General features: G+C 35.3%; 1 long non-coding RNA gene across 2 annotated transcripts; it reads right to left on the reverse strand.

Moving 5' to 3' along the window:
• Positions 1-28871: 28871 nt before the first annotated feature.
• LOC309857295 lies at positions 28872-49381 on the reverse strand. Of its 2 annotated transcripts, XR_014307615.1 has the most exons (4): positions 49202-49381; positions 40139-40219; positions 30179-30237; positions 28872-29232 (listed from the first exon to the last, which is right to left on the reverse strand). It is a non-coding gene; the product is annotated as an uncharacterized lncRNA (long non-coding RNA). The 2 variants fall into 2 exon arrangements; XR_014307614.1 differs by lacking the exon at positions 40139-40219.
• Between the last annotated feature and the right edge of the window lie 16759 nt (positions 49382-66140).

Genomic DNA, 66140 nt, shown 5'->3' on the forward strand with positions numbered 1-66140 from the left:
AATTTTTTACGTACTACTGCATCTAAACTTATCAAAGTCTTTTGCTATAATTAGACAAGTATGTCATCTTGTTTTTATACCAAGTCTTACATTAAAAAAAAATCATACTATCTGAAATATTATTTCTTTATTATTATCATTATTTTAAAGATTGTATTCATTGGGGTACCTGAGTGGCTCAGTCAGTTAAGTGTCTACCTATAGCTCAGGTCATAATACCCGGGTCCTGGGATAGAGCCCCGCAGGGGGTTCCCTCCTCAGTGGGGTGCTTCTCCCTCTCCCTCTGTTATTCTCCCTGCTGTGTGCATGTTTTTCTTTTCTCACTCTCTCTCAAATAAATAAGTAAAATTTAAAGATTATCTCTCTCAAATAAATAAGTCAATTTTTTTTTCTCAATGGGAGGGAGAAGCAGACTCTCCACTGAGTAGGGAGCCTGATGCAGGGCTCAATACCAGGACCCTGGGATCATGACCTAAGCTGAAGGCAGACACTTGAACCGACTAAGTCACCCAGGCACTCCAGTTGTTCATTTATTTATTTATTTTTATTATACATATGTTTTATCTCTCTTTTCTTCAAGTCTTTTTTTCGATCTTTTTACTTTTTTCATAAAACTGAATTATTTCAAGATGACTTGGTCATCCTCTTTTCCCCTACCCCATAGGTCATAGATACATTTTAACTGTTAAAATAATATTAGTATTTAAGTGCTGCCTACACAAATTAAGGCAAATTATCTGTGGTCTGTATTCCTGAAAATATTTTTTTTATTATGCCTTCCTATTCCAATGACATTTTATAAGGATCTAAATGTTTACATTTGTGATTATTTTTTTCAACATAATAAAGCTATTACTTCATTCTTTTTTATATCTGATGTTATTTAAGAATTTTCTGTCAGTCTGATTCTTGTTTCTTTATTAATGAATTATTTTTTTTTCTCTCTAACACTTATGATTTTTTTTTTTGTCTTTGGTATGTATGCCCTAGTTTGGGATTCATAGAGTCAACTATAGTTATGAATATTTTCTTTCTTTTCTTGTATGTAAGTTTTAATCCAGTGTCTTGACTATTTTATGCTTGAGAAATAGATGTACATTAATATTCAAATATTTCTTTGCTTTTTTCTTCTTTCATTTAAAAAATGTCATTTATTTTATTTTATTTAAAAAATATTTATTTATTTATTTGGAGTAGAGGGAGAGGGTCATGAAGAGTGGCTGATGATATACTTTCAATTTGGGAGGAGGTTAGGGATAGCACAAGCCTCCAAGGTATTTTATAAACAAGGTTTCCAGGACCTTGAGGGGGCTAGCTATTGTTAGGGAAAGGTCATTTATTACTATTTAGTAAAAACTCAGGGAAGAGACTCTTCTGATGTGTATCAGTGGGTATATGCTTGGGAGATAATTGCCACTGTATATCTTGAGGGCAGGGGTGGGGAGTAGAGATAAAGAAGTTTCCAAAGTAAGTTTTACATGTGAAAGTAGATTTTCAGTATCCTGGGGGGTGGACTAAGAATGCTTTTTGCCCTGAGTGGACCTGTCCACATTGAAGCAGCTGAGTCCCCAGAGGAACTTCAAGGACTTGTCAACAGGCTATGAGTAGTAAGGAAATCTAATTTTTTCTCTAGCTTTTGTTCCACACACATCACCTACATCTTACACCTCTTTTATATTGATAATTTTAATGCTTTGCTGGTATCCAGATGACTATATCCTTAAGTGACTTCTTATCTCTATTGAATCCATTATGTATTCTATCCATTGTATTCTTAATTCAACTAGATTACATATATTTAATCTATTAGTACCACTAGGTTCTTATTCTTGTTTTTATTTCAAACTCTTTCCTTAATTCCTTACAATATTTATTGGGTATATTTTAAACCCCAGATATAATCACTTATTATATATAAGCTGTCAACCTTATTCTTATTTTGAGGTAGCTATATCTTTTTGGGTTTTAGGACATCATACCAACAATGCCAAATAATTTTCAGACAACAGCAGGATCTCCAAGAATTCAACTAAATTCTGACACTATCTACCTGAACATAGTGTAAGATTTCATCAGTTAAGGGATCAGTCCTCCAAGACTATCTCCAACCCCACCTCAGATGCCAGTCTCACAGTAGGCCCCAGATTATTACCTGTGCTTGTGACTGAGCAACTACAGGTTGGAGGTCCCAGTGGCCTACTTCTTACGTTCTTTTAATTTGCTACAGGGACTCACAAAACTCAGAAAAATACTTAATTTATGTTTGCCAGCTTATTAAAAGATATAATAGAAGATTTAAATCAATAGATAGGTAAAGAAGTGCACAGGGCAAGATATGGAGAATGGGCACAGAGCTTCTATTACCTTCTGTAAGACTGCCACTCTTCCTGCCTTTTCATACATTTAACAAACTAAAAGCTTTCTGAACCCAGTCCTTTCAGGTTTTCTGTGGAGGCTTCATGACATAGTCATGACTGACTAAATCATTGTCATTTGCTGATCTAATCTCCAGCTCCTCTTCCTTCCCCAGATAATCCTGAATTGGGAGGAAGGGGTGGCATGTTGGGCAAAAAGTTATGAAGGCTTTCACCATGTGGTTGGTCCTTCAGGCAAACAGCCCTTGCCTTGAGTGAGGTCTGAAGGTCACTTCATTAACATAACAAAACACACCTCTCTCACCCTTATCACAGGAAATTGCAAGAGTTTTAGGAGCTGTGAGTCAGTAGCCATGGTTGAAAACCAAATATTCAGATGACCAAAATATATTTCTTGTAAACCACTATATTACACTACATGCTTAAGTATTTAATTATGTGATCTTTTAAACTAATGTTTTTCTAAGAGTATAAACTGTTCTGTCAGTAATCTGGATTGGGGAGTGATGTATTGCCAAATTTCTGTCGTTTCAGTCCAGGAAGTCAAAGAGAAACAACAGGAGAGCCCCTTAGGGCAGGAAGTTCAAAGTAACAATGTTGACTACTCCTCCCTTTTCTTGATTTTTTTTAAACAAGCAAATCATCTCTTCAGAGTTGCAGTTTAAAGCCAAGATCATGCGGAATTGCGAGAAAAAATAGTTAAATTTGGAGACTTGCAGAGGTAGAATCAGAGTAGTGAAACATTACAGTAACTGAACTAACTGAGGTTAGTCTTTGGTGAATCACAGAAACAGGTGGAGTTGTCAAACAAAGGAATCTTTGTTTACAACATACAAGAAGATCACAGGGAATAAGTTCCAAAGCCTTGACTGTTTGAACAGGAGAGAGATTTTTATTTAGTATTTAAGATGAATACTCAGAAGGGAGAGTTTTATTATCCCGTGTATGGTTGGTCATAAGGTTGTAAATGCATGCACATCCACATATGTATTTGTGCAATATGTATTGCATATTCACCTGAATGAAGCTTGTATTCCACCGAGGGCAGAAACTTCAACGTTAGAATAAAGCAGAGGTAACTGTTGGACAAGGGAAAGGGACGCTGCAGGCTTCAAGAGCAAATATAAACTAGATGGGGTCTTGGGCTCATTTTCTGGGACAAGGAATGCAAGGCCTTGATTACTTTTGAAATAGCACTAGGAGTTTTACCACTGATTTATTGTCTCAATAGCTTAGGCTATTTCCTGGTCTGGTGGTGACTGTTAGTTTCCCATTGCCTTGTTCCCTCAAAATCCTTAAGTAGTGAGGTTTTTGCATTTCTTTGTAAGAACCTCCCAGGAAGTTTTGGAAGAAGTGTGCTTGAGCAAGTACACAGGTGGGGTATAGATCATTGAAATTGCTGGGGACAAAAAATGACTTTTCTTATGTCAGGAAAACTAGATCTCATCTTTAATTTTCTGGGAACTTCTAACTCTTTCTGCTGATGTTACCAGCAGGCATCTTAGATATTACTGATTGTTCTCTTGAACCTAAGGAAAAGGAAATGTAGAAAGCAAAAGACAAAACTTTAAAATCTATCCTGCAACTCATCAATTCACTGCAGCCACCTCTCTGTCTTTCCCTTTCTCTTTTTCTCTCTTTCTCTTTCTCTCTCACTTCTTCTCTCACATACGCACAACACACGCAAATCAACTTAAAACAATTTTTAATTTTCCCTATTCCATTTTAATATACTTGAGGCATGATCATTTTCTTAGTAAATACAAGAAAAAAAAATCTAGGATTCCATCATTCTGTGTGATTAAAGTATTGAGGAATTTACTTCCAATAGCACTTATAAAAACATATTTTATTTAAGTAATATTATATAATCAGGTGCCTGTGATGAAGTCCCAGAACCTTAAGTCAGGTTCAGTGTGGTGAGGAGGTTCGGAGCCGACGACTAAAGAAAGAATTCTTAAGACGTCATTGGTGCAAAATGGTGGTTTATTAAAGCACGGGGACAGAACCCGTGGGCAGGAAGAGCTGCTGCCCCGGGTTGTGAAGGTGGGCATGTTATATACCCCACGGTTGGGGGGAGGTGGTGAAGGAATGGGGGATTTCGACAGAGTTCTCACATGCTAGGGAGGGTCTACAAGGTGCCTGGGGGGAGTCTTTGCCATTATGGCTTGATTAATGTCGTCTTTAGGTCAAGCACTTACATCAAGATAATGGGGGATTCTTGGTGGGGCATTATGATCTGGCTATCATTTACATTCCTTTCTACCCCAGTCTCCTCCAGTTTATGGTGGGAGGGGGACATTAGGGCTTCAGGAACCAAGAGTTATTTGCCTCTGGAAATTTGTGTTATTGATAAGGTAACCTCCCTGTTCAGGTCTCTAGGACATCTTGTAGGGCAAGGGAGATTCCTGTTCTGCAGGATTGTGATCCCTGCAAGTTAACTATTTATCATTTTATGGCAGTCATGGGTGCCTGAGGAATGCCACACATATGGAGGGGAGCGGGTGAAGAGGGGGTGCAAGGCGCCAGCTTTTGCTTTGTCCTCAGCCAGCCTCCTGCTCCCTCATCACCTGCATTTTTCTTATTCTCCAACTACTGTTATTTGGCAATTAATATTTTGTCAATCAATATTCCCCTATATCTGAATGTGTGGGCAGTGAGAGATGAGTTAGAGGCAAGGATGGTGAAAAATGGGTTACACATTAGAAGACTGAGGGCACAACCTCCTGATTTTGTGACTTCTGAAACCCTGGGCCTAACAAACCAGGAGACACTGGTACTGAAAATGTTCTCTCCCCTTCTACCTCTACCCCAAAGTAACCCCTAGATCTATCATAATGCATTTGCAGTGCCATCCCCATGGAAAAGAGTTGCCATAATGGTTCCAGAACAAACCTTTTAAGGTAAAAAACAAGTCTTCCCACCAGGCTCCCTCAAAAAAACTGAAAACTCCAGAATAAAACAGCTCTCTTTACACCTTAAAGACCTGGAGAATCAACAACAAATTAAGCCAAACCCACATGCAAGAAGGGAAATAATCAAGATTAAAGCAGAGATCAATGAGATAGAAATTAGAGATACAGTAGAACACATCAATGAAACTAGAAGCTGAATTTTGAAAGAATCAATAAGATTGATAAACTACTGGCCAAACTAATCCAAAGGAAAAGAGAGAATACCCAAATTAATAAAATTATGAATGAAAAGGGAAAGATCATGACTAATAGCAAGGAAAGAGAAACAATCATCAGAAATTATTATCAACAGTTGTAACTGTTATATGACAATAAGTTAGGCAACCTAGACAAAATATATGCATTCCTAGGAACCTATAAACTTCCAAAATTGAATCAGGAAGAAATTGACAACCTGAATAGACCAATATCTAGTTAGGAGATCGAAGCAGTCATCAAAGACCTCCCAAAAAACAAGAGCCCAGGACCTGGTGAATTCCCTGGAGAATTCTACTAAACTTTCAAAGAAGAAATAACACCTATTCTTCTGAAGCTGCTTCCAAAAATAGAAACAGAAGGAAAACTTCCAGACTCTTTCTATGAAGCCAGCATTACTCTGATTCCCAAACCAGGCTAAGACACCATCCAAAAGGAGAATTTCAGACCAATACCCCTGAAGAATATCGATGCCAAGATTCTCAACAAGATCCTAGCTAATAGGATCCAACAGTACACTAAAAAGATTATCCATCATGACCAGGTGGGATTTATCCATGGGATGCAAGGGTAGTTCAACACTCACAAATCAGTCAATGTGATAGAATAAATCAATAAGAGAAGAGAGAATAACCACATGGTCCTTCAATTGATGCAGAAAAAGCATCTGGAAAGATACAGCATCCACTCCTGATTAAAACACTTCAAAGTACAGGGATAGAGGGAACATTCCTCAACTTCATAAAATCTATGAAAAACCCACAGTGAATATCATCCTCAAACGGGAAAAGCTGACAGCCTACCAATTGAAATCAGGAACACGACAAGGATGTCCACTCTAAACCCCGTTATTCAACACAGTACTAAAAGTCCTAGAAACAACAATCAGAGAACACAAAGAAATAAAAGGTATTCGAATTGGCAAAAAATAAGTCAAACTCTCTCCTTGCAGATGACATGATACTTTATATAGAAAACCCAAAAGACTCCACATCCCAGCTACTAGAAGTCATAACAGCAATTCAGTAATGTGGCAGGATACAAAATTAATGTACAGAAATCAGTTGATTTCCGTAGAAAGGGAAATTAGAGAATTGATTCCATTTCCTATAGCACCAAGAACCATAAAATACCTTGGAATAAACGTAACCAAAGAGGTAAAGTATCTGTACTTGAGGAACTACAGAATACTCATGAAAGAAACTGAAGAAGACACAAAAAGAATGAAGATCATTCCACGTGCATGGATTGGAAGAATAAACATTGTGAAAATGTATATACTGCCTAGAGCCATCTATACTTTCAGTGCTATCCTGATCAAAATTCCACTGGAACTTTTCAAAGAGCTGGAACAAACAACAACAAACAATTCCAAACAATTTGTATGGAACCAGAAGAGACATGTCCCCAAAGACAAAGGAAACAAAAGCAAAAATGAACTTTTGGGACTTCATCAAGATCAAAAGTTTCTGCACAGCAAAGGAAACAGTCAACAAAATGAAGAGACAACCCACGGAATGGGAGAAGATTTTCACAAAGGACATTACAGATAAAAGGCTGATATCCAAGATCTATAAAGAACTCCTCAAACTCAACACACAAAAAACAGATAATCATGTCAAAAAATGGGCAGAAGACATGAACAGACACTTCTCCAAAGAAGACATACAAATGGCAAACAGATGCATGAAAAAATGTTCTTCATCATTAGCCATCAGGGAGATTCAAATCAAAAGCACATTGGGATACCACCTTACACAGTTAGAATGGCCAAAATTAACAAGGCAATAAACAACAAGTGTTGGAGAGGATGTGGAGAATGGGGAACCCTCTTACACTATTAGTGAGAATGCCAGTTGGTGCAGCTACTTTGGGATACAGTGTAGAGACTCCTTAAGAAGTTAAAATTAGAGCTACCCTACGACCCTGCAATTGCACTACTGAGTATTTACCCCTAAGATACAGATGCAGTGAAAAGAAGGGACATCTGTACCTTAATGTTTATAGCAGCAATGGCCACAGTCATTAAACTTTGGAAAGAACCAAGATGACCTTCAATGGATGAACGGATGAAGAAGATATGATCCATTTTTACAATGGAGTATTATGCTTCCTTCTGAAAGGAAGGATACCCAACTTTTGTATCAACATGGACGGGACTGGAGGAGATTATCCTGAGTGAAATAATTCAAGCAGAGATTGTCAATTTTCATATGGTTTCACTTAATTGTGGAGCATAAAGAATAACACGGAAGACACTGGGTGATCAAGAGAGAAGTGAGTGGGGGGAAATTGGAGGGGGAGACAAACCATGAGAGACTGTGGACTCTGAGAAACTGAGAGTTTTGAGGGGAGGGGTCAGAGGGTTGGGTAAGCCTGTTAATGGGAGTTATGGAGGGCACATATTGCATGGAGCACTGGGTTTGGTGCATAAACAATGAATTTTGGAACCCTGAAAAAAATAAAATAAAAATGACAGCAACAACTCCTCTTCCCAACCTGTGGTAGGAGTCCCTCAAATGATTGGAAGCAGCCTCCATTAGAGATCACTCCACTGCATGTTGAAGCTCCTCCCACTTCAAAAAGACCAAGAAATATCCAATCCCAAAACAAAGTAAGGGCCAGCTCTACCTCATGGAATACCACCTGCTCTCCCTTAGATAGTGTGCTGTTGCTTTAACAAACCTGCCTTCTGCTTTCACTTTGGGCATTGATCTCTAATTCTTTATTGTGTGGTTGTCAAGAGCCAAGATACAATGCTTTTAGCACTGACACATACCTCATTTTATTAAAACTTCAAAGTTATTTAAATTTCCAGATGTAAATCTAGTTAATTTTTGAGCAATGTGGGGGTTAAGAGAACCCATACCCCACACAGTCGAAAATTTACATACAGCTTTTGACTCCCACCAAATCTTAACTACTAATAGTCTACTGCTGGTCAGAAGCTTTACCAATAACATAGTGTATTAACACATATTTTCTATATGTGTTATATACTGTATTCTTATAATAAAATAAGCTAGAAAATATTATTAAATTGTAAGAAAAAATACATTTGCAGTACTGTATTTGTTACCAAAAAAAAAAAAATCCACCTATTAGAGGACCCATGCAGTTCATATCCAAATTGTTCAAAGGTCAACTGTAATTTCTTCAAGGTTCTTCACGAAGCCTCTGTAAATGTCCTTGTTCCTGTATTTTTTTCATTCTGATCAGTCAGTGTTTAAAGATTGCAACTTACTGGTAGCAAAGTCTTAACTGTAATAAATAAAGAAACAAACAAAAAATAAGAGAAATATGTTTTCTCTCCTAATAGGATTTTTAAAAAGTGAAATTGATGGGTTGTTTAATATAAAGAATGCTGAAAATATTATGGAAGCCGCAAGATCAAATTTGGACCCTGTTAGATAACACTAGACCATCATTTTAGTTTTTTCAAAGGAAGTTTTGTCAATGATTTATCATTTATTATTAATTTATTATTAAGTAAATATTAAGTAAATGTATGTGTTTAATAAGAAGAATAATGTATTTTATAAGTTGGAACAAACAGGCAACTTCTGCCACTGATTAATACATAATTAATACATAATTTGATAGATTTATGCTAATATCAGCAAACAATATTGATATATATTAAGAATGAATAACAAGCATAAGAACAGTGAATTAATTTGGAGTATATTATAAAAATAAACCATTTCCATGTCACAAAAATATCCTAACAAGTTTAGGCTTTCTTTTTATTAATTCATATGAATTGGTATTATTCTTCAAGTATTATTTTTTTCTAAGCTCTTTCAGAAAACTTTTTAATAAAATGTTATCACCTAAAAATATATATGCTGCAATTGATCTTCATGCTAAATCTATTTGAATTTGTTTCTAGTCCAGAGTCCATGAATAATAAGCTATATCTCTAAAAAAAATTTTTTTAAAGAAAACTGGATCTCACTATAGATTTTCTTCAACATCAAAGAGAATAAAATCACACATATCTTAGCAGGAAAATAGAAGTTCCTAGACAGCTATATAATATCAAAATTTAGTACATGTTTTACACATAAATCCTTTAACTTAGATGTAATAATAAACTAAATCAGAATGCTAGTATTCTGTGGTTGAGTATCAAATATAATAAATTCATGTCTAGTAAAGAATGAATAATAAATTCATTAATTAATAAAGTATCTCTCTCCTCACACATTTTACCATTGACCTTTCTGAAGTGTTGTTTATGTAGCTTCTTTTTGAATTTTAAAATATGAATTTCTTTCTATGGGGCGCCTGGGTGGCTCAGTGGGTTAAGCCGCTGCCTTCGGCTCAGGTCATGATCTCAGGGTCCTGGGATTGAGTCCCGCATCTGGGCTTTCTGCTCAGCAGGGAGCCTGCTTCCCTCTCTCTCTTTCTGCCTGCCTCTCCATCTGCTTGTGATATCTCTCTGTCAAATAAATAAATAAGATCTTTAAAAAATATATTAATTTCTTTCTAAATGTATAATATGCTGATAAATCTCTATCAAAATGCATTTGGAAGATTAAAATACAATTGAATCACTTGTGTGGTTGATTTTTCAAATAATTTTAGATCATTTTGCTGAGGACAATAAAATATTTTAAAAGTTTCACATTGGTTCTGTACCAAGTTAACCCAAACCTAAAGGCTTGAAACAGCACATACTTATTATCATACAGTTCTGCAGGTCAGAAGCCACAGTGCATCTCACCAGCTACATTTATCTTTGAAACCTCTAAGGGAGAACCCATTTTCTTGTCTTTTCCAGCTTCAGAAAGAATTTCTAGGTTTGTGGCCTTTTTCTTGAAAATTGAACCAGCAAAGGTCAGTGGGTTCTTATGATGCCAGCTCTATTACCCACTATTCCTCTCTTGTCTTCTGGGTTTAGGTGTATTCAGATAATCCAAATAATCTCTTTACTTTTAAATGGTTTGTTTAACATTCCTGGTTCAAAGAGTGACCTTAATTTCCCTTTTCTTTTTTCTATTCACTTATTGTTGGGTTTTATTTTATTTTATTCTATTTTATTTCATTTTTAAAAATTTATTTAAACTTAACAACAACAACAACAACAAAAATTCATTCTTCCTCTACATCTCCCTTCCTCTAACTCCTTCTCTGGCAACCATCAGTCTGTTCTCTGTATACACAGCTTGAGCCTGGTTGCCTGCCTGCCTTCCTTCCTACTTTCCTTCCTTCCTGTCTGCCTTCTCTCCCTCCTTCTTCCTTCCCTTCCTTCCCTCCCTCCCTCTCTACTTCCTTCCTTCCTTTTATTCTCATTCCACATACAAGCATTACTCAGAGGTGTTGCAGGTTTAGTTTCAAACCACCACAATAAAGTGAACATTACAGTAATGAGAGTCAAAAATTTTTTTAATTTTCCAGTGCATATAAAAGTTATATTTATACTATACTCTACTGAGTGTGAAATAATGTTATATCTAAAAGTGTAGGTATATTAATTAATATACTTTTTTGGGTAAAAAACTGCTGTCATCTGAGCTTTCAGTGACTCAGTCTTTTGCTGGTGGAGGTCTTGCTTCCTCATTGATGGCTGCTAACTAATTAGAGTGGTGGCTACTAAAGGCTTGGATGGTTAGGGCTATTTCTCAAATGAAGAAAATAATGAACTTTGCATCATGGATTGACTCTTCCTTTTGTAAATGATTTTTCTGTAGTACATAAGGCTGTAGAACATCTTTCAAAACTGGGTTTAATTTTCTCAAACCCTGCAACTGCTTTATCACCTGTTATGTAATATTCAAAATGCTTTGTTGATATTTCAACAATCTGCACAGCATCTTCATAAAGAGTCGCTTCTATCTCAAGAAGCCACTTTCTTTGTCCATCCATAAGAAGCAACCGTTACCCATTCAAGTTATATCATGAGATTACAATGATTCAGTCTCATTTTCAGGCCCTAATTCTCTTGCTGTTTCCACCAAATCTGAAGTTACTGAAGTCTTGAATAACTCAAAGTCATCCATGAGGGTTGGAATCAACTTCTTTTTTGTTGTTGTTTGTTTGTTTTTAGATTTTTAATTTATTTATTTGACACACAGAGGGAGATCACAAGTAGGCAGAGAGATAGGCAGAGAGAGTGGGGGAGGCAGGATCCCTGCTGAGCAGAGAGCCCAATGCCGGGCTCAATCCCAGGACCCTGAGACCATGACCTGAGCTGAAGGCAGAAGTTGAACTCACTGAGGCACCCAGGTACCCCTGGAATCAACTTCTTCCAGATTCTTGTTATTAATTCCTGTTGTCCATCTCTATTAGAACTCTAAGGTGACCCAGTGCCTTTTCATTGAACAGTCATATTTTGAAAGGAATCTTCCCCCCATGCCCCCAAGCAGTAACTTCCAATGGTTGGCTAAAATATTCAGGAAATTATGTTATAAACAGAGGTGCTGTCATACAGGCTTTGTTGTTCCATTTAAACATCACAGGCAGAGTAGATTTAGCATCATTCTTAAGGCCCCTGGGATTTTTGGAATGGTAAATGAGCATTGACTTCAACTGAAAGTCATCAACTACATTAGCCTCTAGCAAAAGAGTCAGCCTGTTTTTTGAAGCTTTGGAGCCAAGTATTAACTTCTTTTCTATGGCTCTGAAAATCTTAGATGGCATCTTCTTCTAATACAAAGCTGCTTTATCTTCATTGAAAATATTTTGTTTAGTGTAGCCACCTACGTTAATTATCTTAGCTAGATCTTCTAAAAAACCTGTTGCTTCACCTTGTACTTTTATGCTATAGAGACAACTTCTTTCCTTAAAACCTTATAAGCCAACATCTGCTGGCTTCAGACTTTTCTTCTGCAGCTTCCTCATCTCTTCAGCCTTCTCAGAATTGATGAAAACCAGGGCCTTGCTTTGGATTGGGCTTTGTTTTGGGAATACTTTGGTTTGTTTGATCTTCTGTCCCAAACCACTGAAACTTTCTTCATATCAACAATAAGGCTGTTTAACTTTTTATTTATGTGTTTACTAGAGTAGTACTTTAATTTCCTTCAAAAACTTTAATCTTTCACAATTGGACTATTTGGCCCAAGACGCCTATTTTTGACCTGTCTCAGCTTTTAACATGCCCATTTCACTAAGCTTAATTGTTTCTAGCTTTTGATCTAAGATAAGAGATGCTTGACTCTGCTTTTCACTTGAACACTTAGAGCCTGTTATAGGATTATTAACTGACCTAATTTCAATATTGTTCTGTGTCAGGGAATAGGAACAGCTGAGGAGAGGGAGAGAGTTGGGGGGAATGACTGGTCTGTGGTATAGTCAGAAATACACAGCATTTATCAGTTAAGTTCACCATCTTATATGGGCATAGTTTGTTGTCCCCAAAACAATTACAATAGTAAAAAAAAATACCAATCTCTTATCATCATAACAAATATAATAACAATGAAAAAGTTTGAAATATTGTGAGAATTACCCAAATGTGACACAGAGACATAAAGTGAGCCAAGGTTGTCAGAAAAATAATACCCCTAGACTTTCTTGATGAAAAGTTGACACAAATCTTCAATTTGTAAAACAAAACAAAACAAAGCTATAATATCTTGAATGTGCAATAAAATGGGGTACAACTACACATAGTCTTCTGGGACTGCAAGCATAAACCCTGTTGGCTACTAAAGCTAGGTGATCTGGAAGTATACTTCTGGGCAGCAATCACAAAGATATGGCTTCCAGGTAAGTGTATAAGTTCTTTCCTGGGTTATGGAGGCAAGCTGAAGCCAGGCAGAGGAATAGCACCAAAATGGCATTTCCAGCCTAAGTTTTTTGAGAGAAGCTCTGTAAGCCACTAAATGTGTGCCAAACCTGAAGCCTGCCCCTCATGTTGAAGCTCTAAAGTAAGCAAAGGAACCCCCTTCACAGAAAGACTTAGGAGTATTCCACAGTCCATTGTGTGTGCAGTGTCCTGGGGGTAGCCAGCCAAGAACCATCCTTCTAATTGCTACAGTCTCATTGGACACAAGAATACAGTCTTACCCCATCATCAGAGCCAGGCAATCAAGAGGTGTTCCCTGGATTGTGGCAGCTGCAAAAAAACTGGGGCACCAGACAAAAACCTGGACAATGGCTGCTTGTAAATCTCCCTCCCCTTGTAAATCTTCAAGTGAGCATGAAGACAGTGCCCACCCCTCAAGGTTTCTGGAAAGATTATAGTTTGTCCCTAGTTTCATGTTTAATTATAAGCCTGCCACTCAGGTCACAATCATTACAGATATGTAATAAATCTCATTTACAGAAAGACTTTAATTCTGTTGCATCTTGCCAGGCCCTGGGGCTAGTAGTCATCTAAGAACTCTTCCTCTGTTGGTTATAGTCCTGTGGGATCCAGGGCATAAACCCCACTAGCTATCAGAACCAGGTGATGTAGAGGTGTTCCCTGGTGGCAGTCATAAAAAATTAAGGCATAAGATGGGGATATGAGCTCTTTTCTGAGTGACATCAACTATTACAGTTTCGTGTGACTTCTTTAGATTCAGGTAAATGGAAATATTAGTGCAATTATCCTGAGGTAGAATGGCAAGAAGGGGGAATTCTAGGAAATTAAATATGCAATGTCTCTATATTAGCATGTGGGAAATAGATGATAGTATAGTCACTGGTAAACATGGGAATTAAGTAAAAAATCAAATGAGAGGAATCTTTCTGTAAGAAGATGCTGAGATTATCTTAAATTCTGAAAGCTTTTGATAGATAATTAATTTAATCAGACCTATATTTAAGAAGATTGTTCTAGTAATTATTGGAAAATTAAATGGAGGTTGGGGTGGAATTATGAATGAATAATAATAAGTTCAGAGTTTGCAGCAGTAACTGAGAGAAGAGAATGAAATTATCCAGATGGGTGGAGGAAAACATATTTTGTGAAACAAGCAGGTCATAATCTATGAACTCTCCACTCTAAAAGTATCTATCACCAAAGGTTTGCTTGCTTGGACAGAGGTTTCACCTGTTCATGGTAGGACTAAGTTCACAAAAAATGAGTTCCACATGAACTAGCAGTGTTATGCTATTTCTATTAGTTCTCTTTCACTACATGTTAAACATTCTTGACTGCCATAGAAGTGTGGATTGTAGTAGTCACAAGTGTGTCTTTTCAAGGAATGGATACCATAGGAAAGGTTTTTAATGTCCACAGCCCAGAAAATTCTAGAAACCCCAGTTATTGTTTTTTTTTTTTTTTAGATTTTATTTATTTACTTGACAGACAGAGATCACAAGTAGGCAGAGAGGCAGGCAGAGAGAGAAGGGAAGAAGCAGGCTCCCTGCCAAGCAGAGAGCCCTATGCGGGGCTCGATCCCTGAACCCTGAGATCATGGCCTGAGCCGAAGGCAGAGGCTTTAACCCACTGAGCCACCCAGGTGCCCCCCCTTTTTTTTCCTTTTAAGTTCTTGTATCTACATATGTGGACATGGCATTTATCACCTGAGTCAACATTTAAGTATTTCTGCCTCCATCTGTCTTCTACAGCAAAATTGTATGCTAAATTATATAAGACTTATAATATTGAGACATTTACCCCCAATTTCCTCTCTAGGAACTCAGCACTTTGAAAGAGATATGAAAGTTATTTTTTTATCATTGTGGATATGAAGAGTATATTTTATAACTGTAAATACAGAGATTTTTTTCCTACCTCTGTTTTTTCCCTCTGTTTAGTGTTTTGTTGTTGTTGATGATGTTTTTGTCCTTTATTTTTTCCAAACCAAAACCTGCCTTCTGTGACTAAAGGGAAGTTTTTCAGTTAAATGGGGGAATGTATAAATTCAGCTAATATCTTGAAATTTTATTAAGCAACAGGTGGCATTAACATCATAAACAAAGGATTTTTGCCAGATTTGGGTCAAAGTTGCAATGAAACAAACGCAATAGGAGAATAGCTAAACCACTCTCCAGCGGCCAAGAAACATAACTGAGTAGTGAGCTCCAAACTCAGAAAAATGAAGGATAGTGGGTCAGCTGCAAGAGCAGTCAGATTGCACTTATGGAAGAAGATGAAATGGGCATTCTGTGAAGAAATTATTGCTTTTTTTAAATTTGCTTCTTCAAAAAGGGAGTTTTTAAGGCACAGTGAAGTGGGTCAGTAGAGAGCCAGACTTTTAAGAGGAAAAAAGACAAAAGTTTTAAGAGTGGTGAACATAGAATACCAAATAAATTTGTGAAATCATGAGCTGTGCACCTGAAATTAACATTGTGCGTCAGCTGTACTCAAAGAAAAATGATAATAATAATAAAAGAACTTCACTTAAAAAAAAATGAAAGCTTGGAATGGGAAACATGTTAACTGAATTTTATTTTATAAAGCATTCCTGGCTAATAGAAATGAGAAATATTATGAATTGACTGTTCTTAAATAGTATAGAATCCAGGAAATATTTTGTTATTTCCAGTTAGCCGTTGAGGTTTTTACACAGGTTTTCAAATAGAGGGTTGGTAGAAAAATATTCACTACATCTGGCAATAATGGCATTTCATTTTATTATGTGTTAATAGGTTTCTATTCCGTTAGTTTGAAATTTTATTGAGGGCAGAGTAATTTTTTATCTCTTAATCACTAACACCCTTTCACTGCTTATCAAATTGTAGGTTCTATGTAACACTTTACTGAATAAAGTAAATGAATAAATATTTATTAGTCTATATTTTCATCCAACAAATATTAGTAATCACTTCCTGGGCATTGTTTTATACCTAAAGATTAAGTATGAAAAAATACAATTATACCTTCTGTTTCACTTATTGTCATGTTAATATAAAAGAAGGAATTTTCAACATCTGTATTATTGTGTCATGATGATTGTGTTCTACTTAGATAGAAGTTGAGAATATATCAAGATTTTTTCTGGATTTTGTACTTTGATAAATTTATTTATTTAAAATAAATATGTAAATACATAAACACACACAGATCAGTATTTATCTGTATGTGTATGATATATATGTGGATGTTATAAATATATATGTCACATGTAGAAGAGTACCATTATCATGCATAGGTATGATTTAAATAGAAACAATATGTTCACATTTTTTTAGCTTTGCATAAGGCAATAACATACTGAAATGTCAGAATTTGGCTAATTTGTCTGGCTTTCTATATATATATATAGGGAAAGATAGGGAGATGACAGAATAATGTCACTGATAATTAGTAAGGATCCTTGAATTTAAGAAGATTATATTAAATTAAACGTATTTTAAAAAGTCAAAAGGTGACCGGAATCCCCTCTATTTCCAGTAATTTATACCGTGTACTTATTTGTTTCATGTGTTGTTTTCTGTGCCATTGAAACTAAAAAAACTTAAGTAATAACCCTTTGTCAAATAAAGGACTTTTTCCACTGAATTTTGCAGATATATTATATATACATATACATGCTTCTCACTAAGGATGCAGTTTGAAGTTACACAGCTTACAACAATTCTGCAAGACAGCCTCTTTTTTATTTCCCTATGAATTGATGTTGTTTCTCTTTTTGAAAGGATTTGATATAGTAGGATTTTGTATAGTGGTCAGAATACTTTACATCCTGAGACATTGGCAATTGGAATTAGCATCTTCATCTTGCCAAATAGATTGATCAAATGGAGGAGGATGGAACTTAGAGATTTCTAATTGATTGCAGGAACAAAGACTCCCCTGTTTAATGATATGACACTGGTAAAGTTTTAGGGCTGTAAATTTGGAACCAATTGGAGGAAAACCTTCCCATGGTGTGGTGACCACAGGCAAAATACTGTGCAGCAGGAAATCAGCCAGAAAAATACTGTAGTTGTACCTTAAAATGGACTATATAATTTTATGGCCAGTCTAACATGTGTAGCTATGAAAGTTAAAATAATGAACGGTAAAATAAAAAGAGGTAATTAAATATCACACTTCAGTGCATTAACCATTTATCTACAGGGGCAAGAGAAGGGCTCCTTTTCTTTAATTTCTTCTTGTAAAAAATCACATTCTAGTTTCTGTGATTTAGTAATATCTCTTTTATTTTGCTATTGCAAAAACACCATCCATGGCTTTGTGCTGAAAATAGTGTGCAAATATATTTGAAAAGACATGGTGTATATACCAACAGTTAGCACATTATAGGCATTCAGGTAACCTGTGGCCTTCATTTATGTCTCAAATCAAAGAAACTTGAGGGTATAAAATGTTCTACAATCTCATTTATAATCTCTTTCCTCTGGTTTTTGCCTCTACCTCCTATTATAAGTCTTCTGAACACTTTCAAAATCTCACTCAAAATCTTATACAATTTTCTTTTTCTGGGAGCAACAAGAGATGGTATAATCCTGGTATAAATTGTTACCAACTTTAGTAAACTTTCAGAGTGTAATTAGAAAGCATAATTTAAAGGAAGCCCTACTTAAGCTTTTTTAAACCTCCAGTTATGTTTATAAAAAAATAGGTGTAGTGTTCCATTATTATGAAGTATTATAAAAATGGTCAGACAATAGGTAATGAAGTTGATTGAAATACTTGGTCTTCTATCAATTTCTGTTTATTTTATGTAACATTGTAGTTTAAGAGAACCTTACAAATTACCTAGTGCACCTGCTCACCCAATGCATGAATTTAAAATGAAATAAGTTAGGGACGCCTGGGTGGCTCAGTTGCTTCTCCCTCTGCCTCTGCCTCTGCCTGTCATTCTGTCTGCCTGTGCTCGCTCTCTCCCCCTCTCTCTCTCTCTGATAAATAAATAAAATCTTAAAAAAATGAAATAAGTTAAAAATAGATAATATGTGACATTTAAATAAATAATAAACTAGATAGAATATGCTATATCTCTTACATGTCACTTAGTTGGCTTCAAGAATGATCTTAAAGTCTCTCTTATGATGCGCTGTTGCACTGTTGCCAAAACTTTATAATGGTAATTTTTTATTGAATGTTAACTGTATGTGAGAAGTTATATTTGATAATTTATGTTCTCAAACTCAATTAATTGCCATGATACATTTGCATTATTGATATAATTAACTCACTTTATAGGTAAATGAATTGAAACAAGGAAAGCTAAGTATCCTGTCCAAGGTCATCCAGCTACTTCATGTTAAAGCTGGGATTCACTCTCAGATTGGATGAAAAAACTCTTAATCACGGTTACAAAGCTGTACTCAAGTTTATTCACTGTTGTCCAGATTAAATGTATATACCAATAACCCAAAGCACACTTAAAACTTTTTACGGAATGGGTGCCTGGGTGGCTCAGTTGGTTAAGAATCTGATTCTTGATTTCAGCTCAGGTCATGATCTCAGGGTCCTGAGATCAAGCCTTTGCAGGGCTCTATGCTCAGCTCAGAGTCTGCTTGTCTCCCTCTGCCTCTGCCCCTTCCCCTGGTCACTTGTGTGCATGCTCATGCTCTCTCTCTTCAATTAGTAAATAAAACTTTAAAAAAAAAAAAAAGCTCTTCTTTGCATGTCCATTATCCATCACAGGTTCTCAATCATAGTAGTCCTGCCACTTCCTGTCTGTGCAAAATTGGGCAAGAATTTATTTCATTCTGCCTCAATCATATCATCTGTAAAATGATAATAATTGAGATCTATGCCTCACAGGGCAAAGGGAAGTGTAAGAGAAAGAGAACAAAAATGGGAAACAAATATCAGTAGGTATCTGAGTGTGGAAGCTCGGAAAAATCATCCTGCTGGATCTACTCTGTAATGAAATATTGCCACAATGTCTCCTTGGGCTGTAGTGCAAGACTTTCTCTTACATATGCACATATGAAAGTATGAAAGAGGAAGAGAGAGAATTGTCATATATTAATTATTAATCAAGGTGGGAATGAGATCCTGAGATAGATCAAACAATAACAGCTAATGTTTGCATATTAATACGATTTTTGATTAGCAGTCTCTCAAGTAGAGACTATTTTATCCCTTGGGTGAAAAAGAAAATTTTAGAAATTATATTCTCATTTACATTTATAGTTATAATTACTTAGTTTTAAACTTAGAATAGTAAATAAGATTACCAACATTTATTATCTGATTTTTTAAAAATGAGCTTATAATAAATTAAACAATTTTAGAATAGAATAAAAATACATGTTAAGAATATAAGCATCTTAAAAAAAAAGAATACAAACATCTCTTCAGAATTGAGATATTATATTAGGAGTATATTAAGAAAGGATGAATACCCAACTTTTGTAGCAACATGGACGGGACTGGAGGAGATTATGCTGAGTGAAATAAGTCAAGAAGAGAGAGTCAATTATCATATGGTTTCACTTATTTGTGGAGCATAACAAATAGCATGGTGGACATGGGGAGTTAGGAGAAAGGAGTTGGGGGAAAATGAAAGGGGAGGTGAATCATGAGAGACTATGGACTCTGAAAAACAATCTGAGGGATTTGAAGGGGGGGTGGGAGGTTGGGGGAACCAGGTGGTGGGTATTATAGAGGGCACGGATTGCATGGAGCACTGGGTGTGGTACAAAAAACAAAATACTGTTATGTTGAAAATAAATAAAAAATAAATTTTTAAAAAGTATATTAAGAGAAAAGATATTATATTAGTTGTATCTTAAATAGCCCTTAGAGAAATAAAACTGTCAGTAACAGGTTACAAGATGATTTTAGTTTCTATTTTTCTTGATTTGTGATAAAGAAATAATATACTGTTTAGATAGAAAAAATCAAAGGAAATGATAAAAACAAAATGATCCGTAGGGCTCAGACTATGTACTTGTATCATTATTAGAGATATACTATCCAGGTATACATAGACCTCTACATCAGCTTAGGGAACGAAACAAATGATTATATTGTGACTTGAGGGATGGAGTGAAAAAGAAAATAAAAATTCTTAAAACAATACATTCTTTGCTACCTATGAACTATGGCAAACTAGGGAAACTGTCATCAGTATTATGCTCTGGAGATAACCTTTAATCATTTCTCAGGATCAAATGAACTTTGAAAATGTCAAGGAACAAGTACTATAGCCTTTTCAGAATGGAATTTGGGTGCCTGTAGTCATCCCAGTAAGTTTTTAAGAAATCATCTCTGTATTTTCCAACAAATGCTGTTAGGGAATGACATTGGATTGCTCTTTTGGATAGCTATGCAATTGAAATACTTTCCTAGCCAATATATTAAACTTTCTATCTGTCTTATGGAATTTAGGAAAATATAGTATTATATATAATATACCTAGGAATTTTAATTGCATTGAGAAAGCAAGGCTACTGTGAAAAGTAATTTTGAATTAATTCTCTTATAATTTGTTTGATCCAAGGAGAAAAAAGATCTCTTTCTGAATGCATCTTTATAGAAAATATATGAATATTTCCATACTATATTACCATACTTCATACTAAATTTCCATTTCTTTTTCAAATATTTATAACCAAACATAAATAAAACATGAAATGAATCTTTGAAAATGTTTTGTTTTGCTCGATTGAACTGCTGCTTTAAACACCAAATAAATGAAAGATTATTACTATTATCATTAGTGCAAACTGCTTTGTTTCTTTGAGTAATGACATCAGGAAAAAAAAATAGTGCTTTGTCACTACATCAATTTTCCCTTAGTAGAGTTACATTCCAGAATAGATAATGTTTTAAACAGAAGTCAGCACATAAAATATTTTAGGCTGTCAGATTATAACAGTAGACTTATTATTAGGGTCTAGCATACCTCATACCTATATTTTTTAAGATGCAATACAAAATTAAAAATATACTGTAATCTATATAACTTTATGATGATTGTAAGACAATTTGCTGTACTGACTGTGGATTTCAGCTAATAATTTCAGAATATACTATCACATGATTATATAATGAGGTTCATCATTCCTGGCATTTTCACATGACTGTTGCTATGTTTAAATGATTGTGTCTCCCCAAAATTCATATTTTGAAATCCTAATGCCCCTTATGAAGACATTAGGAAGTAGGGCTTTGGAGAAATGCTTAAGTTATAAGGATGGAACCCTCATAGGTGGGATCAGTACTTTATAAAAGAGAAACCTCCCACCAAAGGTCGCTTGCCCCTTCCACCAATGGAAGGCACAGGAAGAAGTTGGCAGTGTACAACCTTTCACCAGAACCCAGTCATATTGGCACCCTGATCTTGGACTCCAACCTCCAGAACTGTGAGAAATAAATTTCTGTTATTTTTAAACTATCCAGTCTGTGATGGCCCAAAATAGCTAAGCCAAGTGTGTTCCTGCATTGGAAGTTTACCTGAGACAGCATCTAATGACTAAATCAATGTTAGGTACCTAGTATTCTGTGAATAGACAAGCTTCTTCCCCATATGGTTCTTACTTCCTTACTTAACTTGTATTTACTAAGCATGCTCGCAAACAAAAATACTTTTGCAAGCAACAACAACAACAAAATTTATTTTCACATCTAATTAGGTGATAGTGGGACACACATAAAAAATGAATAATACAGCGACAGAGTAACTGCCCATAGAAATAACAGAGGCTGCTCTTTAGGAAAGGAGTCCACTATGGCCTCGTTCAAACTTTCTGGTAGGAATCTTTTAGGTCCATGATCTCCAATGTCCACTAAAAAAAAAATGTTCCGGGGCACCTCTGTGGCTCAGGGTGTTAAAGCCTCTGCCTTCGGCTCAGGTCATGATCCCAGGGTCCTGGGATCAAGACCCACATGGGTCTCTCTGCTCAGCAGGGAGCCCCGCTTCCTCCCCTCTCTCTCTGCCTATCTCTCCCCCTACTTGAGATCTCTGTCTGTCAAATAAATAAATAAAATATTTTTTTTTAAATTTCAATATCACATTTTTTGAGTGACAATTTTTGTTTTCAAATTACTTGATTGCAGATGAGTTAGGAAAAGGATCTCATGCACTGAGAGGCTAGTATATCTCTCAGAGAGGGCAGACTACCAATTGTTAAGGGGCAGCTAACACCCAAGATCTTTTTCCATTTTGTGAAAGTACTGCTGGCCACATTCCTTCATCAATATCTAAAGGAGATAGATGTGGAAGTTGGTCTTTTCTAAAGGAAATCACTCTACAAACTGTATCAGGACTGGCACTTTAGAGATTCTGCTTGAGGCAAAAAGCTTTGGAAAAGAATATCTCTGTTAACTCTATTTTCCAGAGTTTTGTTATACACATGGAAAAATGACACCACAGAAAGCATAAACTAGCAGATCCCACTTTTGGAACAGAAGAGGTTTTATGGAATAATTTGCACAGTCAAAAACAATAAAAAAGGGGGGGAAATGGATACAGTCAATGTTCATATTAGAAGTTACACATTACAAATATATTTGAAGTGCTGTATATCCCTTTCTTGAACAAATTCACCTGTCCACCAAGAACTAACCACTACCCTCAATTCTATGCCTTTTAATGCATATGTATCCTTATATTTTACTATATTTTGCATGCCTAACACATTTCTTTTAACATATATTCGATTAATAGACACTGTTTGCATTTTTATGATCTAAGTCCATGGCATCTTTATTTTAATGTTGCTTTCTTTGCTCTAAATTTGTTATTATTTATAGTGATCTATACAGCTATTGTTTGTTTATGTCACTTGACCTCAGTCTATACTTGTATGGTATGAATATTCTACAGTGTATTTACCTATGCCACTGGTGTGAGTTTAGTCCTCATTTACTCACTTTTTAAATCTTGTATCTTTCTATTATATGTTTTCATGCTTCTCTGAGATTAATTGTTATATTAGTTTATAGACAATGTACATTTTTACCTTTAAAGAGTATTTTAAGAATATATTCTATCAGCACTCTAGTGGGTACTATAGGGAGGGTTTTAGAGTCAATGTACATTCTATTATATATTGTGGGCATAGATGAAAGTATTATTTCTGGAAACAGACATGTAAATCTATACTGAAACTGGAGATAAATAAACTTCCTACAATATGTTGCCTTCAAATGCATTTATTTTTCAAAGTAATTGTTCACCAATATTCACAAAGCATAATTTCTGATTAAAATCAAGTAACATTTACTTGCATCACCAGTTTACTTGCTGATCCAGTAATATTCTTAATTTGGTCAAATCTAAAACATACTGGCAATGATTGCATTTGCATTCATTAGTTTCATTTTATGTGTCTTTGAATATTAAATTATCTGAATTTTCAAAAGAACCTTAATCAGGTCTGAACAGAAATATCAAACTTGTAAAAATTGCTAATGGCTAGAGAAATATTTTTCAGTATAGATTTTCACTATTTTCTACACATTTGTGAGTGCATTTACATTTAAAAATATTTCCTCTGCTCTAGCCCTGTTAGATATAATTAATTAAATACACCCAATTTTAGAAAATAAGTATGTATTTTTAAAAGATTGAGATTATCCTTTTAGACATACAACTTTCACATTTTCTTCTTTTCAAAAATCATATTAAAATTATATGAAAAATGTAGCACCAAGCATTTTTCTTCGGTACATGTCATGACAAATATTAGCATTGTGTACCTTAGCATAAATGGAGTTGACAAATTGTCAGAACTCATAAATGCATAGAGGTAAAGAAATTGAAACTTAGTCCCATCACTCCTTAAGAAGATTTTCCCCCTTCAATTATTAATAGGTACAGGAAGAAGTGAAATGTTAATAGTAATTATTACAAAAAAGTGGAATGTTGATAATTAGATATTTTTATTTATTTCTGCATTTTTTGTTTTTGTTTTCTAGACTACTACTAGTTTGACTGTCTCATCTTTTATTATTTAGTCAATTATCAGAGGGATATTATATACTAATCAAAGAATTACAAGAAATAATGACATCTGCATTTTATTTACATGAATATATCTGCACTAATATCCACACACACAAAAGAACAGTCCTATTTCCCTAACTTCCACTAGACTAAACTCTTCTAAGGAGCTCAAAATCTTGACTTCTTGAAAAAATTTGGCTGATCATGAATTTAATATTTTTCTTTATATCTCAGCATTAAAGGATATTATTTGAACTTAAAATGTTACTGGGTAAATTTCAAACACAATTTTTTTGAATCTTACTTAGTGGTAGACAGAATAACAGTCCCCCAATATGTCTACAAATAATGATCTCTAAAGAGGCTTAGATATTTCTAATCTGTGAATGTGCTAGTTTGTATGACAAAAGGAAATGACTTAAGGTTGTGGGTGAAAGTAAGTTGCTAATCAATTGACCTTAAAATGAAGAAATCATCCTATATTACTTGAGTTAGACCAGTGTAATCACAATGATTTTTTGTTTGTTTGTTAGTTTTAATTTTTTATTTTTTATAAACATATATTTTTATCCCCAGGGGTACATGTCTGTGAATCACCAGGTTTACACACTTCACAGCACTCACCAAAGCACATACCCTCCCCAATGTCCATAATCCCACCCTCTTCTCCCAAACCCCCTCCCCCCAGCAACCCTCAGTTTCTTTTGTGAGATTAAGAGTCACTTATGGTTTGTCTCCCTCCCAATCCCATCTTGTTTCATTTATTCTTCTCCTACCCACTTAAGCCTCCATGTTGCATCACCACTTCCTCATATCAGGGAGATCATATGATAGTTGTCTTTCTCTGCTTGACTTATTTCGCTAAGCATGATACGCTCTAGTTCCATCCATGTTGTCGCAAATGGCAAGATTTCATTTCTTTTGATGGCTGCATAGTATTCCATTGTGTATATATACCACATCTTCTTGATCCATTCATCTGTGGATGGACATCTAGGATCTTTCCATAGTTTGGCTATTGTGGACATTGCTGCTATAAACATTCGGGTGCATGTGCCCCTTTGGATCACTACATTTGTATCTTTAGGGTAAATACCCAATAGTGCAATTGCTGGGTCATAGGGCAGTTCTATTTTCAACATTCTGAGGAACCTCCATGCTGTTTTCCAGAGTGGCTGCACCAGCTTGCATTCCCACCAACAGTGTAGGAGGGTTCCCCTTTCTCCACATCCTCGCCAGCATCTGTCATTTCCTGACTTGTTGATTTTAGCCATTCTGACTGGTGTGAGGTGATATCTCATTGTGGTTTTGATTTGTATTTCCCTGATGCCGAGTGATATGGAGCACTTTTTCATGTGTCTGTTCGCCATCTGGATGTCTTCATTGCAGAAATTTTTAAAAGTAGAAGAGGGAGGGGGCAGCTCACTGGCTCAATTGTTATAGCATGTGACTCCTGATCTCTCTCTGGGTTGTGAGTTCAACCCCCAAGTTGGGGGTAGAAATTACTTAAAATTAAAACCTTTGAAAAGAAAAGAAAGTGAAAGAGGTAGGCAGAAAAGAACAAGAGATTGTCACATAAGCATGATGTGGTCAAAGTTGTTGGCTTTGAAAATAGGGAAAGAAGATGAGCCATGAGCTAAGGAATGTGGGCAGTCTCAAACTGGAAAATGAATTTTCCCCTAGACCCTCAGAAGGAATGTATACCTGTCCACATATCAATTTTAGTCCAGTGAGATGCCTTAAGAACTTCTGACATCTAAAATTTAAAATAATGCATTTTTTGTGAGTCATAGCTAGTTTGTGTATGAACAGTTCATTCCTAGAGAGAGAAATGTTTTCTACTTATTTTGATCTGAAGATTGTGGCACATTCAAGCCAGTCCGTTGCAGGGTCCCAGTGCTCCTCCTATAACACTGCACCAAGTTCCTATGGATATGACTATAAGGCTAGGAAATGTAAGCAAAAGAATCTTCCTACGGAAAAGAAGCAATGAGAGAGAGAGAGAGAGAGATGTGTGTGTGTGTGTGCGTGTGCATGTGAAATCATGGGAAAATGTAAGTTTAAAGGAAACAGATGAAATTCTAGAATAAAGGTAAGTGGCATATTTATTTTCTTTCTTTCTTTATTTTTAAGATTTAATTTATTTGACAGAGAGCTAGAGAGAGAGAAACAATAGGTCGGGGCTGGGGCAGGCAGAGGAAGAGGGAGAAGCAGGCTCCCCACTGAGCAGGAAGCCCTACTTAGGCTCAATCCCAGGACTCAGATCACGACCTGGATTGAGGGCAGACACTTAACTTACTGAGCCACCCAGAAATCCCTGGACTATTTCTGCAAATAAAGAAAATAAGATTGTTGATGAGTTCTATGTCTATAAAGGCATTGTTTAACTTATGAACCAGGAACATCTCATCAAATTTATTGGAAGCACACACACATCAAAGATGGTGGACAAGAGTAAATTTAGTAGATCTGGGTTGCTAAAATCTTATATATTCCAAAGGAAAGCCCATCTTCAGAACTGGCCTTTGGATGGCTCCTGAGACACAACCTCAGAACTCTTATGATACTTTGTTTGAAAAAAGTATTTTTTGTATGCCTGTAGGCTTGGGTCATACTCTACTAATCTGACCAGGTGCTTGTCCTAACAATGTAATTTATATGATAAATGGGGTAAAAGATGGCTGGAGTCTGAGAAGTTGAAGTCAGTCACATGGGAATATTTTGCATATATCATAATGCCCTGTTACTAGGGCATACTTTTCTGTATGACTCCATTAGTTAGTGGCAACTGAAAGCTTCCACTGATTTATCTGAACTTCATTCATCCCACGCATCTTTTTACGTTGTTGATTTTAAACTGTCTTTTTGTGTGATAAACTATAACCATGGGTATGAGGGTTTATTTTTTTCTTTTTAAAGGACTTCTTTTTTTTTTTTAAAGATTTTTATTTTATCCATTTGACAGAGATAGACAGTGAGAGAGGGAAGACAAGCAAGGGGAGCAGAACAGCGAGAAGCAGGCCTCCCACTGAACATGGAGCCCAAAGGGGGAGGGAGTGATTGATCCCTGGACCCTGGGATCATGACCTGAGCCAAAGGCAGAGGCTTTATGACAACTACCCAGGTGCCCCATAAGAGTTCTTTTTAAAGACTGGTGAGTCCTAGCAACTTATGGAGACTGAGGTAGGTCTCAATGTGAAGGAAAAAGTCCATAGATGAGGAAAAGAATATTATAGTATAATGACATCTATTTTTCTCTTGCTTACAAATAAAATGTATCTTGCTTAAAGAAATTCCTAGGTTCAGATTACTGATTCCATGAAAACTTTAACATCAGTCAGTCAATTAAAGTTAACCAAAAAATTTAGAGCAGTGATTTTTTTTCTCCCTAGTTCTGTATGCTATACACAAAAAACAAAGATAATCACATTCACTCAAAAATAAAAGCATTAGGGAAATTAGGGCACCAGGGACTTTCTGTCCCATAATAAAATTTGATACTGATTTTTTTCTATTTCTCACAGGAACACACCTCTAAATATATAATATAAACAGCAACTGGGTCTTATATAAAAATTTCAATTTATAGTAAGCTTTACAAAATTATTTTTATTTATTTATTTGACGGAGATCACAAGTAGGCAGAGAGTGAGAGGGAGAGAAGCAGGCTCCCTCTTGAGCAGAGAGCCCAATGCGGGGACTCAATCCTAGGACCTTGGGATCATGACCTGAGCCGAAGGCAGAGGCTTTAACCCACGGATCCAGCCAGGCTCCCCTACAAAATTATTTTTAAAGATGTGACAGAAATGTGGTATGTATTGATGCTTAGCAGCCACCGTGTTTCCTTCTAGTGTGCATTCATATTTGGAGAGGTTCAAGAACTGCACTCCTTCGATGTCTTTGCATCTGGTTTTCTGGATGCAATTTATTTGCTCAGGCAGATAAACTTACATGAAATAGACTCAGAACTGAATAAAAAGCAAAGGGATATGGAACTTGAGACATCCCTTGTGCTGCCCCAGATCAGGACAGAGAGAATGCAGGTATGTCATCTCTGCTCTCTGATTCTAAGTTGTTTGTTTGTTTCTGCAATGGAGAACATGATTATGGTAAAGGCAGTTTAATTTGGAAGGTGAAATCACTCCTGGAAGTGTGGCCAGGATCTTTTATAACCTACTTCCAATGATTTTATATCTTCCTAATATTTGCTAATAAATCCCTTTAGGTTTAAATGTGCTAGGAAAATTTCAATTGCCTGAAAGCAAACCCCAAATTCAAGGGATTCAATATTTGGAGGAAACAATTCACCTTTAAATTATGCTGTTTCACAGAATTTTCATGCCAGTGTTTTCTTCTTCTTCAATAGAAGCACAACCAATTGCAGTGCCAATTTACCTAATGAATTCCCAGCCTACCAGAGTGAGCTCCACTCACATAAAAGGCACAGTCGAAACCTATGCACAGCTTTGTTCCAAGAGGTTCTTTATGTTTAGTTTAACAATGCAGGAACTCAAGATGAAATGAGATTATTAACTGGATATAGATAGTTCTCTTTTAAAACCATAAAACAGATATGCCAACATGAGAGCCACTTTTATAGACCCACCTCAAACCATTTATTTCTTAACCTCTGTCAGCATCTCTAGAGAGCATCAGCATCGATACAGAACAGATCCATCCCATTTTCTGTAGCCCACAACAAAGAAAACAGCCAGGAACACATGCTGAATCATAGGCCAGCTAAACTCCTGCTATTCACTCTAACTCTTTCCTGCCTTAGGGACTTGCTAACCTAGAATTCTGAGTGAATGACAACAAGAATTCATAATTCTGCTTCAGGTAACTCCAAGGATTTAAGAATTTGTAAAGCATCGAAGGAGTCAGATTGTTGATAGGTCCAAGTCTCCCCAAAACTCATATTCATGAAGGAATTTGCATTTCTATTTCTGTGACCTGTAAATAAAACAAAAGAGTCACTAGAATAAAAACATGTTATCTTTGGGAAATTGTTTTATAAAATCGGCATGAGAGGAGCCTGAGGCTGAAGGGTCCTTGCAATTTTTTACTTTATGTTTTATAATCTTGTTGTAAAAAGAACATGTTTATTCATGTTCTATCATTTATTTATACAAGAATTATTGTTAAAATTAGGTTCTGAAAAATAATAAATATAAGACTTTAAAATTCAGTCTCCAATATATATTTAATTTCACTGATGAATGAGAAAAACACATATCAAGGTAGCAGAGGCAGTTTTAGTTACCAGATAGAAAAAAAAAATAGAAACTACAAAATGTAATGAAAAAGCAAGATGGCAAAATAGAGCTGTAATCTTTAAACAACCCAGGTAATGTATGGGAGTTGAAAAAAAGAACAGTGTTAAAATATGTGGAAATAGTGTTTGAATATTTGTTTGTCTCTCTAAGTAATAGAGAATATAAGAAAAATGGTATGTGTGCATCATCCCAACTCTAAGAATAAAGTGTATGTGTAATTGTCTTCAGTTTCTGATCACCATATCATACTATAAAGTGTCTCTTCCTTGTGTAAGTCCCACTTTAAGTTGAGCTGAAAAATCATTCAGATACATTTGCTTTGGATTTCCCCCCAGAATATAAGTAATGTTATATTTGATTTAAGGGAGGAACTAAGGGAAATAGTTGATTAAGATACTAGATAAGAGAATAAAGCAGTAACAAGTCAAATAAGAGATCATAAAATCAAGCCTGTATTTAAAAAACAAAGGCAGTTCATTTTTGTCTTGTGTTATGTGCTAGACAAAGTACATAGGTCAATAGAGCATTTTCCTGGTTTTCACATTTTGAGAGTGAGGACAGGAGAGCTGATTCTTTTCCTTCCCTGGAAGCTCACACAGCTCCATTTGGCCACCAGATCTCACCTGAATTTCTTCAGAAACTTCAGATCTGGGATCCTTGCCTCTGTCTCATGCTGCTATCTCTGCACAATACAAACAAAGCAAAAACAACATTTCTCTGTTGCTCCTAGCATTCTCCTTTCAAATAAATAACAAGTAATTATATCAGTTACAGTTTATTAAAATCCATCTATGGAACCCAAGTTTCTGGAGAATAGATGCCCTTATTTGACTTGGTTACACAAATGGCATTGTCACTTAATCCCATACTCATTCTGGATTGTTTGAGTTGTGTGTTGAAGTAGCAAGGGTTTTTTTTTGTTGTTGTTGTTGTTTGTTTGTTTTTTGTCATGAAAACCCATACTTACTTAAAAGTATGACTGATAGGTAAACTAGGGTTATTCCTATTTGAGTATTTATACAGTTTATTCTTTTTAAAAAATCAAAGGAGTGCTCCTGTCACTTTGAGGAAAGAAAGTGAAAGAGTTTGAAGTTAATGGTAATTTTAAGGTTTTCAGTATATTTTAGAATTTTGAGAAACTCATAATCTCCCACCAAAATCTTTATATTTTTAGCATCTTAAAGACTTTAATATGATTTTGTATTATTCTATAAAATTTCTACATTTGGAAGATCTGTGTACTTTCAGTGATTCAATAATTTCCAGATAACCAATTCAAGATGTTAAAAAAAATTAGTATAGATAAATAATCAAATAAAAGTCCAAGGTAGACCAATGGGTTGTTAATTTTACTAAGGTTATTTTTTAAGAGATGTTTTAGGTTCACAATAGGGGAACATACAGGGAGTTCCCTTATGCCCCCTTCCCACCCCAACACGTGCATAGCTTCTCCCATTAGCAACATCCCCTACCAGAGTGGTACATGTGTTACAATTAATGAACCTACATTGTCACATCATAATCACAAGAAGTTCCTTACTGACCATTCATTCTTGGCTTTGTGCATTCTATGTTCTCATAGATGAATGTCTAATGACATTTCCATCATTATGGCATCAAACAGAGTATTTTCTGAAAATACTCTGAAAATCCTCCATGTACTACCTATTTATCCCTCTCCTCCACCATCCCTAGCAGCCACTGATCACTTTTCTATATCCATATTTTTCCCTTCCCTGAATGCTATGTATTTGGAATTATACAATATGTGGACATTTCATATTGGCTTCTTTAACTTAGTAAGATGCATTTAAGTTTCCTCCATGTCTTTCATGGATTTATAACTCAACTTCTTTTACTGCTGAGTAGCATCTTGTTTTCTCGGATGTATCACACTTTATCTGCTCACTTACTGAAAGATCTTGGTTGCTTCCTAGTTTTGGCAAGTATGAATGAATAAAGCTATTATAAATATCTGTGTGAAGGTTTTTTTGTGAACATGTTTTTAACTTCCTAGGGTAAATATCAAGGAGTACAACTGTTAGATTGTATGATAAGAATGTATTTAGTTTTGCAGCAAGTATTTTATGGATATCAACAAACTTATTCTAAAGTTTATATAGAGAGGGAAAAGATCCAGAATAGCCAACACATTATTAAAAGGGGAAGAATGAAGAACGAAGTTGGAGGACTGACACTATCTGCCATTAAGACTTACTATAACACTACACTAATCAATACAGTGTAGTATTGGTGAAAAGTAGACAAATAGATCAATAGAAAAGAATCAAGAACCCAGAAATAGACCCCCATAAATACAGTTAACTCATGTCTGATAAAAGATAAAAGGTAATACAATGGGGAGCAAAGATAATATACTTAACAAATGACACTAAAATGTGCACATACATGTAAAAATATGACCTGTAACTTACACTGATCACATAAATTAACTCAAAATGGGTCACAAATGTAAAGCACAAAACTATAAACTGCTAGAAATTAATGTAGGGGAAATACTCCATGACTTTTGATATGAGGATGACTTTTAATTCAGACAAATAAATCTGATTTAAAAAATGGACCCAAGACCTTAGCAGATACCTCATCAAGGAAGATGACAAATAAGCATATGCAAAAATGTTCCATATAATATATCATCAGGGAAGTTCAAATTAAAATAACACTACCCACCTATTCGAATAGCCAAAATCTACAACTCTGACAACACCAAATATTGGTGAGGATGTGGAACAACAGGAAATCTCAATCAATGCAAAAAGATACAGTCACTTTAGAAGATTATTTGGTAATATCTTACAAAATGAAACACATTCCTACCATATAATTCAGTAATTAATCTCCTTGGTATTCATCCAAAAGAATTTAAAATGTACAAAACCCTGAACAAGGTGTTTATAACAGCTTTATTTATAATTTCTCAAATTCGAAAGCAACCAGGATGCCCTTCAGTAGGTGAATGGATAAATAAACTGTGTTACATCAAGATAGTGGAACATTCAGCACTAAAAGGAAATGAGCTATTAAGCCATGAAAAGACTTAGAGGAACTATAAATGTGCATTACTTATGTTAAGAAGCCAATATAAAAAGCCTATACTTTGTATAATTCCAACTATATGACATCCTGGAAAAGAGGAGAATATGGATATTATGAAAGATCAGTGATTTCCAGGGGTTTAAGGAGTGGCTGAAGAGATGACTAGGCAGAATACAGATTTCTTGGTCAGTGAAAATACTCTGTATGCTATTATAATGATGGATATATGTATTGTATGTTTTCCAGGACCATAGAATGCACAGCACCAATAGTGAACCCAAAGGTAAACAATGGACTTTCAGTGATTATGATGTTTCAGTAGAGATTCATCTTTGGTTAAAAAAAATACTATTCTGATAGGTATCATTGACAATGGGGAAAGATATATATCTATATATAGAGATATATAGGGACAATGTGGAAAGATATATATCTATAGATATATATATATAGATATATATCTCCATTTAGATATATAAAGGAACGAAGTATATGGGAGACATCTGTACCTGCCTTTCAATTTTGGTGTAACCTTAAACATCTTTAAAATATAAAGTTTTTTTAGGGGTTCCTGGGTGGCTTAGTGGGTTAAAGCCTCTGCCTTCAGCTCAGGTCATGGTTCCAGGGTCCTGAGATTGAGCCCCATATCGGGCTCTCTATTTGGCAAGGAGCCTGCTTCCCCCCACCCCTGCCCCTGTCTGCCTCTCTGCCTACTTGTGATCTCTGTCTGACAAATAAATAAAATCTTTAAAAATACATAAATAAAATAAAATATAAAGCATTTTTAAAAAATACTTAATATTCCAGGGCTCAAGGTGTGCCTGGATGATTTAGTTGGTTAAGTGTCTGCCTTTGGCTTAGGTCATGGTTCCATGATCCTGGTATTGAGCCCATGTCATGTTCCCTGCTGAGCAGGGAGCCTACTTCTCCTCCTCCCACTGCTGCACCCCCAACTTTTGTGCTCTCTCTTTATTTCAAATAAATAAATAAAATCTTAAAAAAAATGCTTCACATATTTTTTTAAAGATATATACATATTTACATGTATAAATACTTACGGGTATATTTTACATGAATCACCTATCATGAACTGGTCATGTCAGTCCCACCCGATGGTAAGATTGGGCATGACAAGAAGCAATTTATCATTAATATTGAAATGGTACATATGAGAAGTGATCTGAGCAGGTCCAGAAGTAAAAACAAACAAACAAACAAACAAACAAACAAAAACAGAAAAAAACAGTGGAGGAGGAGGGACAAGATGGCAGAGAAGAGCCCCTGTTTCAACCAATCCCCTAAAGAGAGCTAATTATCTAACAGAACATTCTGAACACCCATGAAATAAACCTGAGATGTAGGATTATACACTTCTCAATCTCTACAGGGGCAGAAGACACCAGTGGAGATGTAAAGCAGATTGGGAAAGCCGGACTGATATCGGAGGATAAACAGAAGTTGGGAGAGAGCCACCAGAGAAACGCATTAGAAAGTAATATCCCAATATGAGAATGCTCTGTGAATGGGCACGAGCATTAACTTGGAAACTGGTTAAAAGCACTCAAAAAGAGCAAATGATTGAAAGGGGCAACTGGTGGAATCGGGTGATTACGGGCATGGGGCTAAGCCCATGGAACCATGATGGCCACCTCTGGCGACCACCTGGGGAAGAGAGAGTACAGCAGAGCTTCCAGCTCCTGGTCCCTGAGTCCCCAGGGCTGTGCAGCTTGCATCACCACTTGGCTGGGCACATTCGCATCCCCACATGAGGGAGTCAGGTGTGGATGCCAGCCTGTGCTCTCTAGAACTACAGCCTTTTGCAACTCTGTGAGTACTTCAGGACCAAGCTCTGACCCACTCCCCACTTGCACCCGAGAAAGCTCCATGTGGCCAGTAGCCAGTGGTCTCTAGGAGAAGAAGAGGGTCTGGATGTTCCAGACCCTCCTGAAGGAACCCATCACGATCTCTGGTCAGTAGCCCTCTGTGGTGACCTGTGAAACCCTGAGGCCTGGACCCCAGACAGCTGTCCTGGCAAAGAAACCACCATAAGTGGCCTCCCTGGACCAGTATCACTCATGGTTTTAGTGGCATGGGGGTGCAAAGATAAGCAGGCACTTTGGGCGACTCCTGGGATGGTGCCAGGGAATGTGCACTGCCTGTGGGAGGTTGCAGGGTTTATCAGAGTTTGCAGAGGGAGACTCTGTGTGTTTTGGACCACCCAGATCAGTGCAGACAGGCTTCTCTCTGAGACAGAGTTCTGGGTGCAGTTTGCTTTCCACTAAACCTCTGAAAAGCGACAAAAAGCTGCCAAGAAAAAACCTTCCAGAGAACAAAAGCCTGAAAAACCTGTATCCACAGAGCCAAGCCTCTTGATAGGGGACAGGAGACCTCAACCCAAGCAAGACTGACTGAAAAACAATGTGGCAGACCCCTCCCCAGAAAGCAAGCCAAAATAACTAGAGGACAACCATCACAGGATTTCCATAAGAACGTAAAACCCCAACATCAGGGGAAAACAATATATTAAGCTCCCAGTATTGCCCTAAAACCTGGATATTTCCTAGATGCAACTTTTATACTTAATTTGTTCTCACTATTTTTCTTTTTAATTTTTTAACCTACTTATCATTACAATTAGAGGTTTAATACAACATATTCCATAATAACCTTTTAACTTGAGCTTTTTTAATACATATACCAGTGTTTTTCTTTTTTTTTCCCTAATTTTAAAAATATACATATAGATATAAGCTGCAAGGCAAGCCTCTTTCCCTAATCAATACTACCCCTATGTATAAACCAGTTTTAAACTCCTTTTATCTCTGAAAAGTTGAGTCCTTTAACAAAGATATCAATATAAGCCAGGAAGAATCAAAATAACCTTCCTCACCCACACTGAGGATTTATAAGCACCCTACTATCTTTTTCTTCTGTCAGTGTTTCTGTGCATTTGTTTTTGTTCTGGTATTATATAAATCTTATCTCTGGGGTTTATTTTGGCTATTTTTGTTTTGTTTTGTTTTGTTTTTTCCTTATCACTTACATTTGTCACTCTTTTTGTTTGTCAATTTTTGTTTGTATACCTTATAAGCCCAAGAGGGAAATACATAGACATCCCAACCTCACTCAAAAAAAAAAAAAAATCTTGAATATACCAATTCTCTTTACACCTTAAAGAACTGGAAAATCAACAACAAATTAAGCCAACCCCATGCACAAGAAGGGAAATAAGATTAGAGCAGAGATCAATGAGATAGAAATTGAGATAGGAGAACACGTCAATAAAACCCGAAGATGGTTTTTTGAAGGAATCAATAAAATCAAGAGACCACTGGCTAAACTAATCCAAAAGAAAAGAAAGAGGACCTAAGTTAATGAAATTATGAATTAAAAGGGAGAGATCCCAACTAACACCAAAGAAATAGAAACAATCATCAGAAAATATTATGAACAGGGCACGTGGGTGGCTCAGTGGGTTAAAGCCTCTGCTTCCAGCTCAGGTCATGATCCAGCGGTCCTTGGATCGAGCCCCACATCAGGCTCTCTGCTCGACAGGGAGCCTGCTTCTCTTCCTCTCTGCCTGCCTCTCTGCCTACCTGTGATTTCTGTCTGTCAAATAAATAAATAAAATCTTTAAAAAATATATCATGAATAGTTATATGTCAATAACGTAAGCAACCTAGATGAAGTGGATGCATTCCTGGAAACCAATGAACTTCCAGAACTGAATCAGGAAGAAACTGACAACCTGAATATACCAATATCTAGTAATGAGATTGAAGCAGTCATCAAAGACCTCCCAAAAAACAAGAGCCCAGGACCTGGTGGATTCCCTGGAGAATTCTACTAAACTTTCAAAGAAGAAATAACACCTATTCTTCTGAAGCTGTTTCCAAAAACAGAAGCAGAAGGAAAGCTTCCAGACTCTTTCTGTGAAGCCAGCATTACTTTGATCCCCAAACCAGGCAAAGACACCACCAAAAAGGAGAATTTCAGACCAATACCCCTGAAGAATATGGATGCCAAGATTCTCAACAAGATCCTAGTTAATAGGATCCAACAGTACACTAAAAAGATTATCCATCATGACCAGGTGGGATTTATCCATGGGATGCAAGGGTAGTTCAACATTCACAAATCAGTCAATGTGGTAGAACAAATCAATAAGAGAAGAGAGAATAACCACATGGTCCTCTCAATTGATGCAGAAAAAGCATTTGGCAAGATACAGCATCCATTCCTGATTAAAACACTTCAAAGTACAGGGATAGAGGGAACATTCCTCAACTTCATAAAATCTATCTATGAAAAACCCATAGCGAATATCATCCTCAAAAGGGGAAAGCTGACAGCCTACCAATTGAGATCAGGAACACGACAAGGATGTCCACTCTAACCCCTGTTATTCAACGCAGTACTAAAAGTCCTAGCAACAACAATCAGACAACACAAAGAAATAAAAGGTATTCAAACTGGCAAAAAAGAAGTCAAACTGTCTGTCTTTGCATCTCTCTTCGCAGATGACATGATACTTTATATAGAAAACCCAAAAGACTCCCCCTCCCAACTACTAGAAGTCATAACAGCAAGTTAGTAATGTGGCAGGATACAAAATTAATGTACAGAAATCAGTTGCTTTCTTATACACTAACAATGAAAATATAGAAAAGGAAATTAGAGAATTGATTCCATTTCCTATAGCACCAAGAACCATAAGATACCTTGGAGTAAACGTAACCAAAGAGGTAAAGGATCTGTACTTGAGGAACTACAGAACAATCATGAAAGAAACTGAAGAAGACACAAAAAGAATGAAGAGCATTCCACACTCATGGATTGGAAGAATAAACATTGTGAAAATGTCTATACTGCCTAGAGCCATCTATACTTTCAATGCTATCCTGATTAAAATTCCACTGGAATTTTTCAAAGAGCTGGAACAAACAATCCTAAAATCTGTATGGAACCAGAAGATACCCCGAATAGCTAAGGAAATGTTGAAAAAGAAAAACAAAACTGGGGTCATCATGTTGCCTGATTTCAATCTTTACTACAAAGCTGTGTTCACCAAGACAGCATGGTACTGGCACAAAAACAGACATGTAGACCAGTGGAACAGAGTAGAGAGCCCAGATATGGACCCTCAACTCTATGGTCAAATACTCTTTGACGAAACAAGAAACATATACAGTGGAAAAAATTATCTTCAATAAATGGTGCTGAAAAAATTGGACAGCTATGTATGGAAGAATGAAACTCAACCATTCTCTTACACCATACACAAAGATAAACTCGAAATGGATAAAAGACCTCAAAGTGAGGCAGGAGTCTATCAAAATCCTAGAGGAGAACATAGGCAGTAACCTTTTGGACATTGGCCACAGAAACTTTTTTCAAGACATATCTCCAAAGGTAAATGAAACAAAAGCAAAAATGAACTTTGGGGACTTCATCAAGATCAAAAGTTTCTGCACGGCAAAGGAAACAGTCAACAAAACAAAGAGGCAATCCACAGTATGGGAGAAGATATTTGCAAGTCACAGTACAGATAAAGGGCTTATATCCAAGATCTATAAAGAATCTTTCAAACTCAACACCCAAAAATCAGATAATCACATCAAAAAATGGGCAGAAGACATGAACAAACACTTCTCCAAGGAAGACATACAAGTGGCTCACAGACGCATGAAAAAATGTTCATCATCATCATTAGCCATCAAGGAGATTCAAATCAAAAGCACATTGAGATACCATCTAACACCAGCCAGAATGGCCAAAATCAACAAGATGGAAAACAATACATGTTGTGGAGGATGTGGAAAAAGAGGAACCCTCTTACACGGTTGGTAGGAATGCCAGCTGGTGCAGCCACTTTGGAAAACAGTGTGGAGACTCCTTAAGAAATTAAAAATAGAGCTACCCTATTACCCTGCAATTGCAGTACTGAGTATTTACCCCGGAGATACAGATGTAGTGAAAAGAAAGTCCATCTGTACCCCAATGTTCATAGCAGGAATGGCCATAGTCACCAACCTGTGGAAAGAGCCAAGATGCCCTTCAATGGACGAATAGATTAAGAAGATATGATCCATATATATACAGTGGAGTATTATGCCTCCATCAGAGAGGATGAATACCCAACTTTTGTATCAACATGGATGGGACTGGAAGAGATTAGGCTAAGTGAGATAACTCACACAGAGAGAATTAATTGTCATATAGTTTCACTTACTTATGAAGCATAAGGGATAACATGGAGGACCCTGGGAAATGGAAAAAAGAAGTGAGTTGGGGGAAATTGGAGGGGGAGATGAACCATGAGAGACTGTGGACTCTGAGAAACAAACTGAGGGTTTTGGGGGGAGGGGGTTGGGTGGGCCTGCTGGTGGGTATTAAGGAGGGCACATATTGCATGGAGTACTGGGTGTGGTGCATAAACAATGAAATTTGGAACACTGAAAAAAATTAAATAAAAAAAAAACAATGGAATGATATATATCACTCCACCTTCAAACACATTAAAGGATGCAGAGATGTTCTCTATTTTATCTACATTGAATTTGTTGGGTTACTCTTTGCAAAAACTAGGTGGACCAAAGTAGCAATGACTTACTGATAAAATACTCAAGTAGTAACCCACATTCTACTTATTGCACCTAATGTGATAACTTCACTAGGGAAGTTTAGTGTTAATTTGTGTATGTAATAAGCAGCTATTAATCTTATGAATGACTGTTTTCCATATGCATCATGAAAGTGAGTAAGAAGTCAATTTCATTCACATGGAACGATATTAATTCACAATAGTTCCACAAGCATTCACAATAATGTCATATTAATATTAATGACATTATTAGTGTGTTAATGACATTTGCAATCATGTCATATTAATTTTCTTACCTTATATCATAATATATTACAAAGTTTACTGGGCCATCTGGACATGTTGAATTGATCTACTACAATAATGAAATCATGTTAATCAAATGTGGTGACTGACAAATGGAAAATACTTTGGAAACCTTAATGAAATAATATGTTCAAGCAAGTTGGAGATAAACTGTAAGAGTCAGAAGCCAGCTACATGGGTAACAGTTCAGAATCTAACAATTTGAGTCGTGATGGTATCTGAACAAAGTAAAGTATAAATTATTGCATCTTGCTTTTTACCATTAAGTAAGAGACACAGTGCGTGGGTTGGACTTTTCATGATGAGAAGCAACATGTTTATGTCATGCTTTAGACTACAGCTCAATCCTGAGACATGGAAGGATGACTATTTTGGATGATGCCCAGAGCAAGAAACTTTCAAAAGGAGGTCACAGTACAGATATCCCTGCCATTTGACCCATATAATTGAGCATTCAATAAGTAGTATCTGGATTTTAAAAAGGACACTACGTGGAGTTTCTGCCAAGCCCCAAAAGGAAGTTCATAGCACAAATCCTTAATGTACTATAATAAGACCATACTTAACCATGTATCCAGAAACACTTGTCATGTGCTGGTAATATCAGTCCTACCTGGGTAAGATTGGGCAGGCCCAGATGCAATTCATCATTAACATTGAAGTGGTACATACAGGAAGTGACTTGAGTAGGTTCCTAAGTCACAAAGAAACAGAACAAATGAACTCAATGTCTTCTACCATGCCTATACTGAGATTTCTCCTTCAATTCCCACCTGTTGCCTAATGGGAGGTCCTTATGACAAGCTGCCAAAGAAAGAAGAAAATCAGTCTTCATTCACAGATGAATATGCCCAGTATAGGAAGGTAAATGTAAATGTAAATGTAAACTGCTGCTGCATTATAGCTACACTCAAGAGTGATCCTAAAACACAATGGTAAGGGAAGTTCCTCCTATTTGTTGGCATTTTTGGATGCTGTACCTGGTCATCCCTTTTATATGGAGAGAGAATTGGCTTGAGTTAAGCATATGCATGAGTTTATGGGCATTCAAAGATGGCTTATTTGGTTAGTTAATGGCCTGAAAGAAAAATTGAGGATTAAAGAACGGAAAAAGAATGCAAACAGATCTTTGAGATTACATATAAATGAATAAAGATCTCTCTATTAGACATTAATGCCTGTTAAAGAGCACTTATTGCAGAAGAGACACTAAACAATCAAGTATGAAATGAATTAGCCAGTCAGTGTCAACTAGCTTCTGTCCTTTATCATTCCGATACTTGCAAAACTCACTCTTTAACAGACTAGTCATGATGACAGAGATGGAGTCTATAGGTGGGCCCAACAACATGGGCTGACATTTACTAAAGCTAACCCAGCTATTGTTGCTGATTGGCATTTGACTCATTAGCAACAGAGGTGGATAGTGAGCTCTTGATTTCTTGAAGATACTTGATTTCTTGATTTTTTTGAGGAGGTTAATCAGCACAGAGACAAACTAATTATGTCATATTCATTTCACCCTTTCAGCAGGGACAGAACAGTGACTCATTTGACCAGATAAGCATATAATATCGTGAGTATGAGTTTCCCTTCCTTGTCTACAATACCTTGAACTTCAACGCTAATCAAAAGCTCATAGAGGCTTTGATTAAATAGCATGGGATTCCTCATAATATATCTTGGAACCAAGGCCACATTCTATGAAGCAAAAAATTTAGCAACTGACATAAATATGTAACTCACTGGAAGCGTGTGCATGTGTGTGTGTATCTATAGATATGTGTAAATGGAGAGAGAGAGAGAGACATAGAGAAAAGTAGATACAGATATAGAGAGAAAAAGAGAGAAAGAAAGAGAAGGTAGGCCAGCTGGTAGAGACCCAGGAGAGCTGTCTTTTGGTCCAAAGCCAGTCTGCTAGCACAATGCCTTCTTGCTCAAGAGAAGTGAATCTTCATTCTACTAAGGCCCTCAAACACTTGCCACCTATATTCTAGAAGATAATCTACTTTATTAGAAATCCACTGATTTAAATGTTGATTTCCTCTAAAAAATATTCATGGTAACATCCAGAATAAAGTTTAATCAAATATTTGAGCAACATGGCACAGTCAAGTTGACACAGAAAATGAACTGTCATAGGGGAAAAAAAAAGGATATGTGTGGCAATAATATCTTGTACATCTCCCTCATGTGATCAGTTGGCGTGGACCTAACCACTGCCACAATTTGTGATTGTTTAGCTACCCTTCCTAACTTAGTGGAAAAAAAAAAATATATATACACACACACACACACACACACACACACACACACACACATATATATATATATGACAATTCTTAAAATTTACAAGTAGTCTCAAGACTCATAAAATATATAAATTAGAAAATTTTGTTCCTACTTCTCATGACACTTAGGATAAGGAAGCATTCTTAACCTAACTCTACTTACTAAGAGCAAGTCAGAAGGCAATTTTATATGTGGTAAGTTTCCCAAAGCAAAGTATATGATATGCACCCTAATTATACTCAGGCCAAGAGTAGAATGGACTCCATAATGGATTATAGACAGCTTCATGTCTGATGATAAAATTAATTCATAAATAAAAAATTTAAAGAGTTGAAATAAACCTAGAAAGAAGAACTTAAGAATATTACAGTAGTAAAGATTGCCTTAAGAAAATGTAAAAAAGATTGGAAGTGTTAACCTATTCTTCAAAAATGCCAAATAAATTACACAAGTATTATAGCATGAATGACTTACATTATGGCTGTTTCTTGTTACTTCCAAAATGCATTGAGTAACAGAGATTACAAATAACTTTGCACCTTCATGTAAGTAATTTGAATCCTTTCTTCAGTATTTTAGCTTGTTGTGAGTTCTTTTTTTTTTTTCAGATTTTGTTTATTTATTTGGGAGAGAGACAACATGAATGGAAGGGGCAGAGAGAGAGGGAGAGAGAAAGAGAATCTTAAGCAGACTCCACACAGTGTGCAGTCTGAAACAGGACTCAACCCCATGACCCTGAGACCATGACCTGAGCTGAAACCAAGACTCAGATGCTTAACTGACTGTGACACCCAGGCACCCTGGTTCTTAATTTCTTGGCATGTAATCCATTAAAGAAATTTAATGCTTACCTCTGATAATTTAAGCATTTAGAAAAAATGTGGCAGGGATAAAACAAAACAAAACCAACCAGCCTACCTGAAAGCACCATTGTACTATACATTTCCTTCAATGAATACAAGTATTCCACAAATACGACTCAACATACTGGAATCATAGCATTAAGATTAAAAAGGCCAAAGTTATAATTGGGCCAGATGACAATATCATACCAATTCTGATTTTGTTGTTGTATTATTTTTCAAACTTTTCAGGGAAAAGAGGAAATTCCAACTGTTTACCTCTCAGATGTTCAGATGTAGTATTTTGTTGCCTTTAGCATAGGTACATATTCTGCTTATGCTGCTGAGATGCCTGGTTGTAAAAGAAGTCATAAATATTTCAACTTTTCTGCCAATTTTTCCCTGATGGGGGACTGATTTCATTCCTTAAGCATTATTCACTTTGCAATAAGAAAATTACTTCATATTTCCTTACAGGGAGTTAGAGATTAAAAAAAGAGGAATTTCCCCTGATGCTATTACCACCAACATTAATGAGATGATTGGAATATATATAATATTATCATATATGCATGTTATATATACATATATATAATTATGCCAATACCAGCTGGCAGCTGTAAATATTCTTTGATGATAATGTTCTTGAACTATTTTTAATGTTTAGGGTTTTCACTGGAAATGTTAAATCATCTATAAATATATTCTGTTTTGCTGTAGGTTTAATAGAATTCAAAAAATATGAATATAACTTTAAATTGCAAGGATAGATCTAGAAGTCTACCTAGAAGATCTAGGTAGATCTAAAAGACTACCTACAATTTCCAAAATTGGCTAATGGACTCAATATTTATTATGTATGAGGGATGATTCTATATGCTAAAGACAGAACAAAGATACTTGCCTTCATCAAGCTTATATTTTACTGGGAAGGTTGAGACAATAGAATAAAATGTGCATTATGTTAAGAGGTGATAAATGTTATGGAGGAAAAAAAAAGAGAAAGGAGATGGGACACACACCCCTACACACACTCATATAGGACATGAATTTGTAAATATGTTACTGGGACTCATCACTGAGCTGGAGACATTTGATCAGTCTTGAGGGAGGGAAGGGAGAAAACTACTCCATGTACCGCCTAAGGGAAAGACAGGGAGACAGGGAGACTTGGCATAACAGAAGAAATGTTCAAAGTGAAAAAAATATATATCAGATGGAAAGAGCATTTTAGGTCATTAAGATACTGTCACTCTGCAATGGCATTAAAGAATTTAGAACAGAGTAGTGATATATTAATGTGATTATCCTGGCTGCTGTAGTGACAACAGACAGAAGCGGAGATGATGGAAGTAGAGAAACTTGTTAGGAGGCCATAGGAATAATCAAGACTCAAGGCAATATTGCCTTTGATCACAATGTTTGGAGTACGCAGAGGTAAGAAATTGTTGAGGGAAATTGGGATGTATTTTCAAAGCTGAGACAAGAATGTGATATAGGGCGTAAAGGAAATAAAAATCAAAAACAATTCAAAGATGTCCTCGTTATCAGTGGAAAACCTGGTATTCTCATTTCCAGTTCTGTAAGAAGATTAAATTTAGGAGAAAACTTCAGAATTTGGCATGGGAATTATTATGACAAGTAAGATACAATGCTGAAGGGAGGGTTTTTCCATTTGTTTGTTTTTTTGTTTTTTTGTTTTGTTTTTCCTTTCCTCCCGTAGGTAAAAGAAATAAGAGTATGTTTTATGCTGATAGTAAGGATTCAGTTAAGGGAGAGTGGGAGAGGATCAGGGGATAGGTGGAAAAATTGCCCGAGAAATATCCCTGAAGAAGAGGGATGAGATATGATAGACAAATGAGGGTTTGAAGCTTGAAGAAGACCACAGAAACAGAGCAGGGAAGTGTGTCTTTATCCTAATTTCTCTTTCAGGATAACTTTTCTTGAAACACCAACAAGATTTTGAAATAGTATCTTCCAGTGCTTTTCTTGCTTTGAGGTATAATTTACAAACATTGAAATGAACAGATAATTAAATAAGTCCTGCAGATTTTGGCACATACTTATATGCATCTAAAGCACACTTTATTAATGTATCTCCCTTTGTCTCAGTCCCTAATCAATAACCTCCCCATTCTCACAAATCCACAGAAGCAAGCACAATTCTGCTTTCTTTCACAGTATAATAGCGTTGTCAGTTTTAAACCTCCTACAAATAGAATCATAAAGTATGAATTCCTCCTCTGCCTGTGTCTTCTTTTATATAGCTTAATGCCTTGGGATTTACACATGTTATTGCACAAAGCAGTAATTTGTCCTTTTGATTCTTGAATAGTAGTCTATTGTGTGAATATGCATGTTTTATTTATCTATACCTAATCATGGACATTTGAGTTTTATTTATTTATTTTATTTTTTTGTGATTATGAACGGATTTCCTAGGAACATTCTTATAAACACTTTTATAAGTTTTGGCTTATGATTTCATTTTTTTACTTGATGAACACTTAACAGTAGAAAAGTTGAGTTATAAAGAAGTTATATTTTTAATTTTTTAAGAAATTGCAAAAAACATCAAAAAAATAAAAGAATTTACCATATTGTTTTCTAGAATGATTGTCCATTTCTACACTCACTCTAGCCATATAAGAGAGTTCTGTTTGTTACATACCATAACCAACATCCAGTTGGATGTATCGTACTATCTTATTATGGATTTAATTGCATTTCCCTGGTAATGGTGCACACTTTTCATGTGCTTATTTACCATTTTCCTCTATAGAGTATTTCTTGATGTCTTCTTTATTTTTATTATTGTCATTGTTGTTGATTTCCCTGAACAGTCTTTTTAACATTGGAATTCTGTTTTTTGTGTAACACTTATTCTGGGGTTCAGATATATGTACTGTAAATATTTCTTCCAGTTTGTCACTTGTCTCTTTATTTTTTAATGTGTCTTTCAAAAGAAGATGTTTTACTTTTGAATTTGTTCCTCAGAGATGTTAAAGTATTCTGTTAATGTGACTGATAGTGGAGGTAGGTATGGCATTGGAGTTATTTTGCATGGGAGGTGCAAGTCGGAAGCCTCCTGCTATCAAATCATAGTCAGAGAAATCTGTCAGAAAGATAAATATAAGGTGCTTGCATCTATTTGGGAGAGCCCCAACAGTGCATTGTCTTTGTGGAAGTCTCCAGTGAGAGTTCTGAGAAACCAAAGTTCATCAATGCCCTTCCTTCCTCCATAATTCCTAGGGTCTAAAATGTCCCATCCCTAGGTGCCAATTATTTCTCACTCTCAACCTCAGAGATTCTGTTCCTTTGCCTGGACTGTTCTTAATCTCCTCTTCAGTGTAACCAATCATTTTTTCCTCATCTTTATTTTTTAAAATTAAAAAAAAAATAGTCTAGTTGACACAGAATGTTAATTAGTTTCAGGTGTGCAACATAGCACAGCATTCTACATCCTTATAATTTACACTGTCTTCATCACTGCGTAGCTACCACCTGTCAGCATATGATGTTATTATAATATCGTTGAATAAATTCCTTATGCTGTACCTTTCATCCCCATGACTTATTCATTCCATAACTGGAAGTCTGTATCTCCTACTTCCCTTCACCCATTTTGCCCACCCCCCCCCATCCTTTTTCCTCTGACAAACATCAGTTTATTATCTGTGTTTATAGGTCTGATTCTGCTTTTCCTTATTTTATTCACTTGTGTGTGTGTGTGTGTGTGTGTGTGTGTGTGTGTATGTTTAGATTCCACATATGAGTGAAATTATAGAGTATTTTTTTTCTCAGCATGACTTCACTTACCGTAATATTCTCTAGGTCCATATATGTTGTTGCAAATGGCAAGCAATCTAATATCCATCAATAGCTGAATGGATAAGGAAGAGGTAGTACATAGATAGACACAGACCCATACACACATACATACACACACAGAGGAATATTATGCAGGCATAGAAAAAGTCTAGTGAAACCAATCTTAACCATTTACTCCAAACTTTTTTTCTTTGTCATGGTCCAGTCCCCAACAACCTTCCCCAAAATTTCCACCACCACCATTTTTCCCTTTTTTAACAATTGATATTGCTCATTATTTATTAAAAATACCTCTATTCCCTCTATTGTGTGTTGCAGAATCATGTAAGATCTGTTTTTTAATTTATTCCCAAATTTTATTACCAAAGTAGCATTCCATTTTCATGATTGTTTTAAAATCATTTTGTTAAATAAAAACTGACTCCAATTGCATAATTTACTTTTTTTTTAAGATTATATTTATTTCACAGAAAGAGACAGCAAGAGAGTGAATACAGGTAGGGGGAAAGGAAGAGAGAGAATCATGCCCTCTGCTGAGCAGGGAAACCAATGTGGGGCTCAAATCCAGGACCATGGGATCATAACCTGAGCCGAAGGTAGATGCTTAACAACTGAGCCACCCAGGCACCCCTAGAGGTACTGCCTTCTAACTGAAAATATGGTATAAGAAGATGTGTGGTTTTAACAAATAAAGAGTCTAGAAACATAAACACACAGAAGAGGTTAATAATTTGTTTCTGCATATTAATAAATTAAACAAAAATTGGGGAAATCACTTATTTTGGGAGTGTCTTTATGAATTTTTTGCCATACATTAAAATATACACATATTAAAAGGTTTGTGAAGCATCTTATCATACATCTAGTTTTTCTAAATGGTTAACTTTAGGAGTGCCTGGGTGGCTGAGTTGGTTAAGCATCTGCCTTGACTCTAGTCATGATCCCAAATCCTTGGATTGAGCCCCCCTTTGGGCTCCCTGCTCAGTGGTGAGTCTGTGTCTCCTTCTGACTCTTCCCCTCCCCTCCACTCATACTTACATTCTCTCTTTCTCTTTCTGTGAAACAAATAAATAAAATCTTTAAAAAATAAATGATTAGGTTTAAAATCACGTTATTCAAAACGAAGCACAAACACACTGTCATACTCACACACAACATTTTGCATAGTTTCCCCTGATACTTCTCTGTTTCTATCAAGCAATGTTCACTGACTTAATTCAAAGTAGTCTGAGGTCATTCAAAATAGAGTCATTATATTCAGTAGATAATAAAATGAGGAACATGTCCTATTATCTCAAAGTTACATGTTCTTTGAAAACTAGAAGATGGAAAGTAACACACAACTATTATTGCAAATGATGAGTCTATAACAAAGGACACTGTGTCAAGGGGAGGAATGAGTAAGGGACATATGGGCTAGGTAGGGAGAGGTAGGGGGCTCTGTGATCAGGCTCATAGAAATCGCAAAAATATGGAGGTATGGGAAACCCAGAGATAAGGGAACAAACAGGACCACCCTGCCCTAGGCATGTGGGATGGTTGTCTTTTTTGTGATAAACACCTATGACCAACAAAGAATACCCAGACCCTAAAAAGGAAGTAATCCATTGAAGGTGTTATCACTAGTCCTCTTCAATGGTGATATCAATAGAGATGTTAAAAGGATTTAAGCTCCCTGGTTAGCTTTCTATAAAAGACCAACCCTAAATACCCTCTTCAGCAACCATGTTGGGGCTGACCCCTCTCATTCTTGATAGCTTTTTCTACATCTTCACCTAATAAACTTCTGTCTTTTCACACACACACACACACACACACACACACACACACACACACACTCTACCAGATTCCAGTCTGTCATCTAAAAAGCTTGAATGTTGCCACTCCCATCCTCACAATAAGAAAAAAGTTGAAAAAACTGAAAATCAACAACTCTTTTTAGATCTCTCTGGAAATTGAGGTCCCGGGACAGATTACTTACATGACAACTGGAGAGACAGACAGGCACATACAAAGAATCAAAGTTTATGAAAGGAGAAGCCTAGAAGTAGAAGGCTGTGGCTGGAGCCAAGTAGAGACACTTTCAATTTTAAGTGGTGAATTACTGGAGACTTAGTGTAGGCTAGCTTGTGACTTAAAAATAGAAAGAGGCCCAGTCATAGATAGGCTTCCCACACTCTCAGGAGTTTATTAACAGGAGGACTGTCAAATTCTCACATTGAAGACTTGGGAACTCTTCTTTCCCACAGAGAGTGGGGAAAAAGTAGCTATTTTGAAATAGTATAATGCTCTCTGTTCTCCTTAACATGGTCTGAAGAAAACTATTTTATAAGAGCCTAACCAACAGGGATTTTAACAAATGCTAACCAACCTTTGGGAAGAGAAAAATCCAACCATAGCTACTGATGTGGAGGAAAAGGAATACCCAACTCAGGCTCAATAAAAGACTAAGACATAATCATAGAACTATAGAATGTTTCCCATCTTCTAACATCTTACCACCATACCAGTAGGAATCCTATATAACAACAGGAATTAGAGATGAAAAACTGCAAGCTTCAGATCCAATTTAGGAATCTCTAGGAAAATCCAATGAAAACAAGTGAGATAAAAATAAAGATATTAGAGGAAATTTTAGACTCTGACTCCTACTGGTAAAGCAAATAGTAAACACAGATAAGCATAAAATCTCACACGGAAGACATAGCTACCTCAATTCCTTTACTGGATACTTCATCTCTGACTTTCAAAAAGAAGTAACAAGCATGGGGGCACCTGGGTGGCTCAGTGGGTTAAAGCCTCTGCCTTCGGCTCAGGTCATGATCTCAGGGTCTTGGGACCGAGCCCTGCATCAGGCTCTCTGCTCAGCAGGGAGCCTGCTTCTTCCTCTCTCTCTGCCTGCCTCTCTGCCTACTTGTGATCTGTCTGTCAAATGGATAAATAAAAATCTTTAAAAAAGTAACAAGTATGTTAAAAAGGCAAATATACAGCCTCAAGAAGCAAAGCAAACATCAGAACCAGACTTAGCTATGACAAGAATTTTTAGAATTATCAGAATAGGAATTTAATATGATTAACCATGCTGAGGCCCCTAATGAAAAAATGGACACCAAGTAAGAACAGATGCATAATTTAAACAGGGAGATTAAAACTAAGAACAAAAAGGATCTATTAGAAATAAAATAGTCTGTAACAGAAATGAAGAATGACTTTGAAAGGCTCATCAACAGGCTGGCAACAGCCAAAGAAATAATCACTGAACTTGAAGGTATTTCAATAGAGGTTTCCAAAATTAAAATGCAAAAACAAGAACAATAATATGGAATTGAATATCCAAGAACCTTGGCACCATTACAAAAGATGTAACATATGTGATAAAGGACTTGTATCTAAAGTATACAAAGAATTCTCAAAACTCAACAATTACAAAACAACAACCAAATAAAAAGGGGACAAAATACATGAACAGATATATCATCCAAGAAGATTGAGATGGAAAAAAGCAAATGAAAAGATGTTTACCATCATATATGATTAGGAATTGCAGGGACGCCTGGGTGGCTCAGTTGGTTAAGCAGCTGCCTTTGGCTCAGGTCATGATCCCAGCGTCCTGGGATCGAGTCCCATATCGGGCTCCTTGCTTGGCAGGGAGCCTGCTTCTCCCTCTGCCTCTATCTGCCTCTCTGTCTGCCTGTGCTCACTCACTCTTGCTACATATCTATTAGCCTGGTTAAAATGCATAAAAAAATTGAAACTATGAATTTTTGGTGAATTTGCAGAACAATAAGAATAATTATTTATTGCTAGTGGGAATGCAAGTTGGTAGTTACTTTGGAAGATAATTTAGCAGGTTTTTATAAAGCTAAGCATTGATTAACCATAAAATGTAGCTGACACACTCTTAGGTATTCTCCTAATAAGTTAAAAATTTATGTTCTTTTTTTTTTTCCTTTTTTTAACCTTTTTTCCCCTCACCATAGCACAGGAAAAGAAAAAAGAAAAAAAGAAGAGAAAAAGAGAAAGAAAAAGAAAAAGAAGTAATTAATTTAAAAAAATCATGACAAGTTTAAAAAAAAATTCTGTTCTCACAAAAACTTGTTTATGAATTTTTATTAAAAAAAACAACTTTTTGCTAATTGCCAAAAGTAAGCAAACCAAGATATCCTACAATGGGTAAATGGATGAACCATCTATGGACATTCATACATAGCAATAATATTCAGCAACAATAAGAAAAGAGCTATTAATCCAGGAAAGACATGGTGGAAACTAAACACTGTTGTTGAAAGAAAGAAGCCAATCTGTATGATTTCAGTTTTATGACATTCTAGGAAAGGTGAAACGATAAAGAAAATAAACAGATCAGTGGTTGCCAGGGATTGAGAGGAGGAAGAAAATGATTGGTCAATATAGCATAAGGGGTTGCTAGGTCTGTGAAACTTCTTTCTGTGATAATGTACTGGTGGAAGGTAAAATTCATAGAATTGTTCTATTTAAAAAGTGAACTCTTATAAATTTTGGATTTTAGTTGATAATACTTTATTAGTATTGTTTATCAATTGTAACAATTGTACTATATTGATATAATATGTTAACAATAAGGACAACTATGTGTGGGGAGACAGAGTTTATGGGAAATATTCATATTTTATGTTTTTTTTAAATTAGTTTAGATCTATTGCTATGACTCTCTTTGTCCCAAAATTGATAAAATTACTTGGATAACCTCTAGATTCACTGCCCCTCCCATCAGACACCCCTCTTCACACACATTTTCAGTCAAGTATAATCAAAACAAACCTACTTTCCAATTCTAATTTCTGTTCTTAAACAAACGAGAACAAAACAAATTTCTTAACTAGAATATATTGAAATTTCTATGTGCTATTTTTCCCTTTTAGTATTTTTGGATAACACTGCATAATAAAAAAGAGATGGTGATAGACAATAAATTTCAATTAAATTTAATATAAATACATGTTGTATGTATTTGAGCTAATAAAACTAAGTTAATTTTAGTTAACATTTAATTTTGTTACTTTTAATTAATTTTTTAGAAGATTTATTTATTGATTTTAGTTAAAGAGAGTACACGGGACAGGGGGAGGGGAAGAAGGAAAAAGAGAGAAGGACAGGGAGAGAAGCAGACTCCATACTGAGCAGAGTCCTACTCTGGGGGGCACTGGATCTCAGCACTCTGAGATCAGGATCTGAGCCAAAATCAAGAGTCAGCTGGTCAGATACTTAACCAACTGAGCCACCCAGGCACCCCTTAATTAGTAATTTTTGAGTGAATTTTAGTTGAGACCTCTAATCCAATGTTGAAAGAAATGTTGATGGCAGATGTCCATATTTTGTTCTTACTTCAAAAAGAAAGTTTAAAGATTTTAGTATTTTATAAATGCTAAATACTAAAGATTTAGTATTTTAAAGTATAGTATTTTCTCTAGTTACATTGCAGATCAAGTTTGTAGCTAAAATTGCTATGCATTCACAAAATTATATTTTCTCTTCTAACTGGGAATAAGACTTGTACACTTACATAACACTTGAAATTAACAGTGACTTATTTTGGTTCTGATGGTCACAGGAATAAATGGTGTGCTCTACTCTGTGGCTTAGCACTTAAGAACTGCATAATCAATTTTTGTTTTCTATCTCTGGCAGCTGAAAATAAAGGCCATAGAGTATATTTCAGAAAATTCACAAGACACTTGGTTTTTGAATCACTACTTTGAGAAAAGCCTCCTAGAAGAGTTCTTTAACAAGGAGCCTATATATTGAATCATTGTTTGCAGGAAAAAAAAAAAATGTATTTTATAATTACTTAAAGTGGGAGGTCATTTACTAAGGCAGTTAGCTTACTCTTACTAATACATCTTTATTAGTGTAAAAAAAAAAGTCCCCTTCTCTTACTGGCTAGATAACTGATCTTATCAAGATGAATGTTGAATTTCAACAAATGCTTATTTGGCATATATTGAGATTACCACATGAATTTCTCTTTTAATTTTTAATTTGATAGAGTGCATACATTGATTTTCCAAAGTTAAGAGAGTGTTAAAGTATACAATATAAATTTAACTTGATTATTGTAATATACACATGATATGCATATCATAATTTGCTTGGCATTACTTCCTTGATTAACAATAAATTCATTATTTTTTTATTCCATCCTCATGAAAGTAACTGCTATGTAATCCTCATTTCTTGCCCTGTTCTAATAATACAATATGCTAAATTTTTTAAATAATTTTAGGATAAATGCTGGGAAAAAAATTTACCAGAAGTCGAGAAAAAAAACAAAAAATGAAAAAGAAAAAAATTAAATTATCTGCAAGACTAAAAAAAAATCACAGGGAGAAAGCCATGAGTTCCGTGCTTTGCTTTCTCCTCCTCTGGAATTCTGCTGCTCTCATTGGTATTGAAACCGCACTCCTTGGTAGGTGAACTTGGTCTCGGCTGGATTTCTTGTTGATCTTCTGGGGGAGGGGCCTGGTGTAGTGATTCTCAAGTGTCTTTGCCCCAGGCGGAATTGCACCGCTCTTAGCAAGGGCCGGAGTGAGTAATCCTCTCAGGTTTGCTTTCAGGAGCTTTTGTTCCCTGAGCGCTTTCCGTAGAGTTCCGGAGGGCGGGAATACAAATGGCGGCCTCCTGGTCTTGGGCCCGGAGGAGCCGAGAGCCCAGGGCCCCACTCCTCAGTGCGCCCTCAGAGAACAGCGCCCAGTTACTCCCGTCTGCCTGACCTCCGGCCGCGCTCCGAGCTCACCGAGCTCACCGAGCCTGCGACCGGTTCAAGGTCACCCCGAGCTGTGAGCTTACTGTCGGCTCTGTCTCTGTAGCCGGCTTTCCCGTTCCAATACCCGCAAGCTCTGCGACACTCAGACACCCCCGATCCTTCTGTGACCCTGCGGGACCTGAGGCCACGCTGACCCCGCATGGGCTTCGCCCCGGTTTAGCCTCTGGAGCGATGTCCCTCAGCTGAACAGACTTTTAAAAGTCCTGATTTTGTGCTCCGTTGCTCCGCCGCTTGCCGGGAGCCGGCCCCTCCCCCCGGGGTCTATCTTCCCGTCGCTTTGGATTCACGTCTCCGCCGGTCCTACCTTTCAGAAAGTGGTTGTTTTTCTGTTTCCAGAATTGCTGTTCTTCTTCTCTTCGATCTGCCGATGGATTTGCAGGTGTTTGCAATTTTTAGATAAGCTATCTAGCTGATCTCCTGGTAGTTGAAGTAGTCTCAGCCTGCTACTTCTCCGCCATCTTCTGACTTCCCCCTATGCTGGGAAAAAATTTTATATGTTCAGAGGTATTAATTGAATTTGTGTGTACTGACCAGTAAATCCATCTGTGTCAGTTTTATGTTTGAGAAATCCTTTGGTCCTTGCTATAAATCTTCAATGCTTTAGAATTTTCATGTGTTCTATGTCTTTTATATTTCTTCTTGTGTCATATTTGGCAAGTTTGTTCCATTATGTTGACTATTTCAAATTATGTATATCATATACATTTAATATTACTTGGAATATAACTGTTTATAGCACATTTTGTACTTTATTGTATCATCAAAGTAATGGTTAGTACAGTAAAATGTACAGATTTAAGTATACAGGTTGATAATATTAAAAATTATGCATAAAAACTTGTATCATCACATAGAACTAAACATATAAGTTCTTTTAATATCTCAGCAAGCTCATCCATGGCCCTTCTCAGGAAAAAGTCTTTTGATATCTAACAAAACAGTTTTATTTTTCATGGTTTTGAACTTCATATAATGAACTCATACCACATGTGGACTTTAGGGTCTTTAACACTTTAAGTTTTTTACTCAATATCATGTCTGAAGGTTATTCATGTTTTACATATAGCAGTCATTTGCACTTTTTATTGTTACCTAATTCTACATAGGATAAATTTACCCTGATATATGTCAGTTTTAAAGAACTTATCTGAGGAAGCGCCAGGGTGGCTCAGTCACGTAAGTGTCTGCCTTTGGTTCAGGTCATGATCTCATGGGTCCTGGGATTGGCTGATGATGGGCTGGCTCCCCACTCAGTGGGGAGTTGGCCTCTACCCCCACTGCTCCCGCCCCTCCCCACTGTTTGTACTCTCTCCTACACACCCACTTACTGTCTCAAATAAATAAATAAAATCTTAAAAAAAAAAAAAACTTATCTGAAACCTCTGTTAACTGGATTGTTGTAGGAGTGTTTCTATCCACCATTTCTATTTCTCCCATCACATAACTTTTGTACACATCGTCTAGTTTCTTGCCTCTACATGGTTGTATTTGACAGACAGCCCAAACATTTGTATGAAATTTATTCTCAGTTTGTTGTGAAATAAGTAACTATATTCCTTATTTTCTTCTTCTCGCACTTCTTTTTTATCCTTTTTCCTTCCTTTTTTTGCCACATTCCAAATGTGATTTAAAATACCTGACAAAATGTACATAAATAGGAAAAGATTATAAATACAATGGGCATGAAAGGAAATGAAAGTAACAATAAAGGACTAAAATAAATCCAAAGATTATAATTAAGGTAAAATTAGGGTTTTGTTTAATGAGAATGTGTCAAGAACGCAAAAATAACTAAGCTTTTATTTAAGATTAAGACAACACTATCCAAGAAATAAACAAGGGGACAAAAAGCATATAAAATGTAGAAAATTGTTGTTGTAACCTAATCTTACATGTTACTATTTTTCTCTTGAAAACTAATCTAATGCACAATCCTACAAATCAGTACAGAAGAAAATAAAATCAGATACATTGATTGAAACAAAATGTTTTTAAAATCAACGTAATGTGATCTAGTAATTCTATTGGAATTTTGTATGTCAAGCTGTATTAATTGCTTATTATAATATGTCTGACTGTAGGACTAGGTCTAACATACTTTTAATATACTCCTATTTGCCTTGTTTATTTGAATTTCTAGAACATTAAAAATGGATTAGAACCTTGGCTTTCTCATATTGTCCACTATCCTGCTCTTGCATGATTATATTTGATAGTGAGCCTAAGCATTTGTATAAAATCCATTCCCAGTTTGAAATTGAATTAAGTAAGCTTAAACCCACCTGGCTATAAGGAGAAGTTTTGTATTACATAAAGACACTGTAAAAAATAAATAATGGAAAAAAATGGTGTTCTTTCCCATACATGTGAAATGTATTTTCTACTGTAGGGAGTTTAAAGTTGTATTTGCAATCTACTAATCACTGTGATGAAAGATCACATCACCCTCTCTAGGATAAAAAAATCCTACAAGAAATTTAAATATTCATACACAATCATGATAGTTTCATATGCAAATTATATTATCACAGGAAAAAGTGCTGGTTCTTCATTTGCTGATGCTCATCCTTCACATCTCAGGTAAAAAATCATTTCCTTAAAAGAACCCTTCCTTGTAATCTTATATTAAGGAGGTTTGTCATTTTAACTTTCCACCTCCTAAGAATGATTTTTCTCTGTACTTTTATGTTCTCAATACATATAGCATGGACTTTAAAGATTTACTTACTTTCTTGATTATTGTCTCTTCTATATCCATGAGTTTAAGACTCTGTCACTTTCATCTTGGTATCTCCTGTGCTTCAAATAATGTCTCACATATTTTAGGTGTTCCAGAAATAATCTTGAAGCTAATACATACACTTAAAAAAATATTTATTAAATTATGCAAGAATTCAAGTGATCATTGCTATAGTCTTAAAACAATAGACTTATAGTATATCTTGATGGAAAGGTAAAGCTTAACTGACAAAATAGAGGAAAAGAATTTTAAGTATGAAGAACACATGTATTCTAATTTTAAAGAAAATATAGAGATAACTTATGGCCATTATAGCCAAAACACATTAAAAAAATAGTTTAGAGATAATCAGGTTTTAAAAGCCTTAGGCATATATAATGCTATGCTCAATGGAAACTTATATAACTATTCATCTTATTCTAAAAATGATTTTTTGTTGGGGTATCTGGATGGTGCATTTGGTTGAGTGCCCGAATCTAGGTTTCAACTTGGGTTATGACCTCAGCGTCCTGAGATTGAGCTCTGTGTGGGGCTCTGTGCTCAGCTAGAATCTGCTTATCCTCTGCTCCTCTTCCTAGTCATGCAATCTCTCTCTTTATCTCTCTCTCTGTCTCTAAAATAGATAAATAAAATATTTAAAAAATAAAAATAAAATTGAATTTGTGTTAGCCCTTTAGCATTTGGTTACAGATAATTATATCAGTTTATTACATGATCAGAATAGGAGCTACTTTTTTCTTCATTCATCCCGTATCAGCCTCATGTATAAGGTAAATGAATTGATAGAAGTCTACTCTGGCTTGGAAAATTTTTCGTGACTTCAGTATCCCATTTGATTTAATGTACACACATAGAATCTGACATTTACATTTTCAGTTATGCTGTGAGATGGCATTCTTAGTTCCCCTTGCATCTATGACAGCATGTTTTCATATCAAAATGAGGTTCAGATTATGGTACATGGTATATAGAGTTATCTTCATATAAACATGGTATTTATATAACAACATTAAATTAGTAAATTATGTAAGTATAGATATGCATATCCTTAGAATATTGATCCTTACTTTAATATATACTTCCTTGTTTAAATTTTAATCTAAAATTAAGTAAATATTTTACATTAATATTAATTAAATATTGAAAGTAATATTAAGTTGAGAAAAGAAAAGAGCATTTCATAAAGTATAGAAGCTCGATACACTTTGATGAGACCGTAATACTTAATTTTCTAATCTAGTTTTTCAGAAATAAAATAAGGCATTTAGTCATGCAAAAGCACAAGTTTGGGCCTGGTGAAACACACACAAAAAATTTTAGGCTTAAGAGATCCTTTAAAATATTGATCGTCAACTAAGTAAATCTAGCTACAAAACTCTGCTTTTTAATTTACTAATTGTCTGACTTTGGCCAATAGTCTTTCTGACTCAGACTCCAAATATGGAAAAAGGTGGATATAGTTCTTCACAGCCTAGAACTATGAGGGAATTAAAAGCTATAATATATGCAAAAAGCTTTGTCCAGTGTCCGATATGTGGAGGGCCTTAGTGAATGGTCTTTATTAATATTTATAAAAATCACCTCCATAAACTATTACTTTTGTTGAAGTTATTTTAGTCATCTAAGATCTTCCATCATCTGGGGGAAATTTTGAACAATGTGCTTTAGAGCAAGACTATAAATATTATTATATTAAAAAGCATTTTCATTACTGAAAGTCATAAATTTCAGAGAAATAGAATATAGTCGTCAATTTTCTGGGAAAAAAAGTTGCTAACTGCAGTGAAAATTTAACCATTTGGAAGTGTAGGCTACAAGTAACCAGTTTTGCCTTAGCAAGATATATCAAGTAGATTAACTTTGTTTGCACTGACCCAGAGCCCTTGGGTTTCTTTTCCACTCTTCCATCAAACTGACAAACTCATTCATGCTTAGTGTACTTTTCTGGGGATTTATATATAACTATTATTTTAAATATTGAGTAAATTATTAGAATAAGATTTTTAAAACTATAGAATAATAATAATAATAAATAATAATAAGCTCTGGGGAAAAATAGATAAAGAGAGTAGTCTTCTCAGTCTTCCTAAAATATTATTAGGTAAAAACCTGCTGGTTCTAAGAACAAATGTCATGGGACTAGAAAGAGCTTTTGCATTATATGCAAATTATTTGCTTAATTGTATAACTGTTTATTAACCCATTTCAGCCATAACACGAGCCTATCTTAATTCATTGCTATTTAGATTGTCTGGATACTATAGAACTAATATTCTGTTAGAGTCTTGAATAGCAAGTGTTTAATATTCAACGATGATATTGAATTTTTTAAAAAGTCATCTTTGACAGTTTTTCTCCAATATGCATTTAACTTGCCTGTGCAATGGGTAATTATTATCTTTATGAAATCAGGTGCCTTTTATGAGAAAGCCAAAGTAATCTAGGCTTACCTACTTTTAGTATTTTGCTTTTTTATTAACCCTTGTTTTTAAGTATAAAGTGTGGCTATTTTGCATCTCTTATCATGTATGTATTTCATTTTTAATATCATAACACATGGCAGAGACTTTTCTTAAATTTCTTTCCTAACTACAACTGTGTCTTTTTGCATTTATCAGAATATGTTGAAATTATTAAAAATGATATGCTGATTTAGCCTGTGTCTTCAATCATGTGTGAAGACTGTTATGGGGGAATGAACAAATTACTTAATTAAACTTGTTTTATGTAAACCACCTTTATAAATGACTTTTAATTCCTGAAAATGATAAAAGTTGTATGTATTTGCAAAAATATTGCATACTAAATTAACTTATAAGGGCCTTGTCAGATCCTAGAACATTGGAAATATTTTACAAAGGTTTAATGGGCATGAGCTCATGACAGGTCACTAATGGAATCTACTTAATGTAAGTCTTAGGAAGATGTTTTTCTTTTTTTTAACTTTTCATATATATCAACCCCAAAATAGATACTTTTCCCTATGATTAATCATGTAGAGTGAATCCAACTAAATTAAATTGAAAAAGAAAAACATGGTATACTTATTCTCACTTAACATTATCTATACATAAATATGAAATCAATATGTCTCAGAATCCTATACTTTTATTTTTTGAGAAATAATTATAAAAAGGCCCTCTCCATTCTCAACTTGATCCCTCCCAGCCTCAGCTTATAAACTAGTTATTTTTAGAGGCATAAGCAAGATGATTGAACAATTAAATGTTGACAGGAAACCGGAATTTAAAGCTAAACTATTGGATATGCAATTTTACAGAGAACATCAATGTTTGATTTGAATTATTTATTAAACATCAATGTTTCATTTGGCAAGATTCAATACATAAGCAGTATAGCAAATAATATACAAAGAATAAGTTGCTGTCTAGAGGAGTATTTTAGCTTCATTTTTAAATCATTAACGATATTTATATACTAGTTAGATTGAGTCTTAAGATTGAGATAGTATACCTATGATTCTTATGTCATAAATTTCCTTCTTTTACTTTGGAAAGATATCACTTCTATCATGTTATTCTGTCATATTAAGTCAAGGTAGGTTTTGGGTATCTCAAAATAATGGTTCCAGAAAATTTTGCCAATGCATTAGGATTGGAATATGAAATATAATTTATCTAGGACAGTTTAAAATAGATCATCTATTTCAAGGGGAAACAAATGCTTGTACTAATTATTTTACCTAATAAACTATAATTACAGTTTTAAAATGGGAGATTATGTGTTAGTGAACATTATTACTATATATCCTGTAAGAGAAATCCTGTTAATTATCAGGAGGTATGTAGACTAGAGAGGAAAAATATTTAAATTGCTGATTAGTTAATTTCTTTATCTCCCCCACCATGGAAAATTGTGTGATCTCTAAAATTTCTCATACTATGTGAATCTTTAATTTGCTTCATTAAATATAGATCACTTTAATTTTTTAAAGGTAGATTTAGAAAACAGTATTTGAGTATGAAATGAGATTAAATGTATTAGATAAAAATTCAGGGTTGCTTTACACAAAGTGGAAAATTATATTTACTTAGGAGAAGTACTTAATGTTGTCCACTATGATTGATTAATATACTTCTAAATTTGGAAATCACAAATGATAGTGAAAATAATAAATTAAATTATTGATATGTCCTTGGAAAACATTTCAGAATGGAATCCTTTGCTATGTAGTCATTTCAGTGTAAATGCATTTCCAACAGAGAGTTTAACTCTTTTTAGAGTCAAAAGAGCCCACACTTGGCCACTTTTTAATCTAAAATAATATATATTGTAGACATACATATATTGAACATTCCAAAAAGTAGAAATAGAAAACAGGCTTCCTACCATATGATTGTAAAATGATCTATGTTCACAATGTCCTCACATTTCTAATTAGAATAAAGATTCAGAATAGCAGCTTTTAATTAAATATCAGTAAATTTATTTATTTATTTGTTTATTTTTAAAGATTTTATTTATTTATTTGACAGAGATGACAAGCAGGCAAAGAGGCAGGCATAGAGAGAGAGGGGGAAAGCAGGCTCCCTCCTGAGCAGAGAACCCAATGTGGGGCTCGATCCCAGGACCCTGGGATCATGACCTGAGCCAAAAGCAGAGGCTTTAGCCCACTGAGCCACCCAGACACCACTATCAGTAAATTTAAAACAACTTTTACTTCTTAAAAATGATCATGGGCCTCCTGGGTGGCTCAGTGGGTTGGGTCTCTGCCTTTGTATCAGGTCATGATCTTGGGGTCCTGGGATGGAGGCCTGCATTGGGCTCTCTGCTCAGTGGGGAGCTTGCTTTCCTCTCTCTCTGCCTACTTGTGATTTCTCTCTCTGTCAAATAACTAACTAAAATCTTTAAAAAAATGATAATGATGTAAGAGTTATAAAGTTAATATTATATGGTACTTCACATACCTGAACTTTGAAGGTGCCTGCAAGGTCATCTAGAGGTCCAACCAAAGGTCAGGATAGACGAGCACTTTTCTTTGCAAGTCATTACTAACTTCCTTTGGGCAAATATTTCTTTTCGAACTTTGTCTCTTTCAAATTGAAATTTTATTTCTCTACTCTTTTAAGATTCATCTTCATGTAACAAACTGGTAAAAGCCTAGAGATTTCGGAAAAAAAAAAAAAAAACAAAAAACAATGGCGCAAGAATATTTAACTAGAAAAAAATCTCAAATGCTCTTTATTCATATTTACTATTTGTTTGTTTAATTAATTAATTAACTATGCTTAAAAGGATCCATTTATTTGCATATGTAAGTTATAGTCCTGGTCAAATACTCTTTAAACTGAAATGGCATCAATCTTAATCTGAGGCAAAAGCAATAAAACAAATAAGCCTCTCACTAGTTTGTTTTTTGTTTTTTCTTCTTCTTTTTTTTGAAGATCTATTTATTTATTTGAGAGAGGGAGAGAAAGCATGTGAGAGAGAGAGAGGGAAAACAACCAGGGGGAGGGGCAGAGAGAGAGGGAGAAGCAGGCTCCTCACTGAGCAGGAAGCCTGACACTGAGCCTCCTTACTGAGGAGGAAGCTCCTCACTGAGTAGGAAGCCTGATCTGAAGCCTGATCTAGCTAGATCCCAGGATCAGGGCCTGAGCCAAAGGCAGTCACCCAACTGACTGAGCCAGCCAGGGGACCCAGCTCTCACTGGTTTCAACATGTTTTCTGTAACTAAGAAGAAGAAGTCCTTGTTTACCTTTAAAAGTTCAGACAATGCCAGCAAATGCCTTTAAATCTTTGCAGATACATTAGATTAATACACAATCATAATCTAAATATTCTGAATCACTAGTGGAAAGCAAACGTTTTTGTCTCAGAAAAATAGGAGACTTAGAAATGGAAGAAAAATAGATGAGTTTTTTTCCAAAATTTGGAATCCAAAATATCTACTTACATTCTGTATTATCTTTCTTTATTTTTGTTTGAAGTTTTTATTTTAATTCTAGTTAGCATACAATGCTATATTAGTTTCAGGTGCACAAGAATATTTTATATTCTTTTACATCCAAGATTTCTTCATCCCATGCCTCCTCACTTATGGAATGCATAGGGGCATCAAAAAGTATGATTTTGTATGAGAAAACTTCGGCATATTGAGGCCACCTGAAATTTGAAATCCAGCTCCTTTTTATTACCCCTTTTTTTGTTCTCTGTAATGGACTCTCTATCTCCCATAAGCTATATGAGGTATGGGAAAAGCTAAAAAAAGCTTTTTATACTTCTGGTTTCTATATTGGTTTCTCATTTAAAGTATATTTTTCATCTGCTTAAGTCAGCATTAAGTAAGCTGTTTTTGAAATGAGTTTTATATTATTAAAAATGTTTTTTCTTGGGACGCCTGGGTGGCTCAGTTGGTTAAGCAGCTGCCTTCAGCTCAGGTCATGATCCCAGCGTCTTGGGATCGAGTCCCACATCGGGCTCCTAGCTCAGCCGGGAGCCTACTTCTCCCTCTGCCTCTGCCTGCCATTCTGTCTGCCTGTGCTCGCTCTCTCCCCCTCTCTCTCTCTGATAAATAAATAAAATTTAAAAAAATGTTTTTTCTTCCTATAACCATAGCTATATTAAGTAGAAAGAAAATCATTTTTGTAAGAAAATTTGCCCCTTTCAACCACAAAAATTGGTATATCATAGCATATTTTTTGTTCTATCACTTGTATGAGCTTTACTCAAGTAACTCATATTAAAACTGTGAATGCAAAAAGTAAAATGTGAATTATGGAATGTGAAACTCACTGAAATGTGAAACTCCAGCTCAAAAATCACATATTTATGCCAAAAATACATGGAAAGAATAGAATGTAGTAAAAAAAAATTTATAGTTTGTATCATTTACTAATGCAATTTACCAATGTTCCAGTTTCTTCAAAAAGTTTGATAATTTTGCTCAACTTATGACAAAGTACAAGACATCTTCCTCTCAAGAACTCTGAGTATATTAGTTGCAAATAATAATGTATAATCCTTCTAAAGACTAGTTACTTTTAGCATCTGCAAATCTTGATTTGCACTACAAATTCTCATCCTAGACCTGACATGCATTTTATCTAACGCATTTAGCCGATAAATTTCCATTCTGTTCTCATTTCCCTGGTTATGAAGTGAGAATATTAAATTTTGCCTTGAGTGTTGTGAGAATTAATTATTTAATGTTTATAAAGTTCCTTCCAGCTCTAAAGTAGAAAAGTCACAGAAGCATTTCTTATACATGGATATTCTCATAAATGCAAATTATGGAGGAATTATTATTACTAACCATAAACAAAATATAGAAGTCAGAATTAGAAATGGGGTCAAAGATGCTATAATACAATACACAATGTATATTTTAATTGTTTGTTTGAGAAGTGAGTTTCCATGTTTTATATATATATTTTTTCTCTAGCTATGCTAAATAATACAAAGTTAAATTATAGGTCAAGATGGTCTAATATAGAGAAGATGAGCACTTCTGTGAACCCAAAGCCATTCAATGAAAACAAACTTTTAAATCAATAGGGTCACATAATATAATTTCACAATGGACACCTGTGTAAGTTGGACTCTAAAAGGCAGACAATGGTGAGAAATATTACCTGAATTAGGCTTTGACTATATTCTGCAAACCAACATCAGAAGATACATTTATAGCTATTGATGGTTCATTTGCTGGTCTAACCCTATTGCTAATCAATGGTAATGCATTTGTTAATTTGTTTCTTTGTTTTGTTGATTTGACTTAAAAAGTAGAGAAAGAAGAAGGATAAGGATAAGGAAAAGATTTTATTTATTTGACAGAGAGAGATCATAAGTAGGCAGAGAGGTAGGCAGAGAGAGAGGGGGAAGTAGGTCCCCATCGAGCAGAGAGCCGGAGGCAGGGCTCAATCACAGAAACATGAGATCATGACCTGAGCTAAAGGCAGAGGCTTAATCCACGGAGCCACCGAGGCACCCTAAATGAAGTGAATTTTAAACAAAACTTAAATTATTTTTGCTAATATTATATTTATTATATTCTTCCTACCTTTTTGGTTTAAATTCCCCCCCCCTCTCTCTTTTTGCAGCTTTACTGAAATGTAATTGACATATAAAATTGTGTAAGTTCAAGGTGTGCAGATTGATGAATTGAGATATATATATATCGTTAAATGGTTACCACAATAAGGACAGTTAACAAATTCAACACCTTATATTTTGTGATGAAAATATTTAAGACATCCTTTCTTAACAACCTTCAAGTACGTAATAGTATTGCTAATTAGATCACTGGAACTTATTTGTCTTATAACAGGAAGTTTGTACCCTTTGACCAGATTTCCCTGTTGTTTTCAATCACACAATAATAATAAAATAAATAGTAATACGCTGTTTGTAAGTTCTCGTGTCCTTTAGAAAATTTTAAAAGATAAAATGGCAACTTATACTGGTCTTTTTCATTTTTCATGCTTTTTGATACCCAAATGTCTGGATAATACCTTGAACTTACATATATGTGTTCAAGGATTGTGTTTCACAATTCTTGTATTGTAAGTGGACAACAAAATACTATCATTAATAAAAATGAAAATACCTGGGGTGCCTGGGTGGCTCAGTGGGTTAAGCCACTGCCTTCGGCTCAGGTCATGATCTCAGGGTCCTGGGATCGAGTCCCGCATCAGGCTCTCTGCTCAGCAGGGAGCCTGCTTCCTCCTCTCTCTCTCTCCCTGCCTGCCTCTCAGTGTACTTGTAATTTCTCTCTGTCAAATAAATAAATAAAATCTTTAAAAAAAAAATGAAAATACCTGAGAGTTGGCTCTACAGATTTTCCATCACATGTGTAAGTGGACTATGGTAGAGAGAAAGAACAATATAATTACTTTATCATTCTACTAATTCAAATATTTTTGGAGACCAGGTCTTGGAAGTCCAAAATTTAACTTTGTGGGATTAATTTTTAATATGTTATACCAACCAAAATAAAATAGCACTGTGATTCCTTTCTTATTAATGCATTATATAGAGAGACTTCCTAAAAAAAGAAAATTAAGTACAATTCATATTCCAATATTTTTCAAATCCCAAAATACATTTGAAAAAAATTTAGAAGCAGTGTATTGAACTGGGATATACAGTTTGGGTACGCCAAAGAATTCTTTGGTGAGTTGATAGAAGTGTTAACATTTATGGTTCAACTTTTGATTGGTGAAATAGGGTCACGTTATTACATTAACTTTTGTAGTAATAACTTTAAGAATAATCAATAATAGGAAGCCTGTAGTGAAAATGCCATTGCTATTTCACAAATGACTGATGAAAAGAACTGGCTCTAAAATACTAAACTCTCTAGCTTTGGTCCATGACAAATAGCATCAACATGATTATATTTTGAAAAAAATTCTCCCCAAAGCTTAAAGTCCATGCTAAATAAAACATTGAAAGCCATTCAGAATTTTAGGTTCCTTAATGACCAAAATTTATTAAAGCAAAATTGATGGAAAAGGGAATAATGGCTATTTTTAAAGTCAGATACAGTTTAAAAGGCTTTTGATCAAATATCCAGCTTTGAACTACAAATATTCCTTACTTGCTGAGTTTGTCAAATATCTTGCTTTTTGTTTGGCCACTGGAACATGAAAGTGCTTATGTTGGTAATAAAATTAAATAAGCCTAATTAATTTATATCAACTAATATAAATATTGTATTGTCCAAAAAAATCAAATTTTGTTTTGTTTTATTTCCATCAACTACCATGATCTCTAAAAATGCTTACTAGTTACAGATGTTATATATAAATTAAAAATTTAGTAAGCTCTAATTAACTAATGATACAGCTTTTCTATTTTTCAAACAAGTTATCTATTTGAAGAGTCCATTTGTTTCCTCTTTCTTTTGAAGTCCAATAGAAACATAAGTAAAATTATGTTTAAATTTTAGATATTAGTGCTAGAAAAGTCATTAAAACCATCTGAAATCTTCTGCTTCATTGGTTAGTGTCGTGCTTCATTGATTAAACTCATCACTAAATGAGAGATTTCTTTGATAAAGTTTCTGCTTAAGGGGCGCCTGCGTGGCTCAGTGGGTTAAGCCTCTGCTTTCAGCTCAGGTAGTGATCCTGAGGTCCTGAGATTGAGT

This window comes from Mustela nivalis (genome assembly GCF_964662115.1).
Source record: "Mustela nivalis genome assembly, contig: HAP1_SCAFFOLD_601, whole genome shotgun sequence".
Classification (NCBI taxonomy): Eukaryota; Metazoa; Chordata; class Mammalia; order Carnivora; family Mustelidae; genus Mustela; species Mustela nivalis.